At 47.0% G+C, this 71,935-nt stretch overlaps 1 protein-coding gene across 1 annotated transcript; it reads left to right on the forward strand.

The window, feature by feature from the left end:
- Nucleotides 1-1,119: 1,119 nt before the first annotated feature.
- LOC141197667 (uncharacterized) lies at nucleotides 1,120-31,276 on the forward strand. Its single transcript, XM_073662752.1, has 7 exons — nucleotides 1,120-1,210; nucleotides 24,917-25,036; nucleotides 25,166-25,270; nucleotides 25,345-25,468; nucleotides 25,552-25,649; nucleotides 25,847-25,937; nucleotides 29,238-31,276. The coding sequence occupies exons 2-7, from the start codon at nucleotides 24,968-24,970 to the stop codon at nucleotides 30,821-30,823; spliced, it is 2,073 nt and encodes a 690-aa protein (XP_073518853.1). The 5' UTR covers nucleotides 1,120-1,210; nucleotides 24,917-24,967; the 3' UTR covers nucleotides 30,824-31,276.
- Nucleotides 31,277-71,935: the final 40,659 nt, after the last annotated feature.

A 71,935-nucleotide genomic window follows, 5' to 3' on the forward strand; every position in this document is an offset into this window, starting at 1 on the left:
AGAGAGCGGTGGGTGGAGCTGCCTAATATAGGACCTGCCGGCATGGTGGGTGAACAAATGTAATATTATTGTCACACCGCCAAATGGTAAAGATATGAGGGGAAAAACCTCGTGCACACATGGCTCCACTCCGTACACCTCGTACACGCGCGAATCTGCTCCATACACCTCGTACACACACAGCTCTGCTCCATACACCTTGCACACACGCGGATCTGCTCCGTACACCTCGTACACGCACGGCTCCACTCCGTACACCTAGTACACACACGGCTCTGCTCCATACACCTCGTAGACGCACGACTCCGCTCCGTACACCTCGTAGACACACGGCTCCGCTCCGTACACCTCGTACATGCACGGCTCCGCTCCGTACACCTCGTACATGCACGACTCCGCTCCGTACGCCTCGTACACGCGCGGCTCCGCTCCGTACACCTCGTACACATGCGGCTCTGCTCTGTACACCTCGTACACACGCGGCTCTGCTCCGTACACTTCGTACACACACGGCTTCGCTCCGTACACCTCGTACACACGCGGCTCCGCTCCGTACCCCTCGTACACACGCGGCTCCGCTCCGTACACCTCGTACACACGCGGCTCCTCTCCGTACACCTCGTACACACGCGGCTCTGCTTCGTACACCTCGTACACACGCGGCTCCGCTCCGTACACCTCGTACACACGCGGCTCCGCTCCGTACGCCTCGTACACACACGGCTCCGCTCCGTACACCTCGTACACACGCGGCTCTGCTCCGTACGCCTCGTACACACACGGCTCCGCTCCGTACACACACGGCTCTGCTCCGAACACCTCGTACACACACGGCTCTGCTCCGTACACCTCGTACACACGCGGCTCTGCTCCGTACACCTCGTACACGCGCGGCTCCGCTCCGTACACACACGGCTCTGCTCCGTACACCTCGTACACACACGGCTCTGCTCCGTACACCTCGTACACACGCGGCTCTGCTCCGTACACCTCGTACACACGCGGCTCTGCTACATCCACACTGTAAACCCCTCCTGACCCCACACATAAACTTCAGCTCATCCAGCACCATGACAACCAGCACAGCAGAGTCCTGCATCCACTGAGGCCCCTGATCATGTGACCCCTGACTCCTCCCCTCCTGTGACCTCATCACAGCTCCTGTGCGCACAGAGCAGCCATATATGTGGTGGCGGCTCTGCAGGTGGAGGTATGTGGAGACCCCATTACTGGGCGCAGGGGGCATTAACCCCTTCAGCACGGAGACTCTTTGGGGTTCTTGTGTTGTCCCTTTATAAGAATCATAAGGTTTTTGTTCTGTTTCCTGTAATAGATACATACGACCCAACTATGGAGACAGGAAGGGAGGAAACGTATTGTTCTCATAGTACAGGACCCCTTTACTGACCCCACAGTGTAATGCCCCCATTATGCCCCTTATGCAGGATGTATGATGCCCCCACACAGTGTAATGCCCCCATTATGCATGATGCCCCACACAGTGTAATGCCCCCATTATGCCCCTTATGCAGTATGTATGATGCCCCCACACAGTGTAATGCCCCCATTATGCCCCTTATGCAGGATGTATGATGCCCCACACAGTGTAATGCCCCCATTATGCCCCTTATGTAGTATGTATGATGCCCCACACAGTGTAATGCCCCCATTATGCCCCTTATGCAGGATGTATGATGCCCCCACACAGTGTAATGCCCCCATTATGCCCCTTATGCAGGATGTATGATGCCCCCACACAGGGTAATGCCCCTTATGCAGTATGTATGATGCCCCGACACAGTATAAAGCCCCCATTATGCCCCTTATGCAGTTTGTATGATGCCCCCACACAGTGTAATGCCCCCATTATGCCCCTTATGCAGTTTGTATGATGCCCCCACCCGCTACATCATAGGGATTCAGCTTAGTCTTACTGTAGGGACAGCTTTCCCCTATCTTTCCTTAGTTTATGTTGCAGATCCTAGCAGGAGGAAGGAGCATGCATAACATTTGGGGATTGACAGAAAATTTCCTATCGGATATGGTCAATGTTTTCTTTGAAATAATTGGCCAGATCGTCAGTGCTGAGGTTGGTGGTTGGGGACTGTGCTGTTTGATTAAGGAGAGAGTGAAAAGTGTCAAACAGGTGTTTAGGATTATTGGACCATGAGATGATGAGGTTGTTAAAGTAGGTTTGTTTGGAGAGGTGAAGGGCGGAGTTATAGGTTTTAAGCATAAATTTATAATGGAGGAAATCTTCGGCCAGATTAGATTTTGTCCACAGCCGTTCGGCACACCTGGAGCCCCACTGGAGAAAACGTGTTTGCACCGTGTTCCAGGGTTGTCGCCGTCTGTGCCGAGTTGTTCTCTGTGTAGGAGGTGCGCCTTCATCCAGGGCTCATTGCAATGTTTCGTTATAATGTTTCAGTGCTGAGTCAGGGCATGAGAGGGAGGAGATTGGGGCCAATGATGATTGCAACATTTTCATAAATTTCTGGGCGTTAATGGCATGTATATTTCTATAAGTGTGGAAAGTGGGGGTGTCTTGAGCAGGGTGACAGTTCTTGACAGAGAATGAAAGAAAGTTGTGATCACAGAGCGGAAGAGAAGAGTTAGTAAAGTCATGTATTGAACAGAGCCGGGCGAAGATCAGGTCAAGAGTATTTCCATCTTCATGTGTAGGAGAATTAGTAAGCTGTGAAAGGCCGAAGAAGCAAGTTAGCGATAAAAAATGAGTGGCAGATGGGGAGAGGGAATCGCCTATTGGGATGTTAAAGTCTCCCATGATGAGGGTGGGGATGTCATAGGATAGAAAGTTTGGAAGCCAAGTGGCAAAGTGATCCACAAACTGACGGGAGGGGCCCGGAGGGCGATACACAACCGCCACTCGCAGGGAGAAGGGGTGGTAGAGTCTGACTGTGTGGGCCTCAAAAGAAGGGAAGAAAAGTGAGGGTACTGAGGATCTAACCTGAAAAGTACATTTTGTTTAAAGGAGCAGACCAACACCAATTATTACCAGTTGCCTTTCCTGTATGTACTGATCAAGAAAGATTGTAATGGGACCCTCATCTACCATAACCTTCAAGCACTAATAAACTATTGAAGTGGGATAACCACCACCCCCATCCCCATAAAAAGAGGAAAACCCAAGGGCCAATTTTTATGGTTGAGAAGGTACTGCTCGATTGTCACAGATTTTAATATACAGGCAATAGACCTGAACAACAGATTAAGGGATGAAGGGTACTTGTGGTACATTTTGGATTCCACATCATCGTTTGCAGAAAAATGGGAGAGACAGACACTCCCCCATACCAATCCAAGAGACCAAGAAAAAGATTGGACAACACGAATAAGAAAAACTTACGACAATCAAAGTTACTGTATCTTTCATATCCTCAGAAAACACTGGGATATACTTGTGGTTGACTCTGACCTGAGGGGTGCAGTGGGATCTACTACCACAATAACTTTCAAAAAGGGTTGGTCAGAAAGAGTTGCACACCTGCACCCAAGGGGACTTGGCTAGATAGAAGAATCTGTGGTTTCATTAGATCTGGAGAATGTTGAACATGTAATTGGATGAGACCATGTAAATCTTTCTCAAGTTCCTCCATGGTTAAAACATTTTTCCAGTGGGATTATTCCCACTGTAAAACCTCAGAACTTGTATATATGGCCACATGCACCCGCCCCCTTGAATATGTAGACAAGATCAAGAGGGTGTCTAGGAGGAGAGTAGGGGAGCATTTGGGCGATATACGCCATGGTCGGTAGATCCCATTAGTGAGATACAAGAACAGTGTATATTGTGGTGAAACCGGAGACATCTCCTTTTGTATCATTGTGGTGGTTAAATCCAATGTGAGAGAGGGTGATATCAATAGATGTATCCTCAAAAAAGAAAGTGGATTTTTAGGCTTGATTCACTGGCCCCTAAGGGAATCAATGAGCAAATTTCCTATACCTGTTTAGTGTGAATACAGTCCCATTCTGGATTATATTTTTAGATTGTATGCTCTACCCATTGCTAGTCAGTTCACTGTGAATGGGGTTCACATATTGTGTCTGAGCTTATTCCACTTATACTATTTCATAATTAACAAGTGTGGTGTTCCTTGTGCATCTCTAATTGTGCAATAGAGGTCAAATTTGACCATTTAGGAATATACTGTGGGCCATCATCCCATATTTTTTGTAGTGATAAAGTACATCTACATGCCTATTGCATGATTGAAGGGTGTGCAATACTTGTTTTTAGTCTCCCATGACTCTGATCTCAGAGATAGGATTTTTCTATGTTGGTTGTAGCGCCGGCGTCCCTGCCCTCTGCTAGGCAGGGACGCTGTTCCCCTCACCTCCCTGCTCCGTGCCCGGCGTCCTCCTCCCGCTCTGCTGGCAGCGCGCGCTCCTTCCCGGTCACTGTGCTTAGGGCGCGCGCGCGCTCTCCCTCCCTCTTAAAGGGGCCGCGCGCGCCGTCCTAAGGAGTCCCCGGCCAATGGCCGGAGGACTTCACCATATATAAGGCACCTCCTCCAAAATGGAGGTGCCCGAGCAATGTTGTTGCACTGTTCACTACTCTGCTTCAGCCCTCAGGTCCCGTTGCCAGTTACCTGCCAGTTACCTGCCTGATTCCTGCCAGTTTGCTGTCTGTTTCCTGCCTGATATTCCTGCTACCTGCTTGCTAGCCTGAGGTCCGACGGTCTGCCTTCCTACTCCTGTCAGTCTGTCTATGGATCAGCTTGCCCGCTCACCTGGGAGCGCTCCTCTGCTACCTGCCTGCTAGCCTGCCTGGAGGCTCCGCCGTCACGTGCTGTGATCACCTGCTATTCCAGAGACTCTTGCCCGTTCACCTGGGAGCGCTCCTCTGCTACCTGCCTGCTAGCCTGCCTGGAGGCTCCGCCGTCACGTGCTGTGACCACCTGCTATTCCAGAGACTCTTGCCCGCTCACCCGGGAGCGCTCCTCCGCTACCTGCCTGCTTGCCTACCAGGAGGCTCCGCCGTCACGTGCTGTGACCACCTGCTATTCCAGAGAGTCTTGCCCGCTCACCTGGGAGCGCTCCTCCGCTACCTGCCTGCCTGCCTACCTGGAGGCTCTGACGTCACGTGCTGTGACCACCTGCTTTTCCAGAGACTCTCGCCTGCTCACCTGGGAGCACTCATCTGTCATCCGCCTGCTAGCCTACCTGGAGGCTCAGCCGTCACAGGTCGTACCTACCCTATACTCAGAGACTGTCCCGGTCACTTGCTGTGACCTCCTGCCCGTTCACCCAGAGACTGCCCCGGTCACTTGCTGTGACCTCCTGCCCGTTCACCCAGAGACTGCCCCGGTCACTTGCTGTGACCTCCTGCCCGTTCACCCAGAGACTGCCCCGGTCACTTGCTGTGACCTCCTGCCCGTTCACCCAGAGACTGCCCCGGTCACTTGCTGTGACCTCCTGCCCGTTTACCCAGAGACTGTCCCGGTCACTTGCCGTGACCTCCTGCCCGTTCACCCAGAGACTGTCCCGGTCACCTGCTGTGATTGCCTACCCGTCTTCCCTGGTCGCCACCCGCTCCCTTACAAGGACCGCCCCCTTGTATAGTAGCTCAGAGGTTCCGCCTCCCAGACCCGTTACAGTTTGCTCGGGCCATGGAACCCGGTGGCACCCAAGCTCCCTCGCTCTCGGACCTCTGTCATGAACTGTCCCGTCAGAGGTCCCAACAGGAGTCCATCCTGGGTCACCTGCGGAATGTCAATTCTCGCCTGGACACTCTGACTGCTCCACCAGCAACCACCGCCAGTGCCATGACTCGCAACCCGGCAGCTCCGCTGCCCACCAATACCATGGTATCCTACCCCGGACCCCGGCTTTCTGCACCTCCTCGCTTCGGAGGCGACTCCGCCCAGGCTCGGGGCTTCATTAATCAGTGCACCCTGCACTTTGAACTATTGTCCCACCAGTTTAACTCCGACCGGGCCAAAATTGCCTTCATCATGTCCCATCTCACCGGGGAGGCCCTGGCCTGGCTAAATCCTCTATGGGAGAGAGGAGACCCCCTGGTGTCCGACTTGCCTGCCTTCCTCACGGCTTTCCGGAAAGTCTTCGACGAACCCGGACGGAAGACCTCATCCGCATCATCTCTGCTACGCCTCCGTCAGGGAAGTCTCACCGTGGGCCAATATGCCATACGGTTCCGTACCCTTGCCTCGGAGCTGGCCTGGGATAACGACGCTCTGGTATCCGTCTTCTGGGAGGGTCTGTCCGGCCGTATTAAAGATGAACTTGCCGGTCAGGACGTTCCTACCACTCTCGATGACCTAATATCTCTTGCCACCCGGATTGACCTACGGTTCCAGGAGCGTGCCAAAGAGGTCACCCGTGAGAGGAGGTTTCCACGTCTAGCTCCTACTTTTCAGAAACCCGTCACTCCCTCCGTCTCTCCCCAGGTACACTCTCCTGAGCCTATGCAGGTCGACCAGACCAAGATGGTCAAAACCCGTCAGGACTTACGCCGTGCCGAGGGGAGCTGCTTCTACTGTGGCAGTAAGGAGCACCGGATCCGTGCCTGCCCAGAGAGGTCGGGAAACGCCTGTGTCTAGGTTCGCTCAGAGAGGTCGACCTAGACAAGAATAAATCCTCTCCATCTCTGCTGCTGTCAGTTTCAATCGTCTGCGGGGAGAACCGTTATTTCGAACTAGCCCAACTGGACTCTGGAGCAGCCGGGAATCTTATTTCACAGTCCCTGGTAGAGAAATACCGCATCCCCACCAAACCTCTGGCTGTACCCTTGTCTGTTGCTGCCGTGGATGGGGGCCTCTTACCACGCCCCATCCAACTCATCACCGAATCCATTACTCTGCAGGTGGGAATGCTGCATTCTGAGAGTATCTCCTTTCATGTTCTGCCTGGACTCTCTCATGCCCTCTTGCTAGGTCTACCTTGGCTCCAGAGACATGCACCCGTGCTTGACTGGCAGACTGGAGAAGTCCTTCGCTGGGGACAGGACTGCCATAAGACCTGTCTGGTTCCCGTCCATCCCGTCCGTCCTTCTCCTACCCCAGCTAATCTACCTGGACTTCTGATTCCTTATTGGTCTCATGCTGATGTCTTTAATAAGAAGGAAGCAGAGACACTACCCCCTCATAGACCATACGACTGCCCTATCGACTTGTTACCCGGTACTACTCCTCCCCGTGGGCGTGTTTATCCATTATCCGCTGCTGAGACCCGGTCGATGTCCGAATATATTGAGGAGAATCTGGCCAGGGGATTCATCCGGAAATCTACCTCCCCGGCGGGAGCAGGCTTCTTCTTCGTAAAAAAGAAGGACGGCTCTCTCCGTCCCTGTATAGACTATAGAGGCCTTAACCAGATCACGGTGAAGAATAAGTACCCCCTTCCGCTCATTCCGGAGTTATTTGATTGTCTGAGAGGGGCTAGAATCTTCACCAAACTGGACCTCCGTGGGGCGTACAACCTGGTTCGTATCCGTCAGGGGGATGAATGGAAGACGGCATTCAACACCCGGGACGGCCACTATGAATATCTGGTAATGCCCTTTGGTCTCTGTAACGCTCCTGCTGTCTTTCAAGAGTTGGTCAATGACATCTTCCGGGACCTTCTCTACTCCTGCGTAGTGGTGTACCTGGACGACATCTTGGTCTTCTCTCCGGATCTCCAGACTCACCCGAGGGACGTTCGTCAGGTCCTGCTCAGGCAGAATCACCTCTTCGCTAAATACGAGAAGTGCCTCTTTGAGCAGACCTCGCTTCTGTTTTTGGGCTATATTATTTCTCAGACCGGCCTACGAATGGATCCAGAGAAACTGTCTGCCATCGAGAAATGGCCTCGACCGGAGGGGTTGAAGGCCATTCAGCGGTTCCTGGGCTTCGCCAACTACTACCGCCTCTTCATACCACACTTCTCTTCCCGGACTGCCCCAATTTCCGCGCTCACCCGTAAGGGTACTAATCCCAAAGAGTGGCCGCCCGAAGCAGAGGAGGCCTTTCTTTCCTTAAAACAGGCCTTCTCTTCCGCCCCGGTGCTGCATCGCCCGGACGGCAACAAGCAGTTCTTCCTGGAAGTTGACGCCTCCTCCTCTGGAGCCGGAGCGGTACTTACTCAAAAATCATCTTCCGGGAGGATGGTAACTTGCGGCTTCTTCTCTAAACTCTTCTCCTCCTCAGAGCGCAATTATTCCATAGGAGACCGAGAGTTATTGGCCATCAAACTGGCATTGGAGGAATGGCGTTACCTGCTCGAGGGGGCTCTTCACCCGGTAATAATTTACACTGACCACAAGAACTTGGCTTACCTCCAGCATGCCCAGAGACTTAACCCGCGCCAAGCCCGGTGGTCCTTGTTTTTTGCTCGCTTTGATTTTGTTCTTCATTTTCGCCCGGCTGACAAAAACGTCAAGGCGGACGCCCTGTCTCGATCCTTTCTGGTGTCTGATCTCGAGGAAGATCCGAAACACATCATCGATCCCGCCAGAGTAATGCAGGTGGCTCCCGTGAGTCTAAATCGTCTCCCTCCCGGAAAGACGTTCGTATCAGTACCTGATCGGGAGAAGATCCTTCACTGGGGTCACTCGTCTAAACTGGCTGGCCATGCTGGTCAGAAAAAGACCCTCCAGCTTATTACCCGGCACTACTGGTGGCCTACCCTGCACAAGGACGTAATAGACTTTGTTTCTGCCTGTGTGTCCTGCGCCCGCAACAAGGTTCCGAGACATCTGCCAGCCGGTCGCCTCCTTCCGCTCCCAGTACCTGCTGCCCCCTGGCAGCATATAGCTATGGACTTTATAACTGACCTCCCAGTCTCTGCCGGTTGTACGGTCATTTGGGTGGTTGCTGACCGCTTCTCCAAGATGGCTCATTTCGTTCCCCTGCCAGGCCTCCCGTCTGCACCCGAGCTAGCTAAAGACTTTATTCATCACATCTTTCGTCTTCATGGCCTGCCCCTCCATATCGTGTCGGATCGTGGGGTACAGTTCACCTCACGCTTCTGGAGAGCCACTTGTAAACTGCTAGATGTCACCCTGGACTTCTCTTCCGCTTACCACCCACAGTCCAATGGTCAAGTGGAGCGGATCAATCAGAACCTGACCAGTTACCTCCGGCACTTCGTTAATTCCCATCATTCAGACTGGGTGGATCTCCTACCATGGGCCGAGTTCTCTTATAATAATCACGAGAGCGAATCCTCCTCCAAATCCCCGTTTTTTGTAGTCTTCGGTCAGCATCCTCGGATTCCTTTTCCTGTCTCCACCTCTGTGGACAACCCGGCTGCGGAATCTCTCGTTAGCAAATTTTCCTCCATTTGGGAGAGTACCCGATCCGCACTCCTTCAGTCGTCCGAACGGATGAAAAGACACGCTGACAAAAAACGCCTGGATCCTCCACAATTTCGTCCCGGAGATAAAGTCTGGCTCTCATCTAAATATGTCCGACTCAAGATACCTTCTTACAAGTTAGGGCCTCGGTTCATCGGCCCCCTGGAGGTCATCAGCCAGATCAACCCGGTGGCCTATAAATTGAAACTTTCGGCCAACTTACGGATCCCTAACTCTTTCCATGTATCTCTCCTCAAACCTGTGGTACTTAACTCTTTTTCCAAGTCTACAGGTACGCCTCCTGCTCCGGTTTCTGCTGAGGACGAGTTTGAGGTAGAGAACATTCTTGCCACCAAAAGGGTAAGAGGAAAGACCTTTTTTCTAGTAGATTGGAAGGGGTTTGGTCCTGAGGAGAGAACGTGGGAGCCCCGGGAGAACATCCATGCCCCTCTTATCCTTGCTAAATTTCTGTCTGGCCTAAAAAAGGGGGGGCCTAAAGGGGGGGTACTGTAGCGCCGGCGTCCCTGCCCTCTGCTAGGCAGGGACGCTGTTCCCCTCACCTCCCTGCTCCGTGCCCGGCGTCCTCCTCCCGCTCTGCTGGCAGCGCGCGCTCCTTCCCGGCCACTGTGCTTAGGGCGCGCGCGCTCTCCCTCCCTCTTAAAGGGGCCGCGCGCGCCGTCCTAAGGAGTCCCCGGCCAATGGCCGGAGGACTTCACCATATATAAGGCACCTCCTCCAAAATGGAGGTGCCCGAGCAATGTTGTTGCACTGTTCACTACTCTGCTTCAGCCCTCAGGTCCCGTTGCCAGTTACCTGCCAGTTACCTGCCTGATTCCTGCCAGAGTCCTGCCAGTTTGCTGTCTGTTTCCTGCCTGATATTCCTGCTACCTGCTTGCTAGCCTGAGGTCCGACGGTCTGCCTTCCTACTCCTGTCAGTCTGTCTATGGACCAGCTTGCCCGCTCACCTGGGAGCGCTCCTCTGCTACCTGCCTGCTAGCCTGCCTGGAGGCTCCGCCGTCACGTGCTGTGATCACCTGCTATTCCAGAGACTCTTGCCCGTTCACCTGGGAGCGCTCCTCTGCTACCTGCCTGCTAGCCTGCCTGGAGGCTCCGCCGTCACGTGCTGTGACCACCTGCTATTCCAGAGACTCTTGCCCGCTCACCTGAGAGCGCTCCTCCGCTACCTGCCTGCTTGCCTACCAGGAGGCTCCGCCGTCACGTGCTGTGACCACCTGCTATTCCAGAGACTCTTGCCCGCTCACCTGGTAGCGCTCCTCCGCTACCTGCCTGCCTGCCTACCTGGAGGCTCTGCCGTCACGTGCTGTGACCACCTGCTTTTCCAGAGACTCTCGCCTGCTCACCTGGGAGCACTCATCTGTCATCCGCCTGCTAGCCTACCTGGAGGCTCAGCCGTCACAGGTCGTACCTACCCTATACTCAGAGACTGTCCCGGTCACTTGCTGTGACCTCCTGCCCGTTCACCCAGAGACTGCCCCAGTCACTTGCTGTGACCTCCTGCCCGTTCACCCAGAGACTGCCCCAGTCACTTGCTGTGACCTCCTGCCCGTTCACCCAGAGACTGCCCCAGTCACTTGCTGTGACCTCCTGCCCGTTCACCCAGAGACTGCCCCAGTCACTTGCTGTGACCTCCTGCCCGTTCACCCAGAGACTGCCCCAGTCACTTGCTGTGACCTCCTGCCCGTTTACCCAGAGACTGTCCCGGTCACTTGCCGTGACCTCCTGCCCGTTCACCCAGAGACTGTCCCGGTCACCTGCTGTGACTGCCTACCCGTCTTCCCTGGTCGCCACCCGCTCCCTTACAAGGACCGCCCCCTTGTATAGTAGCTCAGAGGTTCCGCCTCCCAGACCCGTTACATTGGTGAAATGCAATCCAATACCATATGCGCTCCGGTGTGGAACGCATGCTTCCGGACATGCGCATTCGCAGATAGGAGACCGTGATGCTCTCCAGCATGGAACGCACATGTCCCGGCACGTTTGTGCTTTCTTCCCCCCCTCTCCGTTGTTTTGTGCTGAATTTTGGGGAGTACTTGAGAATTTATTTTTGTTCCATCTGTCTTTAGTTGATCCCACTGATGCATCAGATTAGTCCTCAGAGAATTATAATTAGAGGAACCCATGGACACATTGGGATTTGTGAAGCTGACCTCCGCTCTCCTCTATTTCCTTTGAATTTATTGTGTGACTTGTATTTCAAAACAGTAGCTCTTGGTTTGTTTAATTTCCATGTGTAAATTGAATTTGACTCGTAGTCTTTGATATCTCTTTCAAACTTAGTTTTTTTGATTTTTTTTTTGCATATTTTGTTTGAGTTTTGTATCCCAAAAGTCTTCTACACTAGGCGGAAAACTTTCACTGAGTTTTTTTCAAGAAACAAATATCAAACGCAATGTAACTTGGTTATCCTATAAGGCTATGTGCCCACTATGCGCATTTTTAGCATTTCCGTAGCGGCAGTTCCGCTGCAGAAACGCTTAAAAAACGCTTGGTATAAGGTCTGCCATGTTCCCCGAAGATAATCCGCATGTGCTGTGCACATGCTGCGGAAATTTCCGCTGCGGATTATCATTGCGGAAAAATCCGCAGCCCTACCAATTATTTTGCGGAATCGCTGCGTTTTCGCCGCCATTGACTTACATTGGACCGCATGACATCCGCATCACTGCATCTGCGGATGCGAATACCATGCGGTTCAATGTGCGGATGGTACCCGTGTTTGGAGAAGAGGAGACTCTCCTCCAGACCTGGGTACCATAGTACCTGTAAAAAAAAGAATAAAATAAAAAATATACATTATATTTACCTTCTGATGGCCCCCGGTCTCCATAGCAATCCGTCCTGGCTTGCCGGCAGCTCGCGATGGTCTAAAAAGGTCCTGCCATGACGTCATTTAGTCATGTGACATCGGCAGACGTGTGACCCGTCACATGACTAAATGACGTCATGGCAGGTCCTTTTAGTCCACCGTGAGCTGCCGGCAAGCCAAGACTGATCGGATAAGGAGACCGGGGGCCATCAGAAGGTAAGTATATTATTTATTTTTTACCACTCTTTTACTGTCATACTGTTATTATTATTATTTATTTATTTATTATTATAGTGCCATTTATTCCATGGCGCTTTACATGTGAAAAAGGGGGTATAATACAAGAACAATTACAATAATCTTGAACACAATGTGACAGCGACTGGTACAGGAGGAGCGAGGACCCTGCCCGCGAGGGCTCACAATCTACGAGGGATGGGTGAGGATACAGTAGGTGAGGGTAGAGCTGGTCGTGCAGCGGTATGGTGGAGCGGTGGTTACTGCAGGTGGTAGGCTTGTCGGAAGAGGTGGGTCTTCAGGTTCCTTTTGAAGGTTTCCATGGTAGGCCAGAGTCTGATACGTTGGGGTAGAGAGTTCCAGAGTAGGGCGGAAGCACAGGAGAAATCTTGTATACGGTTGTGAGAGGAGGAGATAATAGGGGAGTAGAGAAGGAGATCTTGTGAGGATCGGAGGTTGCGTGCAGGTATGTAACGGGAGACTAGGTCGGAGATATATGGAGGAGACAGGTTGTGAATGGCTTTGTATGTCATGGTTAGGGTTTTGAACTGGAGTCTCTGAGCAATGGGGAGCCAGTGAAGAGATTGACAGAGAGGAGAGGCCGGGGAATAGCGGGGGGATAGGTGGATTAGTCGAGCAGCAGAGTTTATGATAGATTGGAGGGGTGCGAGAGTGTTAGAGGGGAGGCCACAGAGCAGGAGGTTGCAGTAGTCAAGGCGGGAGATGATGAGGGCGTGCACTAGTGTTTTTGCAGATTCATGGTCTAGGAATGTGCGGATCCGGGAGATATTTTTGAGTTGGAGTCGGCAGGAAGTGGAAAGGGCTTGGATATGTGGTTTGAAGGAGAGTTCCGAGTCCAGGGTTACCCCAAGGCAGCGAGCTTGAGGGACTGGGGAGAGTGGGCAGCCATTGACGTTGATAGATAGGTCAGTTGGGAGGGTTGAATGAGATGGCGGAAAGATGATGAATTCTGTTTTGTCCATGTTAAGTTTTAGAAATCTGGCTGAGAAGAAGGATGAAATAGCAGACAGACATTGTGGGATTTTGGTTAATAAGGAGGTGATATCGGGTCCAGAGAGGTAGATCTGTGTGTCATCGGCATAGAGGTGATAATGCAACCCATGAGACTCTATGAGCTGTCCCAGCCCTAAGGTGTAGATGGAGAAGAGCAGGGGTCCTAGAACTGAACCTTGGGGGACACCGACAGATAGGGGGCGAGATGAAGAGGTGGTGTGTGAGTGGGAGACACTGAATGTCCGGTACTATATAAAACCATGCCCTTTGCAAGTTGTCAAGCACTTTCCAAATGATGCTAAAATCGCTTGGAAAGCGCTTGATAACCCGCATGCAGAAATGCATGCAAAAATGCTTCACTTCTGCTTGTCCCTGGCCGGAAAAACACATGTACAATCCTCATGCGTTTTTTCTGCCACGGAGATGCAGAAACGCTTAGGAAAAATCTGGAGCTTTTCTGCATCGTGGGCACATAGCCAAAGGGTATGTGCCCACGATGCAGAAATGAAGCAGAACATTTCTGCAGCATTTCTGCATGGTCTTGGCAGTCAAAAATGCTTGCTGATTTTACACGCATTTTTGCAGAGTTTTTACATGCGGATTTGACTTGCGTTTTTCAAGTGCATTGGGACATCAAATCCGCAAGCAGAAATGCACAAATAATGGACATGCTGCGGATTAGTCCGCAAGGAAAATCCACTGTGGAAAATTCTGCAGCATGGGCACAAAACATGCAGATTTTCATTGGGGATCATGGGGCACGGATTAACAAGTGTTTTGCAAGCGTTCACGCTGCCGAAAATCCACATCAAAAGCGCTTGAAAAACGCATAGTGGGCACACAGCCTAAGGATTTTTTAAAATGTGGATATATATCCTGTAAAGCATGCAACTATCTTAAGAAAGCCGACATATTTGAAGAAAACCTAACGGGACAGCAATTTGCAATACACAATTTCATCAATTGTAGCACTATAGGGGTCATCTATTTAATAGAGAGTTAACTACAATACGTGGGATGCACGTCAGATCCGCTATATGTATAAACATGTATTAGAAGACATTTATCTGACGTAATCAATCCCACAACATTAAACCTGTCTGTGGTTTCAACATGCTTTTCACAAAAACATAAAGGGGATATCAGATCCTTCAGATATTAGGAATAGAAAAGGCTTATAAACCATTAAGAGGTGGAGATATGAAAAGAAAAATCTTAAATAGAAAGTCATATTGGATATTTAAATTACACACTTGAGCCCCACAGGGAATTAACATCAGACAGGATTAATATTACAGTACAATTAATTGTATTTGTCTTTAATTTCCAGTGATTTTATTGAATGTCTGATGCACGAGTTGTATTTGTGTATTGTAGAGATCTGAGGTTGTGGGTTGTAAGTAATCACCTAGGCAGGATAACGATGCAACAATATTTTATTAATCACAGCCATGGTAATGCAGCAATTCCAGGTAAATGGCCCAAAATACAGTTCTCTCAGTCCTGAAGTTCTCAACCTGGGATCAGTAGTTCCCCTGGCTTTGTATCAGGCGATGCCCACTGTCTCCCATCTTTTGGTTGGCCCACAGATTTCGTATCTCCAGCCAGTATAGTCTGTAGCCACAGTCCATGATCCTCTAGACGACAGATGAAAGCACAGATATCCAGTAGCAGCAGTTCTTCAATGAAGTTTAAATCCTAATGTCATATCCACAACTGAAGCACGTTTATCCACTTTAGTTGATAACAGATCTTCAACACTCCGTAAGCCATCCATCAGCTCCAGGTCCACAGCCACAAATCCTAACCCTCCGGCATCCTTCCACCAACTCCCAAAACTAAAACATGTCTCTCCTCTCCTTCTCTGGGGTCAGCCCCCTCCCAGCTCAGAAGTGATGACACCCTTTCCCTTAAGCATTTACTGTTCGCTAAAGCAATGAAGAATATTCTAGAAGCTGTAACGGGTCTGGGAGGCGGAACCTCTGAGCTACTATACAAGGGGGCGGTCCTTGTAAGGGAGCGGGTGGCGACCAGGCAGGCAGTCACAGTAGGTGACCGGGACAGTCTCTGGAAGAACGGGCTGGGGATCACGGCAAGTGACCGGGGCAGTCTCTGGGTGAACGGGCTGGAGGTCACGGCAAGTGACCGGGGCAGTCTCTAGGTAATGGGTAGGTACGACCTGTGATGGCTGAACCTCCAGGTAGGCAAGCAGGCAGGTAGCGGAGAAGCGCTCCCAGGTGAGCGGGCAAGAGTCTCTGGAATAGCTGGTGGTCACAGCACGTGACGGCGGAGCCTCCGGGCAGGCAGGTAGCGGAGAAGCGCTCCCAGGTGAGCGGGCAAGAGTCTCTGGAATGGCTGGTGGTCACAGCACGTGACGACGGAGCCTCCGGGCAGGCAAGCAAGCAGGTAGCGGAGAAGCGCTCCCAGGTGAGCGGGCAAGAGTCTCTGGAATAGCTGGTGGTCACAGCACGTGACGGCGGAGCCTCCGGGCAGGCAAGCAGGCAGGTAGCGGAGAAGCGCTCCCAGGTGAGCGGGCAAGTTGGTCCTTAGACAGACTGACTGGAGTTGTAAGGCAGACCGTCGGACCTCTGGCAGGCAGTCAGGTAGCTGATGTGCGCTCCCAGGTGAGCGGGCAAGTTGGTCCTTAGACAGACTGACCGGAGTTGTAAGGCAGACCGTCGGACCTCAGGCTGGCAAGCAGGTAGCAGGAATAACAAGCAGGAAACAGACAGCAAACTGGCAGGAATCAGGCAGGTAACTGGCAGGTAACTGGCAACGGGACCTGAGGGCTGAAGCAGAGTAGAACAGTGCAACAACATTGCTCGGGCACCTCCATTTTGGAGGAGGTGCCTTATATATGGTAAAGTCCTCCGGCCATTGGCCGGGGACTCCTTAGGACGGCGCGTGCGGCCCCTTTAAGAGGAAGGGAGAGCGCGCGCGCGCGCCCTAAGCACAGTGGCCGGGAAGGAGCGCGCGCTGCCAGCAGAGCGGGAGAGGGACGCCGGGCACGGAGCAGAGCGGTGAGGGGAACAGCGTCCCTGCCTAGCAGAGGGCAGGGACGCCGGCACTACAGTACCCCCCCCTTTAGGCCCCCCTTTTTTAGGCCAGATAGAAATTTAGCTAGGATGAGAGGGGCATGGATGTTCTCCCGGGGCTCCCACGTTCTCTCCTCAGGACCAAACCCCTTCCAATCTACCAGAAAAAAGGTCTTTCCTCTTACCCTTTTGGTGGCAAGAATGTTCTCTACCTCAAACTCGTCCTCAGCAGAAACCGGAGCAGGAGGCGTACCTGTAGACTTGGAAAAAGAGTTAAGCACCACGGGTTTGAGGAGAGATACATGGAAGGAGTTAGGGATCCGTAAGTTGGCCGGGAGTTTCAATTTATAGGCCACCGGGTTGATCTGACTGATGACCTCCAGAGGACCGATGAACCGAGGCCCTAACTTGTAAGAAGGTATCTTGAGTCGAACATATTTAGATGAGAGCCAGACTTTATCTCCTGGACGAAATTGTGGAGGATCCAGGCGTTTTTTGTCAGCGTGTCTTTTCATACGCTCGGATGACAGAAGGAGTGCGGACCGGGTACTCTCCCATATGGAGGAAAATTTGCTAACGAGAGATTCCGCAGCCGGGTTGTCCACAGAGGTGGAGACAGGAAAAGGAATCCGAGGATGCTGACCAAAGACTACAAAAAACGGGGATTTGGAGGAGGATTCGCTCTCGTGATTATTATAAGAGAACTCGGCCCATGGTAGGAGATCCACCCAGTCAGAATGGTGGGCATTAACGAAGTGCCGGAGGTAACTGGTCAGGTTCTGATTGATCCGCTCCACTTGACCATTGGACTGTGGGTGGTAAGCGGAAGAGAAGTCCAGGGTGACGTCTAGTAGTTTACAAGTGGCTCTCCAGAAACGTGAGGTGAACTGTACCCCACGATCCGACACGATGTGGAGGGGCAGGCCATGAAGACGGAAGATGTGGCGGATAAAGTCTTTAGCCAGCTCGGGTGCAGACGGAAGGCCTGGCAGGGGAATAAAGTGAGCCATCTTGGAAAAGCGGTCAGCGACCACCCAAATGACCGTACAACCGGCAGAGACGGGGAGATCAGTTATAAAGTCCATTGCTATATGCTGCCAGGGGGCAGCAGGTACAGGAAGCGGAAGGAGGCGTCCGGCTGGCAGATGTCTCGGGACTTTGTTGCGGGCGCAGGACACACAGGCAGAAACAAAGTCTATTATGTCCTTGTGCAGGGTAGGCCACCAATAGTGCCGGGCAATAAGCTGGAGGGTCTTTTTCTGACCGGCGTGGCCAGCTAGTTTAGACGAATGGCCCCAGTGTAGGATCTTCTCCCGATCAGGTACTGAAACAAACGTCTTACCGGGAGGGAGACGATTTAGACTCACGGGAGCCACCTGCATTACTCTGGCGGGATCGATGATATGTTTAGGTTCTTCCTCGAGATCGGACACCAGAAAGGATCGGGACAAGGCGTCTGCTTTGACGTTTTTGTCAGCCGGGCGAAAATGAAGAACAAAATCAAAGCGAGCAAAAAACAAGGACCACCGGGCTTGGCGCGGGTTAAGTCTCTGGGCATGCTGGAGGTAAGCCAAGTTCTTGTGGTCAGTGTAAATTATTACCGGATGAAGAGCCCCCTCGAGTAGGTAACGCCACTCCTCCAACTCCAGCTTGATGGGCAATAACTCTCGGTCTCCTATGGAATAGTTGCGCTCAGAAGAGGAGAAGAGTTTGGAGAAGAAGCCACAAGTTACCATTCTCCCGGAAGATGATTTTTGAGTAAGTACCGCTCCGGCTCCAGAGGAGGAGGCGTCAACTTCCAGGAAGAACTGCTTGTTGCCGTCCGGGCGATGCAGCACCGGGGCGGAAGAGAAGGCCTGTTTTAGGGAAAGAAAGGCCTCCTCTGCTTCGGGCGGCCACTCTTTGGGATTTGTACCCTTACGGGTGAGCGCGGAAATTGGGGCAGTCCGGGAAGAGAAGTGCGGGATGAAGAGGCGGTAATAGTTGGCGAAGCCCAGGAACCGTTGAATAGCCTTCAACCCCTCTGGTCGGGGCCATTTCTCGATGGCAGACAGTTTCTCAGGATCCATTTGTAGGCCGGTCTGAGAGATAATGTAGCCCAGAAACGGAAGCGAGGTCTGCTCAAAGAGGCACTTCTCATATTTAGCGTAGAGATGGTTCTGCCTGAGCCTGAGCAGGACCTGACGAACATCCCTCCGGTGAGTCTGGAGATCCGGAGAGAAGACCAAGATGTCGTCCAGGTACACCACTACGCAGGAGTAGAGAAGGTCCCGGAAGATGTCATTGACCAACTCTTGAAAGACGGCAGGAGCGTTACAGAGGCCAAAGGGCATTACCAGATATTCATAGTGGCCGTCCCGAGTGTTGAATGCCGTCTTCCATTCATCCCCCTGACGGATACGAACCAGATTGTACGCCCCACGGAGGTCCAGTTTGGTGAAGATTCTAGCCCCCCTCAGACGATCAAATAACTCCGGAATGAGCGGAAGGGGGTACTTATTCTTCACCGTGATCTGGTTAAGGTCTCTATAGTCTATGCAGGGACGGAGAGAGCCGTCCTTCTTTTTGACGAAAAAGAAGCCTGCTCCCGCCGGGGAGGTAGATTTCCGGATGAATCCCCTGGCCAGATTCTCCTCAATATATTCGGACATCGACCGGGTCTCAGCAGCGGATAATGGATAAATACGCCCACGGGGAGGAGAAGTACCAGGTAACAGGTCGATAGGGCAGTCGTATGGTCTATGAGGGGGTAGTGTCTCTGCCTCCTTTTTATTAAAGACATCAGCATAAGACCAATAAGGAATCGGAAGTCCAGGTAGATTAGCTGGGGTAGGAGAAGGACGGACGGGATGAACGGGAACCAGACAGGTCTTATGGCAGCCCTGTCCCCAGCGAAGGACTTCTCCGGTCTGCCAGTCAAGAACGGGTGCATGTCTCTGGAGCCAAGGCAGGCCCAGCAAGAGGGCGTGAGAGAGTCCAGGCAGAACATGGAAGGAGATACTTTCAGAATGCAGCATTCCCACCTGCAGAGTAATGGATTCGGTGATGAATTGGATGGGGCGTGGTAAGAGCCCCCCATCCACGGCAGCAACAGACAAGGGTACAGCCAGAGGTTTGGTGGGGATGCGGTATTTCTCTACCAGGGACTGTGAAATAAGATTCCCGGCTGCTCCAGAGTCCAGTTGGGCTAGTTCGAAATAACGGTTCTCCCCGTAGACGATTGAAACTGACATCAGCAGGGATGGAGAGGATTTATTCTTGTCTAGGTGGACCTCTCTGAGCGAACCTAGACACAGGCGTTTCCCGACCTCTCCGGGCAGGCACGGATCCGGTGCTCCTTACTGCCACAGTAGAAGCAGGTCCCCTCGGCACGGCGTAAGTCCTGACGGGTCTTGACCATCTTGGTCTGATCGACCTGCATAGGCTCAGGAGGGTGTACCTGGTTAGAGACAGAAGGAGTGACGGGTTTCTGAAAAGTAGGAGCTAGACGTGGTAGCCTCCTCTCACGGGTGACCTCTCTGGCACGCTCCTGGAACCGTAGGTCAATCCGGGTGGCAAGAGTTATTAAGTCATTGAGAGTGGTAGGAATGTCCCGACCGGCAAGTTCATCTTTAATACGGCCGGACAGACCCTCCCAGAAGACGGAAACCAGAGCGTCGTTTTCCCAGGCCAGCTCCGAGGCAAGGGTACGGAACCGTATGGCATATTGGCCCACGGTGAGACTTTCCTGACGGAGGCGTAGCAACGATGATGCGGATGAGGTCTTCCGTCCGGTTTCGTCGAAGACTTTCCGGAAAGCCGTGAGAAAAGCAGGCAAGTTGGACACCAGGGGGTCTCCTCTCTCCCATAGAGGATTTAGCCAGGCCAGGGCCTCCCCGGTGAGATGGGACATGATGAATGCAATTTTGGCTCGGTCGGAGTTAAACTGGTGGGACAATAGTTCAAAGTGCAGGCTGCACTGATTTATGAAGCCCCGAGCCTGGGCTGAGTCGCCTCCGAAGCGAGGAGGTGCAGAAAGCCGAGGTCCGGGGTAGGATATCATGGTGTTAGTGGACAGCGGAGCTGCCGGATTGCGAGACATGGCACTGGCGGAGGATGTTGGTGGAGCAGTCAGAGTGTCCAGGCGAGTATTGACATTCCGCAGGTGACCCAGGATGGACTCCTGTTGGGACCTTTGACGGGACAGTTCATGACACAGGTCCGAGAGCGAGGGAGCTTGGGTGCCACCGGGTTCCATGGCCCGAGCAAACTGTAACGGGTCTGGGAGGCGGAACCTCTGAGCTACTATACAAGGGGGCGGTCCTTGTAAGGGAGCGGGTGGCGACCAGGCAGGCAGTCACAGTAGGTGACCGGGACAGTCTCTGGAAGAACGGGCTGGGGATCACGGCAAGTGACCGGGGCAGTCTCTGGGTGAACGGGCTGGAGGTCACGGCAAGTGACCGGGGCAGTCTCTAGGTAATGGGTAGGTACGACCTGTGATGGCTGAACCTCCAGGTAGGCAAGCAGGCAGGTAGCGGAGAAGCGCTCCCAGGTGAGCGGGCAAGAGTCTCTGGAATAGCTGGTGGTCACAGCACGTGACGGCGGAGCCTCCGGGCAGGCAAGCAGGCGGGTAGCGGAGAAGCGCTCCCAGGTGAGCGGGCAAGAGTCTCTGGAATGGCTGGTGGTCACAGCACGTGACGACGGAGCCTCCGGGCAGGCAAGCAGGCAGGTAGCGGAGAAGCGCTCCCAGGTGAGCGGGCAAGAGTCTCTGGAATAGCTGGTGGTCACAGCACGTGACGGCGGAGCCTCCGGGCAGGCAAGCAGGCAGGTAGCGGAGAAGCGCTCCCAGGTGAGCGGGCAAGTTGGTCCTTAGACAGACTGACTGGAGTTGTAAGGCAGACCGTCGGACCTCTGGCAGGCAGGCAGGTAGCTGATGTGCGCTACCAGGTGAGCGGGCAAGTTGGTCCTTAGACAGACTGACCGGAGTTGTAAGGCAGACCGTCGGACCTCAGGCTGGCAAGCAGGTAGCAGGAATAACAGGCAGGAAACAGACAGCAAACTGGCAGGACTCTGGCAGGAATCAGGCAGGTAACTGGCAGGTAACTGGCAACGGGACCTGAGGGCTGAAGCAGAGTAGAACAGTGCAACAACATTGCTCGGGCACCTCCATTTTGGAGGAGGTGCCTTATATATGGTAAAGTCCTCCGGCCATTGGCCGGGGACTCCTTAGGACGGCGCGCGCGGCCCCTTTAAGAGGAAGGGAGAGCGCGCGCGCGCGCCCTAAGCACAGTGGCCGGGAAGGAGCGCGCGCTGCCAGCAGAGCGGGAGAGGGACGCCGGGCACGGAGCAGAGCGGTGAGGGGAACAGCGTCCCTGCCTAGCAGAGGGCAGGGACGCCGGCACTACAGAAGCCTTCATCTGAGACTGCTTGTAAGACCCCTGTGGTGACGGCTCCACTGTGTCTACAATCTACACTCCCCTAATGAGATTATTGGTTGCTGAAACAATGGACTCCTGAGATTAGTGAAATGCTGGACATTTTGCCAGGACATTTTACAAGTGAATCCTACATACTGACAAGTATGCAGAACTATATAAAACATAACAAGTAAATCACTAATAACACACAATAATAATATTGACGAAAATGGTGGTCCGTGCTGGAAAAGTATCATAGTCTTTAGTAAGTGGGCAGCTCCTCACATGTATTATCATTTTCTTCCATACAATACAGGGTTAAATTGTCTGAGAAGTACTCTGTAATCAACAGAAACTCAGGCGTTCCAAATGGATGGATATAAAAGTATCACAGAGACTCACATGTTGCAAATCAGGAGTAAGCATTGGTTTGGTATGTGGGCACTTGGTGGTATGCCATCACAACAGTTTTTATGAATTTGCAAAAAAATGTGAGGTTTTAACAATATAGACAATGCTGGAGAATCGATCTCTCCTCCTTTCTCTACTTGAAATGTCCCTGTGAAGATACAGAATAAAATCTTAATAAGCCAGACGATTAGATTTGTTAAGTCAAGAGAAATACACTATCGTGTTGTGTTGACTTACAAATGTATTTGTATTTCTCTTGCTGATCAAAAAAGGTCATAGTATTTGTATAACCCTGAATGCTGAATTCTATTCGTTTGGAAACAATCATGTTTACTATGCTAATGACAAATTGTACTAAGTCAGCTGAAAGTTTAGTTACAACAGCCCCTGTGATACCAACTATGTAAATAGATTAGCTCAAACAATGATAGGTGATCCCTGCACCTTTACCTCTTTTACCTGGGCCTGATGACCTCACACAGATGTGAATATAAACAAAGATGTCGGTAGTGCTGTAGACAGAATGAGACTTGGGACAGAGAATCAAGGAACATCAGAAGGAGAATGGGAGACATCCTTCAGGAAAGTAGATGGATTGCATGTCATCTAAAGAGACACAGATTTGCATTCTACATGATTCTAGTCTAAGGGTATTGGCCCTGACTAGAAAGATTCAGATCTGCTCCATTAACCATCAGAGAGACCATGGATACTTTTGGGGAGTCCAGGAGAGGACGAAAAAGTCACTTGGCCTCATGGATATGTTGTTTTGGGGTTGCTAGGAGGGACCCACCAGTCGCCTGGCCCCATAAAAACTCTCGGAGAGGCCAGGATGGGACCATCGGGTCTCCTGGTCTTGTACCTCGATGGACTGTTGGCTTCCTAAGCTTGCCGCTACCTTCTCTCTGTGGGGGCCCGCCAGAAGTGGGGGGCCACTGGTGGAGGTAGTCAGCCTGGAAGTCTCCAAAGTCACAGCTCTTCTGTCCCAGGTGGGTGGAGAATTAAGGGTGAGACTATGTAATGTTGTACCATCTTGGGTATTTGCTGGGACTATTCTGTGTCTTTATTGTCCGCTTTGTGGTTCAATAAAGTATTGCCACGCTGTTTTACCCTCACCCTGTGTTGTTTGAGTAACGTTACGCCCACGGAAGACCCCGGGTCTTCACAATCCCTGACCAGGTCGGCTCCATGCGGTGATCTTCAGACAAGGTACATTGAATAAACAGTGAGCTGACCTTCGACTGCATTTTACCATTATATGATGTTTTCCCTATAGTGACAAATATTTATTTTTGCTAAAACTGTGATATTTTCACTTTAAAGCTTTTTTTTAAACCTTTTTTGTAAACACAGAAGCCTCTGATTGCTCCGGTAATGCACTGTACTACTGTAGTGACGTGTATTATCCCTGCCTGTCAGTGTAATACCAACGGCCCCATACACATGAGATAAGTGTTGGCTGAACTGTCATTTGGCAGACGGCTATCTCTCCAGAGACTCCCCCATACATAAATATTCCAGCCTTCCTGTGATTTGTATGACTGACTGCATCGGTAGGGAGGCCCTCAAATACATTATATAGTCGACAAAAATCTGTGCTTCCATGCAACTTTAGTCTAATGTTTATGGAGGCGTTAAAAGGTAACTTATGGAATGCTGCCTCTGGCCCGGCCTAATAGACTTTTGTACATTGCAGGCCCAGAAACCATTATTAGGCATTTAAGTATTGTAGGAACGAGTCAGCCCCATACTATCGAGTACTTGGGGGGAGGAGGGGCATTCAGCCGAACTCTGTCACACCTTCTTAGATGCCATGTTTGCTTTTTGCAGGAGCTAGTGGTTAAACTGCCAGGGATTTTATTGCAGCCACACCTGTGCCATCCCTGCGGTGTACATCTATGTTCTGGTGCCCAAAAGAATTCACATAAAACCAAAAACAAATGTTTAACTTGTTAAAAAAATGACAACATGGGTCTTCTGCTTTTTGCATGTTTTTTCTTTTTACAAGAATTGTTTCTGACAATTTTCTTTTGAAACATTTTAATATCTGCTTTTTTTCTGGGGGTTTTCTTGTAATATAGGAAAGCCTAAGGCCAGAAATAAACCCCATAATACACTATACATGTAGACTTTAGTATCAAATCATTTCTGTCCGCGGTGTTTGTGCAAACAAAACAGCTTTTATAAAAGCCTCAAACTTCTGTGTGTGAATCAGATATGAGATCTAACGTGATAGAAGATTACAGTTCGGGGAAGACGGGAAACATTCATATAGACGGCCGGTGGTGATGTAGTCAGTGATGGACTGTGGCCAAATATGGTTTTAGATCCGTAGTAGAAGATGTTGCCTCATCATAAAGTAGTTATTTCTCATGTCACGTGAAATAAATTTCTCCTGCAGTATTGCGAATTCCAATTCCAGTGTCGGAAAATGAGACGAGAATTAGCATTATGGAAGATGAGTCTATGAGAAACGTGTTCAGCTGCAGTCTCCGAGGAAGAAACTGTTTGTTGTCTGTGGCCTAAAATATATAGGTTTTATTATTAGATGTAAAGAAAAAACTAAATGCTGGAAAATAATAAATCTCCTCATATGTTTCCCCTTATTATCTCCAGCAATTGTATTATTACACAGGATTTTTATGATGTTCCATCAGCTTATCTTTTTCTTATTCAGATCTCTAAAATACCGGATCCTCTCAGTGAAGATCGTGATTTATCCAGGAAAATGATGGACAAGATTGGGGAGACTATATTACACCTCACCCTAGAGATCCTCTTCCGTCTTACTGGAGAGGTGAGAGATTCTGATGACGTCACATTACATCATTCTTATCTATGGGAATATCAGATGGACAGAACTGGAGAGGTGAGGACTCTGGAAATGTCTGGAGTGAGATTTATTAATGTGTCTCTCCATAACCAGAGATTAATCACGGGACCTCCATCTCACCCCTTCATACATGAGGACATCAATGACCAGAAGATCCTAGAACTCACCTACAAGATGATTGAGCTGCTGACTGGAGAGGTGACACTGCTGGGACATTATACAGTAACACTATGAAGGGATCGGGGATATGATGGTATCATTGTATGTGTCAGGTTCCTATAAGGTGTCAGGATGTCGCCGTCTATTTCTCCATGGAGGAGTGGGAGTATTTAGAAGGACACAAAGATCTGTACAAGGACGTCATGATGGAGGTTCACCAGCCCCTCACATCTCCAGGTAATAGACAGGACTAAATACACACGGCCTATAATTATCTGTATGTAAAGAATGAATTCAGTCCCTGCATGTGTTTCCTCCAGATCTATCCAGTAAGAGGACAACACCAGAGAGATGTCCCCGTCCTCTTCTTCCACAGGACTGTAAACAAGAAGGTCCCAATGTTCCTCAGGATCATCAGGTAGATGGATAGAAGGTGTCATGAGATCTCCCCTATGATGTGTAGACGGCTGTGAAGGTCTTGTGCTCAGTCTTGTTTTATCCACCTGTATTATATGTTTTATACTTGTGTAATGAGAAAGGTGGAGATGGCAGGATAGAGCTGATCATAGAGGTGACTTTTCCATCTGTCTGTGACTTTTACAATATTTGTTTCAGGGTGAAGATCTGACCCATATTAATACGACAGAGACATATGTGAGGGGTGATGAGCGGTGTAAAGAGGAGATTCCTACATATGACTACCCAGGTGAGTAGTAACCACTAAATTCTGAGAAGTCACAGACTCTTCTCGGTCACTGGCTGTGGCTGCTTTATCAGTCATGTAGTCCGGCCGTATCACAATCGTGTGATCACCATTTTGCCGCTAGACCACAACATTCTCCTCCGTGCGAAAATGTTCAAATTACGTTGTGTAATTGTGAAAGCCCTTTTCTATAGAATTTACAAACTGGAGGATCCACCTATCCCCTGGGATTAGGAGATGCTGACCGTTACTTGCCCAGATCTGTAAACTACAAATCCAAATGACAGTGTACGTAGAATGTGCTGACAAATAAGAAAATCAGTTGAAGAAAAATATTATGTTGGGTCTGTAAGAGAAAGCGGAGGGTAATGATGCTGTTGGCTTCCTAGATTCCTGATATCTTATTGGATGAATCCACCTTCTCTCCCTTCTGTGCTCCTGAATGTCCTCATATGGTCCCTACAAGACCAGGTCCAGTCTTTCTGGCCAAACTTCACTTTTATGATCTACAACATTAAATGTGCAGTGAGGCCAAGTGTGAATTTCTGTACAATAACACTAGAGTTTCCCTTTATCCTGACTGTTCTGTTTCTTTTAAAACCAACTAACTTCAAACAGGATTGTGATAAACTATACAAAAAACATTACACCTGTGCCATGATATATCTCTAAGCTGTGCGTGGCTGATGGCTGTAATATACATTTATTCACGCCTGCAGGAGATGTGTTGGCTCCAGCCCTGGTTTCATGGATTCACTCCACATCATAAATAGTATTGAGCGAATTTGTTCGGCATTTCAAATTTGGGTTTGTTTTCGGGGTTCCGGCCTGTTCACGCCAAAAAATCAGACGCGCCCGAACACGAACCCGAATTTGAAATGCCGAACAAATTCGCTCAACACTAATCAGAAACTATATTATGTTTTCAATCCTAAGAAATTCAGATAACTGCACAATCTCTCCTGAAATGGGGGCGCTAATACTTTCTCTACTCTGGTCAGGACTCACAGTAGCTCCAATGGTCCGCCATAAACAAGTTCAACTCCAGTTTAGTGTTGGATTTCTCCCCTCATACACACGTTGTTGTTGGGGATGTTACATCTCATGTATATAATCGTCTTATCCTGTCTGTCTGTCCTTCTGTCCAGGAAATCCTGCGTCGCTGATTGGTCCGGCCTCGGGATATAGAAATTTATCGGTAGCTGCTGCATTTCCCACCCTAGGCTTATACTCAAGTCAATAAATTTTCCCAGTTTTTTGTTGTAAAATTCGGGGTCTCTGCTTATACTCGGGTCACCGCGCACAGGCAGCATGTGACCCCCGGCTGCAGCCGGCTCTTGCTTCCGCTTATGTCACGACTATTTGCAGCTGCCGCCAAGCAGTCTCCTGTTTCGCGTTCCACGATGAGTGATGGGCTGTGGCCGGGGTTATCCCCCATCCCGTCACACCCGGCATTCACCGCACGAGCATTCATTGACAAAGCGCGCAGTGGATGCTGGGTGTGACACGATGGGGGACAACCCCGCCCACACCCCATCATTCACCGTGGTACGCGGAACAGGAGACCCCTGGCTACAGCCCCAAATAGTCGTGATGTAAGCGGAAGCAAGAGCCGGCTGCAGCCGGAGGAATTACGTTCTGGCTGTGCGTGGTCAGCGATGTTGTCACAAGCAGTATTGACAACATGACGTAATGACAAAATTCATTAAGGGCCCTGGAGGGATACATTTGGGGGTTAATTTAAAGTAGTGCACAACCCATTTAAATGCTGCTTCGCTTATTAGTCGCGCCCGGTCGGCCACATACATATTCTAGAATACCCAATGCGTTTGAATCGGGCCACCATCTAGTGTTTATATATTCTTTCCTTTTTTTCACAAGTTCATTCTGTATGATAGTTTCATTGTGGTGGGATCGGCCGGCCTCACTTATGTGACTCTGTAACTCCCTGGTAGTCTTTCAAAAAGGTCTCCATTGCCTCTTCCAAATGCCCGAGATCTAAATTTAAGACCCCTCAGCTCTGCACTATTATAAAAAAGTTCACTTTAAATGTCTAATATTTCTTCTTGACACTCATCTGACAGAAAATATTGTCCCTTACGATAGTTTAGATTGCCAAAAGCCACCGAGCCCCATACTCTAATTACCCCAGAGAGGTTTCACCACTAGTTACTCATTTTTCTCTGATGAAGACTGTTGAGTTTGATCATTTCAGTAGATGTTTTATTGTGTATAATCACAGTTTTTGACTTCAGTAATCCTCTGATTTAACCCCTTCCTGCAGCCAGTATTATGTTTATAATCAGGCCCCATTTTTTAAATCTGACGTGTGTCACTTTATGCGGTGATAACTTTGGAATTCTTCACAAAGGATAATAGGAAACAAATGGATCTTACAAATTATTTTCCAACTTCTCTTGAATCTGACAATCCCCTATATACGGTTGTACACTACTGTCTGGGCACATGGCAGGATAAGAAGGGACGAAGCGCCTTTAAGCTATTAGGAATGCAGATTTTGCTGGAATAGTTTGCAGACACAATGTATTGGGGGAGCTGGTCTTGGTCACCTGGAAGCTCAAAAGATGGCCACCACGAACAGGCTTGTTTTATCTACCCCTTTTATAGATTTCATAAATTACTTTGCTCATCACCCTTTAACCCCTCTACATGGATCTGAACCTACACAGAGATCCCTAGGCTTGGGCCACGGTGTTACCTGCTATTCGGTGGAGTGACATGGGAAGAAGAATAGTCAGGTAGCCGGGTCAGAACCAGGAGGGCAGAGAAAATACAAAATCAGAAGACACAAGAGTAGTCAGTAAACAGGCCGAGGTCACAACAGAAACAAATACACAAGCCGGGAGCTGATCACAGAGGACTGAACCAGAGGAGAACAAGGCTGTATCTGGCAGCTTCCGGCAATATGCTTCCAGCTTTAGTAGGGTGCGGTGCTTTCCAAATGGCTGAAGCAAGGAGCAGATTACTCCAGCTGGACAGCACACACACCCATACTGCCAGACTCGATGGTACTACAGGTACCAGCAACCCTAATCTTAGTGGCTGGACAGAGCCTGCGCCTTTAACTCCATATTTGGGAGGCAGAATGAACAAACAGTTGAACACCACGCTCCACTGGTTCATGCAATGAGGTTTTCCATTAGATAGTCATTGTCCTGGTGAATAAGTGATTTTTTTTTATATAGTTTGCATTTTTTACAGACAGTTTAAGTAGTAATGTTCAAAAATATAAAATTCAAAAAAATTTTATTAAAAAATAATAATTGGTTTTATTCTTGACAGATGACTGTACCAGGAGATCAGAGGGACAGCTGACACCTTCAATTTTCAAATCAGATAATTTTCAGATCCCACAGGATAAAATTGAAGTGAATGACATTTCTCCAGATTTACCATCATCCCTTCACAGCAAAGATCTGTCATCTGATCCTTTGAAACAGGTCCTGTCTTCTGATACATTACCAACTACTAAGGAAAATCAAAGTCACAAAATAAGCATTAAAAAACAAACTGCTTCTAATGCAAAGAAGACATTTTCACATTCAGAATATAGAAATAGTTTTCCTCTCAAAAAGTCTTTTCTTAAACATCAAAAAATTCACACAGCGAAGAATAGATTTTCCTGCTCCAAGTATGGGAGATGTTTTAATCAAAAATCAAGTATTGTTAGGCACCAGATAACTCACACAGGAGAGAAGCCTTTTTCCTGTTCAGAATGTGGGAAATGTTTTACAGAGAAATCAACTCTTATCAAACAACAGAGAACTCACACAGGGGAGAAGCCATTTTCATGTTCAGAATGTGGGAAATTTTTTAACCACAAATCAAATTTTTTTAAGCACCAGAGAACTCAAACAGGTGAGAAGCCTTATTCATGTTCAGAATGTGGGAAGTGTTTTAACCAGAAAGGGCATCTTGATAGCCACTGGAGAACCCACACAGGCGAGAAGCCTTTTTCCTGTTCAGATTGTGGGAAATGTTTTAACAACAAATCATGTCTTGTTGTGCACCAGCGAACTCACACAATGGAGAAGCCTTTTTCATGTTCAGATTGTGGGAAATGTTTTGTACAGAAATCAAATCTTTTCAAACATCAGAGAACCCATACAGGGGACAAGCCTTTTCCATGTTCGGAATGTGGAAAATGTTTTACAGAGAAATCAACTCTTATCAACCATCAGAGAACTCACACAGGAGAGAAGCCATTTTCATGTTCAGAATGTGGGAAATGTTTTGCAAAGAAATCAAATCTTTTCCAACATCAGAGAACTCACACAGGGGACAAGCCTTTTCCATGTTCAGAATGTGGGAAATGTTTTACAGAGAAATCAACTCTTATCAACCATCAGAGAACTCACACAGGAGAGAAGCCATTTTCATGTTCAGAATGTGGTAAATATTTTACAGTGAAATCAAATCTTATCAAACATCAGAGAACTCACACAGGGGACAAGCCTTTTCCATGTTCAGAATGTGGGAAATGTTTTACTGAGAAATCTACTCTTATCAAACATCAGACAACTCACACAGGGGAAAAGCCTTTTCCATGTTCAGAATGTGGAAAATGTTTTAACCTGAAATCTAGTTTTCTTAAGCACCAGAGAACGCACACAGTGGAGAAGCCTTTTCCATGTTCAGAATGTGGAAAATGTTTTACAGTGAAATCAACTCTTATCAACCATCAGAGAACTCACACAGGAGAGAAGCCATTTTCATGTTCAGAATGTGGGAAATGTTTTGCAAAGAAATCAAATCTTTTCCAACATCAGAGAACTCACACAGGGGAGAAGCCATTTTCATGTTCAGAATGTGGGAAATATTTTACAGCAAAATCAAATCTTATCAAACATCACAAAACTCACACATAATTCAGAATGTGGGAAATGTTTTACAGAGAAATCAACTCTTATCAAACATCTGAGAACTCACACAGGGGAGAAGAATTTTCCATGTTCAGAATATGGAAAATGTCTTAACCAGAAATCTGATATTGATTAGCTCCAGAGAACCCAAACAGGGGCGAAGTCTTTTTCATGTTCAGATTGTGGGAAATGTTTTAACCAGAAAGCGCCACAACAGCGTACTAATTATCTAGTTTACCCTTGTTGAAGAGATTTTTTCTGTTTTCTCCATGCTTAGTGTGGCACACATATGCACACAATGCAAAGATTGAGTCAGCTTCTCCCTTTTTTAATTGATTTTAGTTATGATTTTCATGTTGCCCACACCTGTTACTTGCCACAATTGTGTTTGAACAAGCTTCACATGCTTGAAATAAAGTTGTTTACCCACAATTTTGGCAAGGTGTCAACAATTTTGTCCGGCCTATTTTGTGTGAAATTATGTTCAATTTGCCTTTTTTTCTCTGTTTTCTTGTGTTGTTCCAATACATGCAAAGGAAATAAACGAGTATAACAAAACTTGTAATTTCAATAATTTTCTGGGAGAATTACTTCATTTTCTGGAACAATTTCAAGGGATCCAACACTTTGACCATGACTTGTTTTTGTTGCCTTTTTAATATGTTGCAGCATATCATCCTCTACGTGTTCAGCTATATTAGGAGGCTTGTAGCAAAGTCCAGTTAGCAGCTTTCCATTATTGCCATTTCCATGTACATTACCCAAACTGATTTTACATCAGGGATGTAAAGCTCAAAACATGCAGAGGGACAAAATGAAAAACTTTGACAAAGTCGTGGGCCGACCAGTATACAGTATAATGGGCCCTACATAGTCCTCCATACAGTATAATGGGCCCTACATAGTCCTCCATACAGTATAATGGGCCTCACATAGTCCTCCATACATAAGAAACAAGAGGAAAAAACTTCAAGTCAGAGTCCCATATAATAGTGAAAAAATTACAAAATTGTATTAATTATAATTTATACAGGAAAAAATATTAACTGCAGAAACACTTAATAGTAAAACAATGGAGGAGCACTAATGAGGAGCATGAGACAAATTAACATGATTCTTTTCTGATGTAAATACATAATTGGGCTGCCAAAAAATAAGATTATATTGTTAAAATGCAGTGAAGCATTCAATAAAAGTGCAGGTGCTTATGAGGTAGGTCAGAAGCAGTTGCTATATAAGAGGTTAGTCATACCGCTGTCTATATATAGGTACTAATATAGATAGCTCATACCGGGGCGAGCAGATCTTTATAAGTGGTATCAGTGCCCTGACCCCTTAGGCTACAGGGTAAAAGTATATCCTAATACATATTAAAGCCTAGAAAATGCACCTAAGTAGGAAAAAAGATTAAAAAACGGCAGCAAAAAGAGCGTAGCATGAATCCTATAGAATACTTACAGCCACAGTGGATGTGAACACGCTCCTCAATGGCACTCACCCTAATGCGCGTTTCGGCACGGCTGCCTTCGTCAGGAGGTGGCGTCAGTGAAGGTGGGTAGGGTTTAAAAAGGGCCCTTGAGCCAATAGAAAAGGGGGTGTGTAGTCTCTCCGCCACTGGGTGTGGGGAGGGTGTGGCATGACGCATGGCAATCACCGCGGCATCCACGGCAACCGCGTCATATGATCCATGATGCCGCAAGCATGTGGGGAACCACGTGACCGCGCGTCATGGAGCAAATATTGATACGACCAGTGAGGACACCACAGAGAACAGTGAAGCCATGCGTACTGTCGAGTCCACAGACATATATAGTCAAATACAACCGGAGAGAAAAAGAAACTAACATAATGGGGTAAACTGTCAATAATAGCATAGCCCAAATGTATATATATATCTAAGGGGTACAGGCGATAGCCAATTATATATAAGTCAGAGAAGTTAATTGGTCATGACAAAACAAATAAAGTATATCTTTAAGAAAAGCATGAACTATAACATGATTATATGAGATCATAGTATAAATGCATAATAAGATATAAGAAAATATCGATCTATAAATGCAAAAGATATACAATAATAACTGTATGGACAAAAAATGCACATACAGAAAAAAGTTACAGATCTTGAGAGACAATACAGCGCCAGCAATTATGTCCATGTTATCCAATAGCAGAATGGAAGTCCTCAACGTCATTGACGGATAGAATTGGAGATATCACGTATACAAGCATGCCAATCACCATGTAATGCCTTTATGAATATTTGGTAGAAAAAGACAACGAACTCTCATGGAGGAACAGTAAAGAAATAGAAAAAAGTTAAAACAATGTGGATATAGGTGATCAGAGAAATGGGGCATAAGTAATATTTTCGTTCAAGCCCAATGGATAGAGTGTTTTTAAAGTCCAAATCCATCTGCTCTCTTTCTGGGCTAATAGTTGGCTCACTCTACCGTCCCTAATATTAGTGGTGATCATGTCAATACCCTGAACTTTAAGTTTAGATGCGTCACACTTATGGTGTATTCTAAAATGCTTGGGAATAGTTTTTAACGTATAAATATCAGTTTCATTTACCGCCGCTTCAATACCTAGGACATGTTCACGTATTGTTGTCTTAAGTTGTCTAATTGTGAGCCTTACATAGATTTTAGGACACAGGCATATCGCATAATAGACCACCGCTTTAGAGGTACAAGTTATCGGTTTGGTGATGTAATAGGTCCTAGAGCCCTGGGAATCTGTGAAAGTGTTAGCATGTTCGACATTAGGACACGCCACACATCTACCACATGGTACACATACATTTACTGGAGGTGATCTTTTCAAAAACTTAGGGGGAGTGGTAGGATAATAGAGTCTTTTCATAAGGTGATCACACAGATTTTTTGCCTTTCTGAAGGTGATTTGCTGTCTCTCTGGTAGATATTTTGCCAATATGGGGTCAGCCATTAAGATGGGCCATGATTTGATAAGACAGTCACGTAATTCTGTCGCTTTAGAGTGGAATGTTGTAATGAACCGTTACTAGTGATGAGCGAGCATGCTCGCTACTGCTCGGTGCTCACCCGAGCATCTCACTGCTCTTGTGACACTTTCCAGGGTTGCTCGGCGGGAGCTCAGGTCCCCTCCCTGCATGTTTGGCGCACTTTAGACCGCCAATCAACATGCATGGATTTTCTGCCACACACTGTAATGCCGCAGCCATGTTGGTTGTGGCATTACAGTGATTGGCTGGCCGCACAGCGTCATCAGGTCTATATCAGACTTGGCGCCACCATGCTAAGCAGGCAGGCAGGGTATATAGCAGACTGCAGTGCACATAGCAAGAGGGTCCATTCCAGTTCTGTCTGCTATTTGTAGAAATAGGCCCAGGTATCAGGGGCCAGGAATAATTTATTTTTTATCTTAATCCTGATTATTTGCTTAAAAAGCAATCCAGAGAACACCGTTTATCTGCCCCATTTGCTTGTTGGCACTGCAGAATACAGCCAGGTCCTTTCCATATTAAAGCACTAAAAATCCAGCTATTTAAAACTGTGGTTTGTCCGTCACATGGATCACATATAATTGCACTGAAAATACTGCCATTTCTGGCCTCCATTGAAATTTTGTTGCAGCGTCAGTGAACTTATTGACACGAGGTCAACGCTTTTAAAAATAGTTACCTACAGGCCAGCTATTTATAACTGTGGTTTGTCCGTCACACTTATCACATATAAGTTTGCTCCAAATTCAGCTATTTGTAGTGAGCGTGGAAGATATTGTCCTCCATTTAAAATGGGCAAGGCACGTGACAAGGGACAGGGAACTGGACGTGATGGTGCATGCCGAGGCCGTGGGCAAGCTGAAATTGTGCCACAACAAATGCCCACATCTTCTCGCTCGACCTTCCTGTCCCAATTAATAGGGGACCGCAATACACCACTATTGAACACAGGGCAGTGTGAAAAGGCTCTTGGTTGGATAGCAGATAATGCTTCCGTCACTTAGCCACCACCACCACCCTGTCTTCCACACGGTGAAATCTCAGTAGCTGTGAGTCTGGACCGCATATTCCTCACCATGAACCTCCTTCCTCCCACCATGCCGAGTGCCCGGAGCCAACTGATCCCACACTTGGACAATCTGAAGAGCTGTTCACTTTTCCATTTATAAATTCGGGCATCTCGCCTGGTCCACTTGAAGCGGGGCAAGAGGAGATCACATGTAGCGATGCCCAAATATTTGAGCAGCCACGGTCGTATGAAGGTGACGGTGGGAAAGTGTCACAAGAGGTGGACGATGATGAGACACAATTGCCAGAAAGTCAGAAGGAAGACCGGGGTGAGGAAGTGGAAGACAAGGTGGTGAATGATATAGTAACTGACCTAACCTGGCAGGAGGACATGCAGAGCAAGGACAGCAGTACACAGGAGGAGAGAGGCAGAGCACCCCAACAGGCAGGAAGAAGCAGTGTGGTGACCACAGACAGAAGGCGGGCAACCGTTCCCAGTAACACCAACACGACTGAAGTTGCCAGTACAACTGTTAAGTCTTCCCGAGTCTGGTTGTTTTTTAAATACTCTGCCGATAACCCCAAAAAGGCCATTTGCACCACCTGCCTGGCCAGCATCAGCAGGGGTAGCAAAACTACCAGCCTGACCACCACCAGCATGATCAGGCACATGGCAGCAAAGCACCCGACTTTGTGGACCGAATCCCAGGGTCCAGGAACAGTGTCTGCGGGTGACACCACTGCTTCTTCTGCTGTTGTGCGTGCAAGCCAATCCCCTGCCCATGGCGCATGCCATGCGAAGATGCCTCCTGCCCTGCACCTGTCGTTGCACACTCTCAACTAGCACCATCAGCAAGCATGTCCTTGTCCCAGCGCAGTGTTCAGTTGTCCATACCCCAGTCCTTGGAATGTAAGCGCAAATACGCAGTTGACGCCCCACAGGCCACACTACTAAATTCCCACATTTCACGACTGCTTGCGCTCGAAATGTTGCCTTTTAGGCTCATGGAGAAGGAAGCTTTGCGCAACCTGATTGCAGTGGCCGTCCCTCGGTACTCGGTCCCCAGCCGCCACTATTTTTCCCGGTGTGCCGTCCCCACAAGCATGTGTCCCACAACATTAGCAGTGCCCTCAACAATGCAGATACAGGGAAAGTTCACCTAACCACGGACACGTGGAAAAGTGCTTGTGGGCAGGGACAGTACATGTCGCTGACGGCACACTGGGTTAACATAGTGGAAGCCGGGACCCAGCCAGACCTTAGGACGGAACACATCCTCCCGACGCCGAGGATTTTGGGCCCTAGGTCAATCGGGGTTGCCCCCACAGTCTACAACTCCTGCACCTCAGCCTCCTCCTACTCTTCAGCCTCTATCTCCGAAATGACCACATCAGTCACAAGCTAGAAGCACTGCCTCGGCCAAGCGGCAACAGGCTATTCTGAAACTAATATGCTTAGGTGACAAACCGCACAATGCTGAAGAGTTGTGGAGCGCTCTGAAAGAGCAGGCAGATCTGTGGCTGACACTGCTGAACCTACAGCCAGGCATGATCATGTGTGACAATGGCCGGAACCTGGTGGCGGCTCTGAGGCGAGCTCACACGTGTACCATTCCTGGTCCATGTGCTTAACCTCGTGTTTCAGTGGTTTCTCAAAAGCTACCCGGAACTGCCGGATCTGCTTGTCAAAGTACGCCGCCTGTGTGCCCATTTTAGAAAGTCAGCTACAGCTTCCGCCGCCCTTGCCGTGCTTCAGCAGCGTTTGCAGCTTCCGGCTCACTGATTGGTGTGTGATGTCCCAACGTGTTGGAACTCTACACTGCAGATGTTGGGAAGGATTTGTGAGGAGAAGAGGGCAGTTGTTGACTACTTGCATCAACAAGGCCGTTGGTATTCAGTTCAGACTCCACGCATAAGACCTCAGGAGTGGACATGGATGTCAGACATCTGTACCATCCTCCAAAACTTTGAGGACTCCACCAAGATAGTGAGCGCAATGATACCATAATTAGCTTCACCATCCCACTTCTCTGTCTTCTGAAACACTCTCTGCTCACAATCAAAGAGGATGCATTGCAGGCGGAGCACGATAAGATGGAGCAAGGAACCATACAGCGTGATTACACAGAGCCCAGCCTCATCTCGTCCCAACGTAGATTGGGTGACAATGAGGAAGAGGAGGAGGAAGAACAGGAGCTAGTTTCATGCGCTATAGATGGTACTACCTGTACAACTGTCATACCGTCTGTTCAGCGTGGATGGCCTGAGGACAGGGAGGAGGAGGAGGAGAGCATAGTCAGTCGTCCTCTTGGTGAGGACATGGAAGTCTTGCCTGTTAGCAATCTGGCATGCATGGCTGAGTTTATGTTATGCTGCCTTTCCCGTGACCCTCGCGTTCTCAAAATTTTTGGTGACAGTCATTACTGGTTGGTGACACTTCTAGACCCACGCTACAAGGAGAACTTTATATCTCTTATTCCTGAGGCGGACAGGTCTACAAAAATGGGGCAGTACCAGAAGGCCCTTGTCGCGTAACTATTAAAAAAATTCCCATCTGAAAACGCTGGCAGCAGAGGTCACAGTTCGTTGGGCAACCAAGGAGTACAGTCGAGAGAGACACAACTCCAACAGAGGCAGGGGAACACTGTGAAAGTTCTGGGAGAGTTTTCTCAGCCCCTCCCATCGCACAGGCCCTGAGGCGCTGGTTAGAAGGAGTGCAAAGTTTGGGAAGATGCTGAGGAAGTACCTTGCCGACCGTACCAACGTCCTCCGTGATTCCTCTGTGCCTTATACTTATTGGGTATCCAAGCTGGACACGTGGAATGAACTGTCTCTCTACGCCTTGGAGGTCCTGGCCTGCCTTCCACTAGCGTTTTATCAGAGCGGGTTTTTAGTGCCTCTGGTGGAATTATAACTGATAAGCGCTTCCGCCTGTCAACTGAAAATGCTGACAGGCTGATTCTTATAAAAATGAACAAGGGCTGGATTGGGCCAGACTTCTCAACACCATCGAATGATAGCAGCGTAACATAAACTCAAATCCAGTGTCTTTTTTTGGGAGGTGTATTCCCATGCACCTTTTCACACCCACACATGGGTATACGCTTCCTGATTTTGGCTATTTGCTCTTGTCCTCCTCCTCCACCACTTATCACCTGGGTGACCATGGTCCATGATGCAACACCCACCCAATTTTTTTAAAGGGTGTTTATGATGCCCGTAAAAAATTTTTTTATACAGTATGTTCATGTATAGCCCCCAGGGGTAAATGTTTGTCATCACATACACTCATACACTTAGTGCATGGGCATTACAAGTATAGAAGACCCGCTCCATTCTAAAGGGAATATTTTTTTATGAGGCCCTCCTCCGCGTCTCTTCCAAGAGGCAATGGAGTGCCTCCCAATTTTTGGCAGCCCTTGCATTCACTGCATAGACAAACACAATGGGAAACCCACTTTTTAATAATGGGAACATTGTTTTGAGGAGGCCTTCTGACCTCCGCGTCTCTTCCAAGGGGCATTGGAGTGCCTTCAAATTTTTGACAACCCTTGCATTCACTGCATAGGTAAACAGTATGGAGACACACTTCCTAATAATGGGAACATTGTTTTCAGGAGGCCCTCCTCTAATTCGCTTCAAAGGGGTATTGGGGTGCGTCCACATTTTCAAAGGGGTATTGGGGTGCTTCCAAATTTTGGGCAGCCCTGCCACTCACTGCATACCTAATAACAGTATAGGAGACCCACTCTTTAGTAATGGGAACAACAAAGCATAGCCGGCTGATGGCTCTCTAAGAATAGTGAGGGCCGATTGCTGGCCCTTTAAGAATAGTAAAGGCCGCCTGATGGCCCTATAAAAATAGGCTTTGTGACTTTTAGAGTCTCTCCTTTATAAATGAAACAGGATGTGTCTGATCATGTCTCACACACCACCTGGCCAGATAATGTTGTAAAATGTTAAAATGACATTTTCTGTTGAATGCATATGTCAAGGTTGAAAGCAATACAAAAGTGCAAAAGCGCATCAAAAACACTTCGTGTGAACATAGCCTATGGTGTGGAGGAGTATTTTTGTTTATGGTTATTTATTTTGCCTTATATACAAGTCATTACCCTGGAAAGGATGTTCCTTAACATATTTCCCAGGAAAATCCATTTTGGCTTTGTTTTTATATATTTTATTGTGAGTCCGTAAAAGTGGCGTAATACCTCGACAACATTGTTGACAGCAGTGACCTGGGAGTCAGGAATGCCTCCAGGGGTCTTCTCCATGCTGTTCCCATGTTATTTGAGCACTGTTCCCATCGATTTGGGCAATTTTTAGGCCCTCTGCAGACCGCTGGGGGGAGCAGCCTAAAAAATGCTCAAGTTTGCCATAGACTTACATTGGGCTCGTTGCTCAGGTCGAGAACCCGAGTATTCCAATGTGCTCAACCCAAGCAACAAGCACCCGAGCATTTTAGTGCTCGCTCATCACTAATATTCATGTCTATTAATTTCCAAGAAATTTTAACTTTAAAGGGAACCGGCCAGGATCTCCAATCTGTAACCACGTATTTATTGATCCCTTTATACCCTTCTTACTAGGCTTTTTTGGGGCTTATTAATTGCTGCCTATGCATAAAATCAGTTTTATAACAGGGCTTGCAATTTGCTAAGTAGTGGGGGACTAGTTGTGGGGGTGTTGTTTTCCCAGACTAATTGTCCCACTAATCACGTTATACCCCTGTGACCATGAGTCACATTATTTACAAGAGTGTTGTTACCACTGGCTCTTTGACATTGCGCAGTCAGCCAGGCGTATGCACCCCAACTTTATCAGGGCACAGTGTATTAACTGCAGGCAATGATGACAGGACACAGCCAGCCTTCACAGACGGTTCTCTGCAAATTCCGCAGCTGGCTGTGTCCTGCGTCCATGCTGCATACCCGGCATGATCAGTGTCCGATGAAGCCAAGGTGCACACCTGGCTTACTGTGCAATATCAGAGATGCTGAAATTTATAAAGAGCTGTTGGTGGCACCGCTCTTGCAAATAATGTCACTTAAACCCACAGGGCATGATAACATGATTAGTGGGACTGTGGAACAATTAGTCTAAGGAAAACAATGCCCACCAGACCAGTCACCCATTAGTTATCATATTTCAAGTCCAGTTACAAAACTGATTTCTTGGGTATGCAGCTGCAGATAAAATATATAAAGGTGTCATTGGATTTAGGTTTCAAGGACCTGCATGCCTATATATGTGGTTTGGGCCAGGTTCATATTATTAAACGATTCCCTTTAAAGAGGAACTAGTTACTTCACATTCAAGTGTCTGAAGATATGAATAAAACACGGTTTCTTTTATTTCTCATCTCCATTGCAGAGATATTAACTTGTAAACTTTACGCCAATTTCCCCTTCAACTAAGGGGGCGTTTACTTTTCCCCTGTATGACGTTGTCCAATAATATGCAGGAGGTGTCAGGCAGAGGATAAAGAGCACACCCTGAGAGAATATCAGAACTGGCTTTCTCTGTATCTGATATAATACAAGTCTAACTAGTTTAAAAAAAATCTCACTTCCAGCGATTACTATGCAGAGATGTGAGATTCCATATACTGCTCCGCATCCGTCCCAGGCTTTGGGGAATAACTTCCCGGTACCTGGGATAAATGCTGATCGCACATTACAGCTCTAGTCTCACAGCAGCAGGACAGGACTGAGATGAGAGCTGCAGTGTCCGATCAGCACGTGTCACATACAGCACTCAGCGCTTACGCCAGGTCCCAGGACATTATTCCACACAGCCTGGGATAGATGCAGAGCAGTACATGGAATCACACACCTCCGCTCTCCTCCCCTGCACAGTAATCACCGCTAGTGAGAGTTTTGTGACCTGGTTAAAGCTACGGTCTAGTGTTTTGGTTTTTTTTTTATTTCAGTGCTGGAATGATGCAACTAAACAAAGTTCCTGGAGTAGTGCTTCAAACACGAGTCTTCTATTACACAGGAAAGGTCAGGTCTTACCTAATCTGGGGGTGTTTTTTTTTTTTCCCTCCATGTTGCCTCCAGTTTATGATTGGTCAGCATCATACAGGGGAAAAGGGTAACGCTTCCAGAGACAAATCTCTACTAAGTCCCCTTGGTTGAAGGTCAAATTAACCTATAAAATGTAACAAGTAACAAACCCCAAACTATCTGGTGTGCTTGAGCTTAGTGAGAGGACACTTTCTACAGTTTATGGTCCTGGCAGCTTTATGAAATATATATACACTAGCTTTTACCCGCTGCTTCGCTTGCGTGGAATTTGGTCTGCCACATTAAGTTTCGTGACAGATCATTTTAATAGTAAAAAAAAATAATCTTATTTAGTTACTCGTACATCCAAAATTTTAGATGTCTAACTTCAAAACTGACGGATTCCATACAATCTTTGAACCCCTATAATATTAAGAGGGAAACTCTTGAGGGTGGAATTATCAAAATTCCTTTCTTAGTGCTCATTTAAGCTATAATAGAATCTATCTGCAAATTTCAAGATGCTAAGTTCAGTGGTTTCGGCTGTGCGTTGACCGCTAGGTGTGTCTGTCAATCAGGTTTACAGTTTTATATAATCTTCGCCTGTATGGTGTGTTTATAAAAAGTAGCCCTATGTCCTTCCCCAGGCTTGAAATTATCCATATCAAATTTCATCACAAACGGATTACTAAACACTGATTAATAAACAGGACGGACTGAAGTTACTTGCGTTTAATATTGTTCGTGTTAGTAAAGAATTAGTATGTAATTGGAATAATGGACATCTGCAGGTAATTTATCTATGTGTTTTTACTGCAATATACTCCTGTAAACTATGTTATTTGATTTCTTTCGTTCAGCGAAAATATGTAGATTTTGCGATTTAGAAACACGTGAGCAAGCTACGTATAGCTGACCGTGGGAAAAACAGGGCGTGCCTAAATGTATCCCCGCTACCTTCAAAGTTTGCCCTTGCGATTTATTGATGGTCATTGAAAATGCAACTTTAAGTGGGAACTGCAAACGTTTGAAATTAAAGGGTAAGTTATTGGGTATTATTGGGATGCGTGGTATAAGAATATTTTCACCCTTAGCTTCTCCAGTTAAAATTGTGGCCTTTACAATGTGCCTGCCTAGTTCAGTGACTCGCAATCTAGTGCCATTATATAATCTCGGGGCGTCCAAGTTGCGCATTAACAAAACGGGTATACCGACCTTTACTTCGAGCTTATGAGATGGGACCCCGGATAGCTCCAAAGAGTTAAGAAACTCCACGGTGTAGCTCGTACAGTCTTCAGATGACTTGACTGTGTCGATGGAGTTGTAGGTTGTTGCATCGCTGGTTACTTGGTCCAAGATAATTTTATTGATTTTCGCAACTGTTTCATTTCTTGGTGCTAGTATAGTTCTTTCACATAGCCAATTTTCATCGTGGATGTTTTGTTGCAAATTTGGAAAAACTTGAGCAATAAGTGCGTCTTCCGAATCCACCACATGACAAAATTGGTTAGTGAATAGAACCATACCTTCTTCGTCAGTTTCGATTCGACCTTCACCAATCTCGAGCAGTTTCTCAGCGTACGCGCCCGACTCTAGATCACTGAATAACTGGACACGCATGTTGGTGGTGAGGTGCAGCTTTTCAACTTTGGTCCATAAATATGAGGATTTCAGACATGCGTTAATTTCGTCTGCTGCAGTGCCTCGCTCGATGACAAGCAAAGTTTGCCTAAAGTCCCCAGCCAATAAAACAACCATACCACCCATTATTGTTTGTTTACTGTGTAAGTCTTGTAGACAACGATCAAGAGCTTCGATGGCGCGTTTGTGTGACATTGTGCACTCGTCCCACACGATTAGTTTGCACTGTTGCAACAGGAGGCCACGGGCGCTGCTCTTGCTAATATTACACGATGGGGTTTCTTCGTTCACCAGATTAAGAGGTAATTTAAAGACTGAATGTGCCGTCCGTCCACCACTTAGCAATGTTGAAGCAATTCCAGAGGAAGCCACAGCTAATGCAACGTTATGACCGCTACGAATTTTTGCTAAAAGTAAATTAAGCAAGAAAGTTATTCCTGTACCACCCGGGGCATCAAGGAAAAAAAATCCGCCTTCACCATTCTCAACTCGTCCTACTATTTTGTGATAAATCTCTCTTTGATCAGGTAGCAAACGTGGCTCAGTTTCACAAACGTGAGCGTCTAACTGGTTGGTATCATAGCTTAGCTCTTTTATCAACTCGTTCGACAGCTCTCCTCTACGCCGCGGTGAGGGTAGACCAAAATCGGACAATTTCTTTCCAGAAATTATTAATATTTTGTCCTCGATAAGCCCCAACGCCTCAGTGAAACAGAGATCATCGTTAACGTGATCCATTCTTTCAAATCTGTGCATGATATCCTCTGATAACGCAGTTTTATACTTGTGCCAGAGTTGTAGAGGATTGGATAAACCGCAAGTGCATATCAATATGGCAAACAGCTCTCTTATTTGCGCCGGGGAGCGACATAGCACGGCCTCTTCTAAGGTGGTATCCCAGTGGTTATCATCTTCCAACAACCCCATCTTCTCACACACCTGCCGAAAAGTTGCAAGTTCTTGACCTTCAAATGTTTTTAAATCCGAGAAGTTGGTTGGACCCCTTATTACATTCAGCAGCATACGCAAGCAATAACATTCAAAATTGCTAACGTGCACCGTGTAAATACGACCTAGAGCGTCTCCTGCCTTCACACCTGGCCAGCCATCGACAGGTGTTCCTTGTAAACGACGTTTCCATTGCTTCCGTGCCACATTCCAAGTATAGTAGCGAGGCACGTCAATGTAAAGTAATGTTTTTGCAAACGTATCACTTTGGCACAACAGGAAAAATGCAGTTAGTGTAGGTTTAGGTGGTGCTTCTAATCTCTCTCTAAAATAATTTTCCGTAAAGTAAACCCTCTCGCCATTGGGTAAATGAATTGCGAGATGAGTGACGGTTGGGTGTCTCTCGTGCAGAGGCAGACCTAAGATCCGCCACGCTGCTTCATTACTACTAACGTATCGGCCGGTTCTAAAGGTCTGCACCTCATCTCTTGGGTCAATGTTAACATTCCCTTGCTGGCGGATGTTAAAAATAGCCTGGTCGCTACCCTTATTAATATATTTACAAATATATTTTATCGCCTGTACCGTATTACAGAACTCTACATTTAAATGAGAATTAAAAAATTTTGATAAGAGTGGAGAATATGGGATCACCCAGCTATTGTCCACCAATATTTCCTGTGTTCCTCTACGGGTTTTTATAATCGTCGTGCGTCCACCATTCTCTGGTGCTCTGCGCCTGTACAAAGGATAACCTTTGTCATTGGTTTGAGTATCTTTTAAAAGCTTCCTCGGATATTTTTTGGTACATTTTCCTTCCTTCATGCATGGCGATGAAGAGTTGAATGTACCACATGGCCCGTGAATCATATTCTTTGTCACTGTATCATAGAGCTTTTGTTGGGTTTCTGGGTTTGGTATCTCAGCACATATGATTTTGTCAATTTGGTTCGGATGCAATTTTTCCTTTAACCACAGCAGTAAGCGCACATGAGGCAAACCTCGCTTTTGCCACTCGATCGAGTACATGAAGCATTGCATATCACCAAATATGTTACCTTTTGTAAGTAGAGCTACCAACTTCTGTACTTTTATTCTAAATACTCGAGCTGTTAAGTCATGTCTGTCCGTCGAATTTTGACCAGCCATAAGCTCTTTGGTGATTTCTGGCCAAGCGGGGTTGCAAGTCATTGTAATAAATAAATCAGGCCTCCCATAATTACGTGCGTATGTGAACGCATCTTGTGTGTATTCGTGTAGGTATCTCGGGCTATTTACAAATGATGACGGGAGAATCACCATCTGACCTAAGTTATTTGGATCCAAATCCGCATCATTTCTTATTGCATCTTGCAAGTGAATATAATTTTCTGCGCGCAGTTTTTTTTGATTTAAAGAAATGAACCTTAAGCGCTCACTTTCATACATGTCGACCAGAAACTGATGAAGTAGGAGCCTACACTTAAGCATCAAATTAAAATCGCTGCGACGGACCATCAAGTAAAAGGCATAAAAATCTTTGCAGGACACCTTTTTGCTTGGCATTGCTTGTTTGGTAATTGGATTTATCTGAGGAATATCAATGCTGTACCCCTCTTGTCCTTTCCAAAAAATTATTGGGTACTCGAGAGCGTCATAGAATCTCTGTATCGGGAACCCTAGTGAGCATGCCATCGCGCGGCTGCACAACGATGTCCCGAGACATAGTTTGTTCGCTACTAACTATTACAGCAGCTATTTCATTTGTAATAGGGGCATTGAATCGTCTCTCATGTTGACCACGTGGTACACGGTCTGGGTGAATCACTACTTTGAAATGATCGTCATTGATCATTCTGTCTCTAGCCATTTTAAATTCATGCACCAAAATGTTGTGGTCGTGAAGTACTCGTTGTAATTTTTTAACTATGTTTCTATCTACGCTTTGCATGCACTCAGTACGCCTGTTGATTTGTTCTTCTTCGTCACCTATGAAATAAACTTGTAAAAATTGTGGTTGCGAAATGGACGTAGGAATTAAAGAACCGATGCGGTGGTATACTTGTCCTTGTATTGTAAAGGTCGGGCAAAACCCTGGCATTGAGACAATTTGATCTGCTCCAAAAGACATCATATGAAAGCACATGTTGTATTTTCTTATATTATTTAGAAAAAGGCGAGATTCATCAGTTTCATTAGAGAAAAGCTCTTTTAAAGGTTGAACTGGCTCTATGTGAAGAGCTACTTTCCCGCCCAAACAACACATACCTGCTGCTTCCTCTTTCCACTTAAGAGCTCCGCAATATTTGCAATCTATGGTCATTGCTTCTATTTTTATAAGCTTGTGAGTTTCATAATCAAGAGTCTCGTCATACTCAAATGCAGCTTTATTAAACAATATCCATGTATTTCTTGTAAATGTTTGACGTCGCTGTGCTGCCCTTTCAGCAACAGTGCGTCTGCGAGATTCAGCCATTTCATAAGTTTCAGTGGCTCTTTGGGACGCCATGTAAGTCGCTTGCTGCTGACGTCGAGCTTGGGACTGTTCTGGAGTTTCAGCAGCCCGTTGAGACGCCAGATACTCCGCATGCTGTTCACGTCGGGCTTGGGACTGTTCTGGAGTTTCAGCAGCCCGTTGAGACGCCAGATACTCCGCATGCTGTTCACGTCGGGCTTGGGACTGTTCTTGAGTTTCAGCAGCCCGTTGAGACGCCAGATACTCCGCATGCTGTTCACGTCGGGCTTGGGACTGTTCTTGAGTTTCAGCAGCCCGTTGAGACGCCAGATACTCCGCATTCCGTTCACGTCGGGCTTGGGATTGTTCTGGAGTCTCTTCAGCTCTATGTGCCGCACAACGCACCGCCTGCTCAAGCCTTCGTTGCTCGGCTTGTTGAGACGTCTCATCACGTCTAATTATTTTCATAGCTCGGGCTTTATTAGAGCTTTGCGAAATATTAGACTTACGCTTTCGCGGCATTTTTATAAGTACTAATTGCAAAATAGGTACTTAGTAAAGTTCAAACAAAATACTAAAACAATCTAATTAGTTATATTACGATCGCTGTACAGACGATATCAGTTGTATATGACTGGTCTATGAGGAGCAGCTGTGGCGCGGTTACCCATAGCAACCATTCCCAGTGCTCTGTGGGAGCTGAGAGCAGCCTGCTGGTGCTGTGGGTGACATGCTGCGCTGCACACACACAGGGCTGTGCTGCACACAGGAGGGGAGGACCTCATTTGTGTAGCGCTGCTGCCGGTGCTGTCAGGCTGCAGTGTGTGCATCCTCCATGGAGCCGTGCTCAGGTTACTTCCCCTCCGCCCAGGTGAGGCGCTCGGAACTTTCCCGGCTGCAGCAGCTGGCGCAGGTGAGCGCATGTTTTATTATACGGTGTTATGTGGAGGGACAATGGCGGCGGGGACCCCCTGTGTGAGGACAATGACAGCCCGGTGCCCCCGGGCAACCTGCAGGAGGAAGCCTCACACTCCGCCCGGGCTGTGGGCGCGGGCAGGCCGTGCTGGGACGTGTAGTTCCCTAGTAATCTGTTCCTGACATATGGGCTGTTTTCTTTGTTTGTTTGTTTGTTTGTTTGTTTTTTTTAGTCTGAGAAAATGTCATAAATTATCCTTCTCCCTTCAGCTGTTTCCAGAGTGTAATGTATCAGGGTGAGCTCATGGCTGACAGCTGCCAAAGTTTCTAGGAAATGTCAGTTCCTGGGGGTCGTGTGTGAACCCCCTGTGCCACACTTGTACCTGGCCACGGTATATGATCACCCCTGTATTCTAACTGTGGACAGGTGGCAACTGTGACCTCACTATACAATGATCCACTATGGGCAAATTATTGTATTATCAATCTCTTCTGACTGCTGTAAATCAGCCATTTAAATATCGCCTGTGTATGTGTGTATATAAGATAGCTCTCAGAGGCCAGATTTTTTTCCGACTTAATTGACATGTATCGTTATATTACGACCAAAATTACATAAAATCATTACAAATTGTAGCCTATATGTTATTCCGATGTATAATCTATATTACTGTAAAGTTTCATGCAAATCCGTCCAGTCGTTTTTTCGTGAAAGAGTAACAAACATACATACTCACAATCTTAAGCATATATAATATTAGTAGGATTTTCTAAATATATTCCAACCCGATCTGATCTTAGTAGGGATTTCAACGTCATCTAGTTGCTGTTTCCAATATTTAAAGAAGACATCAGGGTGTATCTTTAATAAATTAGATTTCATAGCCGAGTAAAGACTAGAAATTGAGGGAGTACCAGTTGGAGATAGTAAAATTATATCTAGTTCGTTTTGAAAGGTCTCGAAGGTGACATCCTTTAAGTTTGACATAATGGATAATCTAATTTGTTCAAATTGGAGGCCATGCTGCAGAGGTAGATCATATTTATCTATACATTCTGGGAACGTCAACCATCTCCGATCGGTTGGGTGGAGTAGGTGGGATATGTTATGAATACCTGCTTGCTGCCATTTCATAAATAATTTATTTTCACTGCCCTGTGGAAATTCCGGATTCCGCCATAGCAGCAGGTGTTTAGAAACTCTGAAAGAAAGGCCATATTTCTTTCTAACCGCTTTCCAAGCGGAAATGGTGTCTTTAAGAGTCACAGATTTTTTGATTGCTGGGGGTAGGGAAGAGTAGCGACAGTGTAGAAGAGCAGTTAAATTAAAGGGGTAAGCATAGTCTGATTCCAAAGAGTAATCAGGGTATGTATGTCTTTTGTGGAGCCAGTCAATTATGTAGCGAAAAAGACAAGCCAGGTTATAATTTCTTATACTTGGAAAATTGATGCCTCCATCATCCTTGGACGACATAAGTTTGTCAAGGCTAATCCTAGGAGGTTTTCCTCTCCATATAAAATGACTGAATGCCTTATTAAGTGTGATTACGTCGGAGTGTTTCAATAGTACTGGCAGAGTTTGGAGCTGATACATAATTTTCGAGGTGCTTATCATCTTAACGAGATGCGCCCTACCCAAGAAAGACAAGGGCAAATCCTGCCACGACTTCAACTGATCAGTAATTTTTTTGATGAGGGGGGGATAATTTAATGTATATAGAGAAGAAGGTAGCCGTCCTATTTTTATACCCAGATAGGTAATATGGGATGTAGTTATGTTAATATCACAAAAAGTTTTCTTTGGGTAGAGTTTCATACCCTTTTCAGTTAATGGTAGCAATTCACATTTTTTAGTGTTTATTTTGAAACCAGAATATGAGCCAAAATTCTTAAGTAGATCCAACACCAGAGGTAAATGTAGGAAGGGATCTGACATGAACAGAATGATGTCATCTGCAAAAAAAGCCGCCTGAACTGATTTTTTGTTAAATTGGATGCCCGAAAAAGTTCTAGGTTCTGACAAAATACGGACTAAGGGTTCTAGAGCCAGATTAAAAAGTAAGGGGGATAGAGGACATCCTTGTCTCGTTCCCTTTTCAAGAGGGAAGGGAGAGGATAGAAAACCCGGGGTATATACCTGGGCTTTAGGAGACGTATATAAATTACGAATATGATTAAAAAAGGGGCCTGACAATGACATTTTAGTCAAAACCATGTATAACCAATCCCAATTTATATTATCAAAGGCCTTTTCGGCGTCAAGGGAGATAATTGCTGAGGATCCCTTTAGATCAGGAGTAGAAAGACCTTTATCGAGCGCCAACAATACTTTCCTAATATTTAGTGTGGCTGAGCGACCCTTAACAAAGCCTGCTTGTGCAGGAGATATAAGGTGAGGTAGAATGGAGGCCAGTCTATCAGCCATTATTATGGATAAAAGCTTAATGTCGATATTTGTAAGTGAAATTGGTCTGTATGAATTGGGGGATAATGGATCTTTGTCTGGTTTTAGTAATAACTTGACATAAGCCATATTTGCGGATGGGAGAATGGGATTGCCACAGATTATCCTGTTGAAGATCGGTACTAATAGTGGGGACACCTCGTTCCATTAAGGATTTAAAGAAATCAGAAGTGTATCCATCAGGTCCAGGAGCTTTGTTTGGTTTCAAATTTTTAATTGTAGTGGCAATCTCTTCCAATGAAATAGGTTTATTTAATATAGATTTATGTTCCTCCGAAAAAAATGGTAATTTGACTTTATCCAAGAGTGTATTAGAAAGGGGCAAGGTTTGTTTTGGTTTTTTATATAGGTCCTTATAGAATGAGCCTAAAATCTCATTCATTCATTTAGGGTCCGTGAGAATAACTCCATTTTTATTTCTTAGTTGAAAGATTCCCTGTGGCTTTCTCATCCCTTTAGCTAAATTGGCCATCATCCTCCCCGATTTGTTACCAAATCTATAAAAGAATGCTTCTGTTTGAGATAAATGAAATTTTTCTCTCATATCTGCATATTGATTGAATTCAGATTGTTTTTGGGACCAATGTGTTTTATTAAGAGGGGAAGGATCAAGAAGAAATGTAGAATAGGCTTGTTGCAGTTCAGAGGACAGTTCACTATATTTTTTCATAACCCTCTTTTTGTGAGAAAAGGTATATGCCAAAATCCTACCTCTAAGTACCGCCTTGGCCGACTCCCATAATAATGTGGGGTTATCTTGGTGTGCCGAGTTGTCAGATAAGAACTCGTTCCACCAAATCTTGAGAGAAGAAACGAAAGAGTCGTCTTTGCAAAAATAATCTGGAAATCTCCACAAGAAGTCTGGGCCCCAAGGGAAATCCCTCGACAGTTCCAATCTCACCGGAGCATGATCAGAAATAACAATATCATCAATTTGCACCATTACCAATTTAGCCAACAGAGGAGAAGATACAAAAAAGTAGTCAATACGAGACCAAGAGTCGTTGGCGTGTGAGAAGTGTGTATATTCTCTATTACTGGGGTTCAAAAACCTCCATGAATCAGTTAATTGGCAACTAGAAAAAAAAGGTACCAGTGCTTTGTCATGCGAGGTAACCGATTGCGGAGTACCAGTAGTGTTTTTCCTATCCTCATGAACCGAGACTACCGAGTTAAAGGCTCCACCTATTATTTTGTTAGGGTTGGAATCAAATAGGAGTCTAGTCTCCAATTGTTTAAAAAAAAGTTTGTTGCTTATATTAGGCGCGTATATATTGTAGATAGAGAAGGTTCCACAAGACGTAGATAATGTTAATTGAATCAACCTCCCTTCTTCATCCTGCTGCTAACTTATGACCTGATGTATAAACTGCTTATTAATAAGGATTAAGACACCAGCCTTTCTATCTACGGACGGTGAACCATAAATACCCCCAACCCAAAACTTCTTCATCCGGGGGAAATCTGTTTCAGGCAAATGCGTTTCTTGTAGCAGGGCTATGTCAGGCTTTAAACGTTTTAAATGTCTAAGGACTTTCATCCGTTTTTGGGGAGAAGGCAAACCCTTAACATTCCAAGATACAATATACATATTCAAAGACTGCAATGATAGACATGTTTGGTGAACAACTTGTAAAATAATGATGACATGTAGTTAAATTCCGTAATAACGAGCGAAGCTCAAACATGTGAAACAAATTCAAGAAACAATATATAAAAGTTTTAAAGAACTGACCTAGCAAGAGCGTAAACATTTTTAACCGCTCGCTAGGGAAAAACTATCTCCTGGGCTTCACTTCTGCCCGACCATGTGTGTAATATAACAGATTACATTTAAATTTAAAGTAAGATTCAAATTCAAACCTAACCCCCCCCTTAATTGAGGTAATTTATCAAGATTTTCTAAACCAATTGCCTCCATAAACGGCTTTCACTCCAGGGCCATCAGGTTTATAAAAGGAGAGACTCCTTTAGTCAGCATTTGTTGTAGCTCTGGTCTCCTTTGTCTCCTCGTTTTGTGGGTCTCCCAGGGGACCGTGAACTAGAGCACTTGCCCCTGGCTAGCGAAGAGTCCTGTCAGGGGAGTGCACTAGGAGCGGAGGCGGGCTCCGACGGTGCGATTTCACGGATCCAAGATGGCGGGCGCATGCAGGCCTTCCTGACCTTTTATGGGTGCACCGCAGAGCGGGAAAACATACCAGCCGGCCAGTGGGCAGAAGTGGTGGCTCAGTTTCTGGTTGGCGATGCCCAAAAGGCCTACTTCGACCTCAGTCGGGAGGACGCCCAGGAGTACTAGAGGCTCAAAGGTGAGATCCTTGCCCGGCTGGGGGTCAATACATACGTGAGGGCTCAGCGTGTGTTTTCGTGGACCTATGTGGAGACCCGACCCACCCGGTCTCAGGCTTATGACCTCCTACAGCTGGTAAAGAGGTGGCTCCAGCCTGATACTTTGTCTCCAGCCCAGATGGTGGAGAGGGTGGTGGTTGACCAGCTGGTTAGGACTCTGCCAGCCTCTATCCAACGTTGGGTGGGGCAAGGGGACCCCGGCACCCTCGACCAGGTGGTCAGTTTGATCGAGCGCTACTCGGCCACTCAGGACTTCATTCGAGACTCCGCCCCCTCTCGGCTGTCACGCCGATCTCTGCCAATCCAGGAATCGGGAAAGGGGTCGCGTCCCTCTGCTGAAGACAGTCAGCACCGTGCCCGTACTGAAGGGGTACCGCGGAGTGAGAGTGGCAGGAGACCGGTTCCCTCCCAAACTGTCATAAGACCTAACAGTACCTCCACCCTTAGGTGCTGGTGGCGGTGTCAGGGGCCGGGACATGTGGTTGCTAATTTTCCCCTGACTACGGAACCCATGGACTGCGGATATAGCCGCCGGGTCTCAATGTATGCCCAGACCGTCTGCACGGCGAGCGCCGACCCCCGGGACAGTGAACTCCAACTATTCCAGGTACTGGTTAATGGGTACCCCACGGAGGCCCTCCTGGACTCAGGGAGCCTCGTGACTTTGGTACATGGGTCGCTGGTGGCAGGAGACAAGCCCAGTGGACGGCCAGTCGGGGTTGTGTGTATCCATGGGGACCTCCGAGAGTACCCAACTGCGGAGGTAGTTTTGTCCACGCCATGTGGAGATATAAAACATGTGGTGGGGGTGGTAAAAACTCTTCCCTATGGGACTGTGTTGGGAAGAGACTTGCCCCTGTTCTGGACTCTGTGGAAAAACAAAATCCACTCTCCCCCGGTAAAATGTATTACAGGCGCTGTACCCGACGAACCCGAGTCAGGGGAACCTGCCTTAGGGGTGTCCAACCTAGGGACAGAGTGTGACCCCGATAGTTTTCCCTTAGAGGTGCTGGCAGGAGAGGTCGAGGAAACCACATCGATCCCCGAGCTGGAAGTGTCCCGGGACACTTTAGGGACGGCTCAGCTACAGGATCCCACCCTGACTCGGGCGCGGGAAAGGTTGTTAGAGGTAAATGGCGTAGCCCAACAGCCCTGTGCAGATACTGAATTTCCACGGATGGTAGTCCACGGTGAGTTGCTATATAGGATAGATAAGATCAGGGACGAGGTCGTGGAACAGTTTGTGGTACCTCAGTCGTACCGTCGGGTGGTTCTAGATTTGGCACACACACATCTGCTGGGTGGACACTTTGGGGTAAAAAAAAATGCAAGAACGTATTTTGCAGCGGTTCTTTTGGCCTGGGGCTTACGCGGAGGTCAGAAGGTACTGCGAATCCTGCCCCGAATGTCAGTTGACCACACCCATCGCAAGTTTCCGTAGACCTTTGGTACCCCTGCCAGTGATAGAGGTACCTTTTGAACGGATTGCAATGGACTTGGTAGGGCCCATTGTAAAACCCGCCCGTGGCCACCAGCATATACTGGTGGTCGTCGACTATGCCACCCGGCACCCGGAGGCTATACTGCTACGCCACACCTCGGCAAAATTGATTGCACGGGAGCTGTTTGCCATGTTCTGTCGCCTTGGACTACCTAAGGAGATCCTGACGGATCAGGGGACCCCTTTTAAGTCCAAAGTGACAAGGGAACTGTGCAAATTGCTAAAAATTAAACAATTGCGCACCTCGGTGTACCACCCTCAAACAGACGGGCTAGTAGTACCCCAGGCTTCCACAGGGTTCTTTCCCTTTGAGTTATTGTACGACAGACACCCTAGGGGTCTGTTGGACGTAGCAAAGAGACATGGGAACAAGACTCCACATAGGAGTATAATTTAACACGTATCTAGTATGCAGGACCGGATCGCGGCGGTCCTGCCCATCGTGAAAGAACATCTGTTAGATGCCCAAGCAGCCCAGAGGCGCACATATAATAAATGAGCCAGAGTCAGGTCTTTTAACAAGGGCGATCGTGTGTTAGTACTGGTACCCACAGCCGAGAGTAAGCTCATGGCCAAGTGGCAAGGGCCATATGAGGTTCGAGAAAAGGTGGGGGAGGTAAATTACCGGGTATATCAGCCCGGAAGGAGGAAACCTGAGCAGCTTTACCATGTAAACCTGCTAAAGCCTTGGAAAGATCGAGAGTGTTTAGTTACAGACATCACTCCGGGCATATCGCCAGAGAGTTCTCTACCTTAAGCCAGGGAAGCGTCCGATGGGGAGGTCAGGATAAATGATGCCCTCACTAAACAGCAGCAATGGGAGGCTCGCTCGCTGGTGCAGCACAATACCGACGTGTTCTCAGAGCTACCGGGTAGGACTACGGTTATCCAACATGACATTGTCACCGAACCTGGGGTAAGGGTGTGAATGAGACCGTACCGGGTACCCGAAGCCCCGAGGCAAGCCATCACTGCTGAGGTCAAACAAATGCTTCAGTTAGGCGTTATAGAGGAATCACGGAGTAAGTGGGCTAGCCCCATCGTACTGATTCCGAAACCAGACGGATCTTTACGCTTCTGTAACGATTTCCGGAAATTGAATGAAGTGTCGAAGTTTGACCTTTATCCAATGCCCCGGGTGGATGAGCTGATTGAGAGACTGGGGCAGGCCCAGTACTTTACCATGCTCGATCTCACCAAGGGTTACTGGCAGGTACCTCTCACAAAATCGGGGAAGGAAAAGACTGCCTTCATAACTCCGGAGGGGCTATATCACTATGTGGTCTTACCTTTTGGGTTACATGGGGCCCCGGCTACATTCCAGAGGTAGATGGACATAGTGCTCAAGCCTCATCAGGAGTACGCATCCGCGTATCTAGATGATATTATCATCTTTAGCATCCAATGGCATACGCACCTATCACAGGTACAAGCGGTGCTGATTTCTCTCAGAGCCGCGGGGTTAACGACAAACCCCAAAAAATGTACGATAAGGCTAGAGGAAGCCTGATATTTGTGGTATTTGATAAGCCGAGGAGCTATCAAGCCCCAAATCAATAAAGTTGAGGCCATAAAAAAATGGCCTAAACCGTCAAGTACAAAGCAGGTGAGGGCGTTCCTTGGCATCCTTGGGTATTACCGCCGGTTTATACCTAATTTTGCTGGGCGAACGGCGGCCCTGACCGATCTCTTGAAAGGAAAAAAAAAATCGGTAATGGTCCGGTGGAACCCTCAGGCAGAAGAAGCTTTTCAGTCCCTGAAATTGGCCCTGTGTGGACAGCCGGTCCTCATCAGCCCCAACTTCAAGGAAACCTTCATTGTACAGACAGATGCCTCGGAGGTAGGCCTAGGGGCAGTATTGTCACAAAAAGTGAATGGTGAAGAGCACCCGGTCACCTACTTAAGTAGAAAACTTGTCCCGGTAGAGAAAAACTATAGCTTGGTAGAGAAGGAGTGTTTGGCTATTAAGTGGGCCTTGGAATCGCTACGTTATTATTTACTCGGGCGTCAATTCCGCTTGGTGATGGACCACTCACCTTTGGTATGGGTGAGAAATGCCAAGGAGAGGAATGCGCGAGTCACCAGGTGGTTCCTATCACTGCAAAATTTCAGTTTCTCTGTAGAACATCGCCCCGGGAAGTCACAGGGAAACGCGGATGCCCTGTCCCGGGCACCGTGTATGATGGCAAATGTTCAACCCCACAAGTTATGTGAGGCAGTGACCGGGATCGTATACGAGGGACATTATATCTCCCCCAGAATGTGTACAGAGACCAATTAAATCCAATGGAGTGCATTGCAGTCACAGACACAGCTGCAATGCAGGAATGAAGGTGAGCACTCACCTGGTCAGACTACCTGGCTAAGGCAGATTAAGTAAAACCCGGCAGGGCCTTCATTTCTTGAAGGAGGTCACAGGAGACAGTGGGGCGGCCTCCTCCCTCCAACCCGGGTTTTCCAGTGGCTCTTGCCACAGGTCCTTTAAAACCCCTGCACTAAGGATTAGTGTTGTTCTATGTTGGAACCTGCTCAGCAGAATTGAGGGTGGCTGAACCCACTCCTGGGAAGCCTCTGCACCTGTCAGGCTCTGAGCGGCCCGGCGCGGCCGTTGCCCCCGGCAACGGTTGTTTATGGACTCATGTTAACCCGGCTGCGAACCGGAGGACTTTGTGTTTACCCGTGAGTTGCTGAATAAAAGCTGTTTATGTTGGACTTGCTTGTGTCACTGCCTCAGTTACTGCACGGTGTGAACACCGCCGCCTTACAATACGTAGGCTAGTGCAATGCCTGCACATGAGGTAAGTGACATAGCTAATTAGGAGAACTATACTAAATTTCTAATTTTAGGTATTTGCTAATATTACTTTACTTACTACATATTGGGATAGGATCTTAGAGATGGCAATACCCCTTTAATTACATAATGTCCTCCTCTCTATACAACACCATCCCTAATTACATAGCATCCTCTCTAGCTATGTATAGCATTGTCCCTAATTACATAGCATCCTCTCTAGCTATGTATAGCATTGTCCCTTATTACATAGCATCCTCTCTAGCTATGTATAGCCCCATCCCTTATTATGCAACATCCTCTCTAGCTATGTATGTCGCTGTCACTTATTACGTAGCATCCTCTCTAGCTATGTATAGCATCGTCCCTTATTACATAGCATCCTCTCTAGCTATGTATAGCACCATCCCTTATTATGTAGCATCCTCTCTACCTATGTATAGCATTGTCCCTTATTATATAGCATCCTCTATAGCTATGTATGGTGCCTTCCCTTATTACGCAGCACCCTCTCTAGCTATGTATGGCGCCGTCCCTTATTACATAGCATCCTCTCCAGCTATGTATAGCATTGTCCCTAATTACATAGCATCCTCTCTAACTATGTATAGCATTGTCCCTTATTACATAGCATCCTCTTTAGCTATGTATAGCACCATCCCTTATTATGTAGCATCCTCTCTAGCTATGTATGGCGCCGTCCCTTATTACATAGCATCCTCTCTAGCTATGTATGGTGCTGTCCCTTATTATGTAGCACCCTCTCTTGCTATGTATGGTGCCATCCCTTATTTAGTAGCACCCTCTCTAGCTATGTATGGCGCTGTCACTTATTACATAGCACCCTCTCTAGCTATGTATGGTGCTGTCCCTTATTATGTAGCACCCTCTCTAGCTATGTATGGTGCTGTCCCTTATTATGTAGCACCCTCTCTTGCTATGTATGGTGCCATCCCTTATTTCATAGCTTCCTCTCTACCTATGTATGTCGCCTTCCCTTATTATGTAGCATCCTCTCTAGGTACGTATTGCGCTGTCCCTGATTACGTAGCATCTTCTCTAGGTATGTATGGTGCTTACACATATTACATAGCATTCGCTCTATGTATGGCGCCGTCCCTTATTACTTAGTACCCTCAATAGCTATGTATGTCGCCTTCCCTTATTATGTAGCATCCTCTCTAGGTATATATGGGGCCGTCCCTTATTACGTAGCACCCTCTCTAGGTATGTATGGCTTCGTCCCTTATTACGTAGCACCCTCTCTAGGTATGTATGGCGCTGTCACTTATTATGTAGCAACCTCTCTAGCTATGTATGGGGCCGTCCCTTATTACGTAACATCCTCTCTAGCTATGTATGGTGCTGTCCCTTATAACGCAGCTTTCTCTCTAGCAATGTATGTCGCCGTCCCTTATTACGTAGCACCCTCTCTAGCTATGTGTGGTGCATTCCCTTATTACGTAGCACCCTCTCTAGGTATGTATGGCGCTGTAACTTATTACGTAGCATCTTCTCTAGGTATGTATGGTGCTGAAACATATTACGCAGCTTTTACTCTATGTATGGCGCCGTCCCTTATTATGTAGCATCCTCTCTAGTTATGTATAGCGCCGTCCCTTATTACGTAGCATCCTCCCTAGCTATGTATGACGCTATCACTTATTACGTAGCACCCTCTCTAGCTATGTATGACCCTGTCACTTATTACTTAGCACCCTCTCTAGCTATGTATAGCGCCTTCCCTTATTATGTAGCATCCTCTCTAGGTACGTATGGCGCTGTCACTGATTACGTAGCATCTTCTCTAGGTATGTATGGTGCTTACACATATTACGTAGCATTCGCTCTATGTATGGCGCCGTCCCTTATTGCGTAGTACCCTCTCTAGGTATATATGGCGCCGTCCCTTATTATGTAGCATTCTCTCTACCTATGTATGATGCCTTCTCTTATTACGTAGCACCCTCTCTAGGTATGTATGGCGCTGTCACTTATTATGTAGCATCCTCTCTAGCTATGCATGGCGCTGTCCCTTATTACGTAACATCCTCTCTAGCAATGAATAGCGCCACCCCTTATTACGTACCATCCTCTCTAGGTATGTTTGACGCTGTCAATTCTTACGTAGCATCCTCTCTAGCTATGTATGGTGCCGTCCCTTATTACATAACATCCTTTCTAGCTATGTATGATGCAACCCATTTTTATGTAGCATCCTCTCTAGCTATCTAGGGCGCCGTCCCTTATTAGGTAGAACTCTCTCTAGGTATGTATGGTGCCTTCCCTTATTACGTAGCACCCTCTCTAGGTATGTTTGGCACTGTCTCTTATTACGTAGCATCCTCTCTAGCTATGTATGGTGCCTTCCCTTATTACGTAACATCCTCTCTAGGTATGTATAGTGCTGTCCCTTATTTCGTATCATCCTCTCTATCTATGTAGGGCGCCTTCCCTTATTACGTAGCATCCTCTCTAGCTATGTATGGCGCCGTCCCTTATTACGTAGCACCCTCTCTAGTTATGTATGGCGCCATCCCTTATTATGTAGCATCCTCTCTAGGTATGTATGGCGCTGTCACTTATTATGTAGCACCCTCTCTAGCTATGTATGGTGCCTTCCCTTATTACATAGCATCCTCTCTAGCTATGCATGGTGCCATCCCTTATTACGTAGCACCCTCTCTAGTTATATATGTGTTATGATCTGCTACAGGGACTAAGGAAAGACAGGAGAACTGTCCCTACAATAGAACTTAACTAGATCCCTACGATGTAACGGGGAACCTGATCCTGCGATCAGACCCGCTAAAGTCCTCGGCTAGTCTGAACGAAGACCTATAGATGTGAGGGAGGGATCCCTACAAGAACTAGGGACTGGGATAAGTTGGACACCTCCTAGCAGAAATAGTAGCATTCAAAGACAAACACACAACAAAAAGCATAGAGGTCAGAAGACCTAGCAAAACTAACAGAGAATGGCAACAGAGCACCAAGCTAGCTCAAGAGTAGTAAATACAATGAAGTCCAGCAAGACCAGGAGGGTGGAGCCGGATTAAATAGGCAAAAATGGTCATGTGACCAGCAAACTAAAAAAAAACTAACAGGAGAGTTCTAACAGTACCCCCTCTTCTAAGAGGATCCTCCGGATCCCCTAGGCCCAGGCTTACCAGGAAACCTCCTGTGAAACTCTCTGACAAGTCTGGAAGCAGAAACATCATCCGCCCTCACCCATGAGTTATCCTCAGGTCCGAAACCCTTCCAAGCGACGAGATACTGCAAACTCCCTCTATACCGTCTAGAATTTAGGATGCGGGAAATTTCATATTCCCCATCCTCCACCACCGGAGGAACAGAGGCGTCACCATCAGACACATCAGCTTTTTTCAACAGAGAAACATGAAACACCGGGTTAATCTTCCAGGACGTAGGAACCTCCAACCTAACAGCAGATTGGTTAACTATCTGAAGCACCTTAAAGGGCCCTACGAACTTGGGACCCAATTTTTTAGAAGGAATCCTCAATCGCAGATTCTTAGAGGACAACCAAACCATGTCACCAACAGCAAACAAAACCTCTTGCCGTTTCCTATCAAAGTACCTCTTAGATTTTTGGTTAGCCTCCTGAAGATTACCACGCACATCCGTCCAAACTCTCTCCAAATCACCGGAAAAACTCTCCTCCTCAGGCACAGCCGAAACCAATTTGGAGAATAACCCAAAAGACGGATGTCTCCCAGAACAACAAAAAAAAGGCAAACACCCCGCAGAAGAGGATGCATGGTTGTTAAGAGCAAATTCAGCAAGTGGCAGAAACTCAGACCACCCCTCTTGATTGTCTGCCACAAAACAACGCAAGAACTGCTCAACATCCTGGTTCTTCCTTTCTGTCTGGCCATTAGACTCAGGATGATATCCAGATGAAAACGACAAATGAACTCCCAACCTGTCACAAAAGGCACGCCAAAAACGAGCCACGAACTGAGGTCCCCTATCAGAAACAATGTCAGTAGGAACACCATGTAGTCTGACAATTTCCTTGACAAAGGCCTTAGCGAGTGTCTTAGCGCAAGGCAGTTTGATGAAGGGAACCAAGTGACACATCTTGCTAAAACGGTCCACGACCACCCAGATGACCGTGAAACCTTCAGAGGGGGGAAGGTCAGTAATAAAGTCCATAGCCAGATGTGTCCAAGGTGCACTAGGAACCTCCAGAGGGCAAAGCAACCCCGCAGCAGGAGCATGCGAAGACTTGGATCTAGCACACACAGTACATTGGCGCACCCACTTAATGACTTCCTTCTGCCATCCAGGCCACCAAAAACTGCGACCCACAAGTCTCTTGGTCTCAGAAATTCCTGGGTGACCTGCCAACCGAGACTCATGACACTCAACAAACAAATCTCTCCTAAAGGTCCTAGGCACAAACAACCTCCCATGGGGAGTGTTAGATGGGGCATTCTCCTGAGCTTTAAGAATCTCATCTTCCAAAACGGAGTCCAAAGCAGCAATCACAACACCTTCTTGTAAAATGCTCTCCTCTTCCTCCTCAACACCGACCATGGAAGAAAAGCTGCGAGACAAAGCATCCGCTTTAACATTCTTGGTACCTGGGATGTAAGTAATGGAAAAATTAAACCGCGAGAAAAAAAGTGCCCACCTAGCCTGACGGGTATTCAAGTGCTTGGCAGCATCAAGATAGATCAGATTTTTATGATCAGTGAAAACCTGAATGGGAAATTCAGCACCTTCCAAGAGGTGACGCCAGTGTTCAAATGCGAGTTTAATCGCCAGCAATTCCCGATTACCAATATCGTAATTAAGTTCAGTCTCAGAAAATTTTTTTGAAAAAAAGGCACAGGGATGTACTCCATCCTTGTTTTCCTGAGACAACACCGCACCGACCCCCACCGAAGAAGCATCAACCTCAACCAAAAACGGCTTAGTCACATCAGGCTGCATAAGGATGGGAGCAGAGGTGAACCTCTCCTTTAGAAACACAAAAGCTTCAATGGCCTCAGAAGTCCACTGAACCGCATTAGCACCTTTCCTGGTGAGATCGGTCAGCGGTTTGACAATAATAGAAAATTTTTTTATGAATTTTCTGTAATAATTGGCGAAACCCAAAAACCTCTGTATCGATTTCAAACCAATAGGCCTAGGCCATTCCTGCACAGCTTGAACTTTAACCGGGTCCATCTCAAAACCTTCACTGGAGATAATGTAGCCCAAAAAACTAATTCTCTGTACAGCGAACTCACATTTCTCCAGCTTAGCAAAAAGCGAATTGTCCATTAATAACTGTAATACCTCACGTACGCTCCGCCAATGAGACTCCAGATCAGGCGAATAAATCAGAATGTCATCCAAATACACAACCACATTTTTGCCGATTAAAGGTCTAAGGATGTCATTAATAAGATTCTGAAAAAATGCTGGAGCATTGGTAAGACCAAAAGGCATAACCAGATTCTCAAAATGACCCACAGGAGTGTTAAAAGCATTCTTCCATTCATCACCCTCCTTCATGCGCAACAAATTGTATGCCCCCCGGAGATCAATTTTAGAGAACCACTTGGCCCCCACTAACTGGTTAAATAAATCAGGAATCAATGGCAGTGGGTAAGGATTGTGTACAGTAATTTTATTAATCTCACGAAAGTCCAGACAAGGACGTAAACCGCCATCTTTTTTTTTTACAAAAAAAAATCCAACAGCCACAGGAGACTTGGAAGGCCTAATGTGACCAGCGGCCAAGCTTGTCTGTATGTATTCCTCCAAAGCCTTTCTCTCAGGAATAGTAAGATTAAATAAACGACTTTTAGGAAGAGTCGCTCCAGGGACAAATTCAATGGTACAATCATAGTCTCTATGGGGAGGCAAAATTTGTGACTCCTCCTCAGAAACAACTCTCCAAAAATCCTGAATAGGTACAGGCAATTCCCCTTTATCCACAGCAGCAATACGTCCGTTACAACACTTGTCATAACACTTAGGGCTCCAGGACTTAATTTCATTGGTAGACCAATCCAGTACAGGATTGTGCAATTTTAACCAGGGTAACCCCAATATTACTGGAGAAGGCAAATTATCCAATACCACCAAATCCAAATTTTCTTGGTGAATACCATTAATAGTGAGGGGAAATTCACAGACCTTATGAGTAACACTCTTCAAGGGAGAGCCATCAACAGAAACCACAGCAATAGGGGATGACAAAGTTTTAGGTTCTAATCTAAGTTTTTCCAAGAATCCCCCATCAATCACATTCAGAGTAGAACCACAATCCACAAATACCCGAAATTCAATTAATTCATCCTGAGCAGCAGTAGTGGCAGATAGGAATACTCTCTTAGAATTTAAACAGGCAATACGGGCATAACTGACCATTTTTTTTTCTTTCTTCAAACGAAGCACACAGTTCTTAATAAAATGACCAGAATTTCTGCAATAGAAGCACAAGCCTTCAGAAAGCCTGCGATCTTTTTCCTGAGAGCGGGGTGGCATCGCCCCAATCTCCATCGGCTCTCCATTGTCAGCACAGACCCTCTCAAGACTCGGAGCTGACATAGCAGAGGATTTGCTCTCATTAACCCTTGCACGCAGTCTCCTGTCCACCCGTATAGCTAATTGCATAGCCTCCTGCAAGTTTCCAGGTGTGGGATAAGCAATCAGTAAATCCTTAACCCTTTCACCTAGCCCTGCAAGAAACAAGCTTTTCAAAGCTGAATCGTTCCACCCCACCTGGGCAGACCACCGACGGAAGTGAGAACAATATTTTTCCACATTACCTGATCCCTGCCTCAAACGTCTCAATTCAGACTCAGCAGATGAGACACGATCAGGATCATCATACAACAAACCCAAAGCAGAAAAAAAACTATCCACTGATCTAAAGCATGGATCACTAGGTTGGAGAGAGAAGGCCCATCCCTGAGGATCTTTGCGCAAAAGTGACATTATGAACCCTATGCGCTGTGATTCATCACCAGAGGATCCGGGTCTCAAACGAAAATACAATAAACAAGCATTTTTAAAAGAAAAACAATCTTGTTGTTCGCCAAAAAATAAATCAGGCAGACGTACCTTTGGTTCCACAAAATGTGCTCCAGAACAGCTACTCACGTGTTGTTGGAGCTTGGCCACCTCCAGAGAGAGTCCCTGCAAGCGTTGAGCCAAATCTTGAACCGAGACCATGATGGAAAACTGGAGGTCTTTCCTTAGAGAAATTTTTTTTTTTTCTTTTAGGGCTGGACTTACTGTTATGATCTGCTACAGGGACTAAGGAAAGACAGGAGAACTGTCCCTACAATAGAACTAAACTAGATCCCTACGATGTAACGGGGAACCTGATCCTGCGATCAGACCCGCTAAAGTCCTCGGCTAGTCTGAACGAAGACCTATAGATGTGAGGAAGGGATCCCTACAAGAACTAGGGACTGGGATAAGTTGGACACCTCCTAGCAGAAATAGTAGCAGTCAAAGACAAACACACAACAAAAAGCATAGAGGTCAGAAGACCCAGCAAAACTAACAGAGAACGGCAACAGAGCACCAAGCTAGCTCAAGAGTAGTAAATACAATGAAGTCCAGCAAGACCAGGAGGGCGGAGCCGGATTAAATAGGCAAAAATGGTCATGTGACCAGCAAACTAAAAAAAACCTAACAGGAGAGTTCTAACAGTATGGTGCCGTCCCTTATTACATAGAACCCTCTCTAGTTATGTATGGCGCTATCCCTTATTATGTAGCATCCTCTCTAGGTATGTATGGCGCTGTCACTTATTATGTAGCATCCTCTCTAGCTATGTATGGTGCCATCCCTTATTACGTAACATCCTATCTAGCTATGTATGGCGCCGTCCCTTATTATGTTGCATCCTCTCTAGTTATGTATAGCGCCGTCCCTTATTACGTAGTATCCTCTCTAGGTATGTATGGTGCCTTCCCTTATTACATAGCATCCTCTCTAGTTATGTATGGTGCCATCCCTTATTATGTAGCATCCTCTCTTGCTATGTATGGCGCCGTCCCTTATTATGTAGCATCCTCTCTAGTTATGTATAGCGCCGTCCCTTATTACGTAGCATCCTCTCTAGGTATGTATGGTGCTGTCACTTATTAAGTAGCATCTTCTCTAGGTATGTATGGTGCTGATACATATTACGTAGCATTCGCTCTATGTATGGCGCCGTCCCATATTACATAGCACCCTCTCTAGCTATGTATGGCGCTGTCACTTATTACGTAGCACTCTCTCTGGCTATGTATGGGGCCGTCCCTTATAACGTAGCATCCTCTCTAGGTATGTATGGTGACTCGCCCCCTGGGCCTGTGCTGTGTGTGCACATGTGTGCGGGGAATACCCGGAGCCGGATCGCTGGGGGTTGTAGTCTCCGTGTCGATGACCCGGTCCGTGCCCAGGGTGGTCAAATCAGTGGCAGGGTTATTGGTATGATAATGGTCCGACTACGCCACCCGTGGATTGCTGTCAGTGGGGGCCGCCGCTGCAAGGCAGACCGCTGAGGCCGGTGTTGTGTGTGCAGCTAAGAATGGGATGACTCCCCACGGGAGAAGTATAGCCTCAGGGCAGTTGGTGTGGATGATGGGAGTGATGGTGCACGAGCGTAGCAGGAACAACTCAGAGTCAGTGCAGTGCAGTTCAGGGTCTTTACTGGTGTTATAAAGCAGACCCTTCCGGGAGTACTGGTTAGCAGTAGAGGCCTGGTCAGTCTGTGAGCAAGCGGGATCTCCCCTGGCCCGGTGGAGTTGTAGGCCTCCCCGTCTATCTGTACTCTTCCTGACTACCTTGCTGTATACGGGTAGAAGTAGCCCACGTCCCTGAGTGTACCGTGTGGTGCTCACCCGTATGGCCGGTGACTTGGGGCCTTCGGTTAGCCTCCGCTCCACGATGGCGGTGCTGGTCCCTTGCTTGTGACCGTGCCTCTGGGCTTCTATGGCCAGAGGACCTGGAATCCCCTGCCGTTTGGATTCTGCTGCTGGACCTGGATGTCCCCACAGCCTTGGACTCCGTGTCCGGTCTAAGTGTCTTCAGCCAGGGCGAGCTATCTAGCTTCCAGCCCCTGGCACTCGCTCCTGCTCCTACAGAGCTCCTGCTGTAACTTTCCCTCTCCAGGCTCTGACTGACCTAATCCCGCCCCAGACCCAGTTTATAAGGGCAGATTCCTCCCCTCCCAGGTCTGGGCGGGCGGTGTTGCATGCTTAGGGCTCCTGACCAGAGAAACCTCCCACTTGCTCTCAGACGTAATATTCCTATTACTGTGGCAACCAGATCCCTGGGGTGCCACATTTGGCGCTGTCACTTATTACGTAGCATCTTCTCTAGGTATGTATGGTGCTGATACATATTACGTAGCATTCACTCTATGTACGGCGCCGTCCCTTATTACTTAGCACCCTCTCTACCTATGTATGGCACCTTCCCTTATTACATAGCATCCTCTCTACCTATGTATGGCGCCTTCTCTTATTACGCAGCACCCTCTCTAGGTATGTTTGGGCTGTCAATTCTTACGTAGCACCCTCTCTAGCTATGCATGGTGCCGTCCATTATTACATAACATCCTTTCTAGCTATGTATGATGCTCCCCGTTTTTATGTAGCATCCTCTCTAGCTATCTAGGGCGCCGTCCCTTATTAGGTAGAACTCTCTTTAGGTATGTATGGTGCCTTCCCTTATTACGTAGCATCCTCTCTAGCTATGAATGGCGCCATCCCTTATTACGTAACACCCTCTCTAGGTATGTTTGGCACTGTCTCTTATTACGTAGCATCCTCTCTAGCTATGTATGGTGTCTTCCCTTATTACGTATCATCCTCTCTAGGTATGTATGGTGCTGTCCCTTATTACGTAGCATCCTCTCTATCTATGTAGGGCGCCTTCCCTTATTACGTAGCATCCTCTCTAGCTATGTAGGGCGCCTTCCCTTATTACGTATCCTCCTCTCTAGCTATGTATGGCGCCGTCCCTTATTACGTAGAACCCTCTCTAGTTATGTATGGCGCCATCCCTCATTACGTAGCACCCTCTCTAGGTATGTTTGGCACTGTCTCTTATTAGGTAGCATCCTCTCTAGCTATGTATGGTGCCTTCCTTTATTACGTATCATCCTCTCTAGGTATGTATGGTGCTGTCCCTTATTACTTAGCATCCTCTCTAGTTATGTAAAAAGCCGTCCCTTATTACACAGCATCCTCTCTAGGTATGTATGGCGCTGTCACTTATTACGTAGCATCTTCTCTAGGTATGTATGGTGCTGATACATATTACGTAGCATTCGCTCTATGTATGGCGCTGTCCCTTATTACATAGTACCCTCTCTAGCTATGTATGGTGCCTTCCCTTATTACATAGCACCCTCCCTAGCTATGTATGGCGCTGTCACTTATTGCTTAGCACACTCTCTGGCTATGTATGGGGCCGTGCCTTATTACGTAGCACCCTCTCTACCTATGTGTGGCGCCTTCCCTTATTACGTAGCATCCTCTCTAGGAATGTATGGCGCTGTCACTTATTACGTAGCATCTTCTCTATGAATGTATGGTGCTGATACATATTACGTAGCATTCGCTCTATGTATGGCGCCGTCCCTTATTACATAGCATCCTCTCTAGCTATGTATGGCGCCGTCCCTTATTACATAGTACCCTCTCTAGCTATGTATGGCGCCTTCCCTTATTACATAGCACCCTCTCTAGCTATGTATGGTGCCGTCCCTTATTACATAGAACCCTCTCTAGCTATGTATGGTGCCGTCCCTTATTATGTAGCATGCTCTCTAGGTATGTATGGCGCCGTCCATTATTATGTAGCATCCTCTCTAGATATGTATGATGCCTTCCCTTATTACGTAGCATCCTCTCTAGCTATGTATGGCGCTGTGCCTTAATATGTAGCACCCTCTCTAGCTATGTATGGTGCCATCCCTTATTACATAACATCCTTTCTAGCTATGTATGATGCTGCCCGTTTTGATGTGGCATCCTCTCTAACTATCTAAGGCGCCGTGCCTTATTAGGTAGAACTCTCTCTAGGTATGTATGGTGCCTTCCCTTATTACGTAGCACCCTCTCTAGCTATGAATGGTGCCATCCCTTATTACGTATCATCCTCTCTAGCTATGTATGGTGCATTCCCTTATTACTTATCATCCTCTCTTGGTATGTATGGTGCTGTCCCTTGTTACGTAGCATCCTCTCTAGCTATGTAGGGCGCCTTCCCTTATTACGTAGCATCCTCTCTAGCTATGTATGGCGCCATCCCTTATTATGTAGCATCCTCTCTACTTATGTTTGGCGCTGTCACTTATTACGTAGCACCCTCTCTTGTTATGTATGGCGCCGTCCCTTATTATGTAGCACCCTCTCTAGCTATGTATGGTGCCTTCCCTTATTACATAGCATCCTCTCTAGCTATGTATGGAGCTGTCACTTATTACGTAGCACCCTCTCTAGCTATGTATGGCGCCATCCCTTATTACATAGCATCCTCTCTAGGTATGTATGGCGCTTTCACTTATTACGTAGCACCCTCTCTAGCTATGTATGGTGCCTTCCCTTATTATATAGCATCCTCTCTAGTTATTTATGGCGCCGTCCCTTATTATGTAGCATCCTCTCTAGTTATTTATAGCGCTGTCCCTTATTACGTAGCATCCTCTCTAGCTATGTATGGTGCCGTCCCTTATTACGTAGCATCCTCTCTACCTATGTATGGCACCTTCCCTTCTTACACAGCACCCTCTCTAGCTATGGATGGTGCCGTCCCTTATTATATAACATCATTTCTAACTATGTATGGCGCCATCCCTTATCAGGTAGCATCATCTCTAGGTATGTATGGCGCTGTTACTTATTACGTAGCATCCTCTCTATGTATAGCGCCGTCCCTTATTACGTAGTACCCTCTCTAGCTATGTATGGTGCCTTCCCTTATTACATAGCATCCTCTCTATTTATGTATAGCGCCGTCACTTATTACGTAGCACCCTCTCTAGCTATGTGTGGCGCCTTACCTTATTACATAGCATCCTCTCTAGGTATGTATGGCGCCGTCCCTTATTACTTAGTACCCTCTCTAGCTATGTATGGTTCTGACACATATTACGTAGCATTCGCTCTGACTACGTATGGCGCCGTCCCTTATTACGTAACACCCTCTCAAGCTATGTATAGCGCCGTCCCTTATTACGTAGCACCCTCTCTAGCTATGTATGGTTCTGACTCATATTACATAGCATTCGCTCCGACTACGTATGGCGCCGTCCCTTATTACGTAACACCCTCTCTAGCTATGTATAGCGCTGTCCCTTATTACATAGCACCCTCTCTAGCTATGTATGGTTCTGACACATATTACGTAGCATTCGCTCTGACTACGTATGGCGCCGTCCCGTATTACGTAACACCCTCTCTAGCTATGTATGGTGCCGCCCCTTATTATGTAGCATCCTCTCTAGGTATGTATGGTGCTGTCCCTTATTACATAGCACCCTCTCTAGCTATGTATGGTTCTGACACATATTACGTAGCATTCGCTCTGACTACGTATGGCGCCGTCCCTTATTACGTAACACCCTCTCTAGCTATGTATAGCGCAGTCCCTTATTACGTAGCACCCTCTCTAGCTATGTATGGCGCTGTCACTTATTACGTAGCACCCTCTCTAGCTATGTATGGTGCCTTCTCTTATTACGCAGCATCCTCTCTAGTTATGTAAAACGCCGTCCCTTATTACGTACCATCCTCTCTAGGTATGTATGGCGCTGTCACTTATTATGTAGCACCCTCTCTAGCTATGTATGGTTCTGACACATATTACTTAGCATTCGCTCTGACTACGTATGGCGCCGTCCCTTATTACGTACCATCCTCTCTAGCTATGTATGGCGCCATCCCTTATTACGTACCATCCTCTCTAGGTATGTTTAGCGCTGCCACTTATTACGTAGCACCCTCTCTAGCTATGTATGGTGCCTTCTCTTATTACGCAGCACCCTCTCTAGGTATGTATGGCGCTGTCACTTATTATGTAGCAAACTCTCTAGCTATGTATGGTGCCGTTCCTTATTACATAACATCCTTTCTAGCTATGTATGGCGCCGTCCCTAATTACGTAGCACCCTCTCTAGCTATGTATGGTGCCTTCTCTTATTACGTAGCACCCTATCTAAGTATGTATGGCATACACTGTCACTGGCGTCGTCCCTTATTACGTAACATCCTTTCTAGCTATGTATAGTGCTGTCCCTTATTACGTAGCATCCTCTCTAGCTATGTAGGGCGCCTTCCCTTATTACGTAGCACCCTCTCTAGGTAAGTATGGTGCCGTCCTTTATTACATAGCATCCTCTCTAGCAATCTAGGGCGCTGTCCCTTATTAGATAGCACTCTCCCTAAGTATGCATGGTGCCTTCCCTTATTACGTAGCACCCTCTCTAGCTATGAATGGCGCCATCCCTTATTACGTACCATGCTCTCTAGGTATGTATGGCGCTGTCACTTATTATGTAGCATCCTCTCTAGCTATGTGTGGCGCCTTCCCTTATTACGTAGCATCCTCTCTAAGAATGTATTGCACTGTCACTTATTATGTAGCATCCTCTCTAGGTATGTATGGCACTCTCACTTATTATGTAGCACCCTCTCTAGCTATGTATGGCTCCGTTCTTTATTATATAGCGTCCTGTTATGTTCAGAACCTGATATGTAAAGGACAAGAAAGTGCACCATGTAATATTATGTTACATATACAGGTGCTTCTCACAAAATTAGAATATCATCAAAGACTTAATTTATTTCAGTTCTTCAATACAAAAAGTGAAACTCATATATTATATAGAGTCATTGCAAACAGAGTGATCTATTTCAAGTGTTTATTTCTGTTAATGTTGATGATTATGGCTTACAGTCAATGAAAACACTAAAGTCATTATCTCAGTAAATTAGAATACTTTATAACAACAGCTTGAAAAATGTTTTTAAAATCCGAAATGTTATCCTACTGAAATGTATGTTCAGTAAATGCACTCAATATTTGGTCGGGGCTCCTTTTGCATCAATTACTGCATCAATGCGGCGTGGCATGGAGGCGATCAGCCTGTGGCACTGCTGAGGTGTTATGGAAGCCCAGGTGGCTTTGATAGCAGCCTTCAGCTCGTCTGCATTGTTGGGTCTGGTGTCTCTCATCTTCCTCTTGACAATACCCCATAGATTCTCTATGGGGTAAAGGTCAGGCGACTTTGCTGGCCAATCAAGCACAGCGATACTGTTGTTTTTAAACCAGGTATTGGTACTTTTGGCAGTGTGAACAGGTGCCAAGTCCTGCTGGAGAACGAAATTTCCATCTCCAAAAAGCTTGTCGGCAGAGGGAAGCATGAAATGCTCTAAAATTTCCTGGTAGACGGCTGCGCTGACTTTGGTCTTGATAAAACACAGTGGACCTACACCAGCAGATGACATGGTTCCCCAAACCATCACTGATTGTGGAAACTTCACACTAGACCTCCAGCAGCTTGGATTGTGGCCTCTCCACTCTTCCTCCAGACTCTGGGACCTTGATTTCCAAATGAAATGCAAAATTTACTTTCATCTGAAAACAACACCTTGGGCCACTGAGCATCAGTCCAGGTCCTTTACTCCTTGGCTCAGGTAAGATGCTTCTGGCGTTGTCTATTGGTCATGAGGGGCTTGACACAAGGAATGCGACACTTGTAGCCCATGTCCTGGATACGTCTGTGTGTGGTGGCTCTTGAAGCAGTGACTCCAGCAGCAGTCCACTCCTTGTGAATCTCCCCCAAATTTTTGAATGGCCTTTTCTTAGCAATCCTTTCAAAGCTGCGGTTATCCCTGTTGCTTGTGCACCTTTTTCTACCACACTTTTTCCTTCCACTCAAATTTCCGTTAATATGCTTGGATACAGCACTCTGTGAACAGCCAGCTTCTTTAGCAATGACCTGTCAACTGGCACAGAATAAAAATGAATTATTGTTATATACATACTGACACATGAGGAGATTGATATTACTGCACTGTATACATATGCACTATGCTTTCCTGATGTATAGTGATTAATCACTGATTATGGGGTGTAACCTATATATACCTTGCTTATGCACAGTGAATATTCATGGCTTGAGAAAGGCTCACAGTGTGAAGAGCCGAAACGTCGCACATACATACAGGGCCGCCATCAGGGCATTACTGCCCTTACTGCTGTATGGGGCCCCGTGAGCAGCAGTACAGAGGGGGGGCCCCCCTCTTGTGCTTCTGCTCACGGGGCCCCATGCTGTAACAGAGTGCCGAGCGCCGGGGCGCCGCAAGGGAGCACAAACCTCGACGCTAAGTGCCTTACCGGAGCTGCGTGGCTGCATATTTCTCCTGACTGAATAGAGGGTGGGGATGAGGAGAGCATGGACTTGACAATGAATTGGGGTAGAGGGTGCATATAAATATAATGAATCGGGGGAGCAGGAGGTACAGAGTAGGGGGCGTTGAGGATGCAGGAGTGTGACTGGTAATAAATTGGGGTTCTAATTAATTTATATATTTATTAGTTGGGGAAAGTGGCTATTTACAGTTAGTGGGGGGCACAGGGGTGGATTACAATTTATATTTGGAATGGTGGGTTGCATAATAACTAATTATATATTAATGGTGAGTGCACGTCTGTATTCAGCTGTGTAATGTAGAAGTTGGGGAATGTGCTCTAGATAACTGTGTGTTATTTTATGCAGAGACTAGTCCTGGCTGGAAGAAGTGATGGCGGTCTGTTCTGTATGAAGGAGAAAAGCGAAGATGAAGGACTTCACCTAGAGACATCACCGGTGAGTCAGTGTATTACATGTACACTGACACTATACACTGTATACTATGTACAGGGCTCCTGTGTATAATGTCACTGGTGATCACTATATTACCTGTACACTTACATTATACACAGTATACCATGTACAGGGCTCATGTGTATAATGTCACTGGTGATCACTATATTACCTGTACACTTACATTATACATTGTACCATGTACAGAGCTCCCGTGTATAATGGCACT

The sequence above is a fragment of the Phyllobates terribilis genome, unplaced genomic scaffold (assembly GCF_046119375.1).
Source record: "Phyllobates terribilis strain yellow unplaced genomic scaffold, ASM4611937v1 Scaffold_85__1_contigs__length_6476398, whole genome shotgun sequence".
Classification (NCBI taxonomy): Eukaryota; Metazoa; Chordata; class Amphibia; order Anura; family Dendrobatidae; genus Phyllobates; species Phyllobates terribilis.

Excerpts from the sequence above, each read along its gene's own strand:
- LOC141197667 (XM_073662752.1), top strand. The coding sequence starts at position 24,968 with ATGATGGACAAGATTGGGGAGACTATATTACACCTCACCCTAGAGATC. Across the intron at positions 25,037-25,165 it reads TCTTCCGTCTTACTGGAGAG|AGATTAATCACGGGACCTCC; the intron begins GTGAGAGATTCT and ends CTCCATAACCAG. Across the intron at positions 25,650-25,846 it reads ATGTTCCTCAGGATCATCAG|GGTGAAGATCTGACCCATAT; the intron begins GTAGATGGATAG and ends TATTTGTTTCAG.